Raw genomic sequence first — 66,482 nt, 5'->3', positions numbered from 1 at the left:
CCTTATATTTAGTTTTTTTTTGGGGGGTTAGATGTTGTTTTTCCATTTTCATTCTTGTTCTTTGAAACCCAAATCATTATTGTTCAATTATTTCAATAAAATATTGGGTCTTTCTTCATGCACATAGTTATTACGACCGCGTTGGTGGTGGCGACTAACCAAACATTATTCTTTTAACAATTATTTCTTTTTGGTTCAAAATTCTTAGAGTTTTCCCTTCTGAGTGGACAATCAAAGTGTTCAACTTGAACACGCTTAGTTAAAGTAGACATGAAACTCGTGATGTCGGCTACGGTTAATTGTGGACTTTGTTTGTATTTATATTTAATTATAGTGATATTGACTAATAATTTTAGTGCGGTTTTTATCTGTATTAATTTTACTTTTAATATGTTAGTTTGTTACTCTTCTGTAATTGATATTTTAAATATCTTTAATCGTGCTGTTAAAGTCGATGTGAAACTCGTGAAGAAAAAAGGAGTAAAGGGACCCCCCAATTAACAACTTTTGGATGCTGATGGAGAGAGAGCCTGACTGGCAACCGCCTCTAACTCTCAATTGTATGCTTAATTTGCATTGAAGTTGAACCTCACCAACTGTAGATTTCAGCCATGTGGTTGGGAAATGAAAAGAAATAATATAATCTTGAACCAAGAAACATCCAGCGATTTCTGCTTCATTAAACAAAAGTTTATGTTTGAAGCCTGAAACGCATGCATGCCACCTAATTAACTAACTATATAAAGACTTTTTAAAGTATATATATATATCTACCTTTCAAATGGAAGATCTGATTAAGATATGTGGCTAAATGGCTGGACCAGTGGTTACCAAAGCTCTTAGTTTTTAATACATTGCATCAAATATTAATTATGAATAATAACTGGCTCCTATACGTTGGAAGCGATCATTCTTACTTGCTTGGTAATTACAATGTGACACGTATGTGTGTATAAATTTTACTTTTTATATACTTTTAATTATATATGTATCAAATTGTGATTTATCGGAAACATAAATGATTAGTTATAAAGGATTTACAATTGTTAACCGTGTATCCTTCTCGTATAGATAACTTAGACCCTAAACGGGGGCTTGGGCCCGTGCTGGGCCTTCGAGTATGAATAATCTCTAAAGGTAGATTTGCACACTTTGAACGATATCAGAACTAGGGCGGACTGGGGTTGATCCCAGCCTAACCCTCTCCGATGGTTAAGTCAAAAGCTATCTTTTATTTGAGAGAGAATGGATGTTAGGTTTCTATCATATGAAGAGTTATTTATTATCTTTGTCTGGAGATAGGTGAAGGGTATTTATAGGAGGGAGAAGGGAGGTCAAGATATTTTTGGAAGAGATCTTTTCCCTATCTTGAGTTACATTTAATGTTCTGTTCCAGACCACCATACTGCTTTGACAAGAGTCAGAAAGAGAAGTGACAGGCGTACATAGATGAGAGGTATAATAAATGATCCATCTCCATCACCAGCCTGTCCATTTAGAAATATCAGGGTAAGGTGACACCTGGTCGAGGATGGGACGCGCATCTAACTGATCCCCTTTGCTTGTTAGCTTTATTTATCGCAGAGGCAGAGTGGTCATCTTGGTGAGAGTTTGATCGAGTTTGCTGGTCGCCCATGCACCCCCATTTGCTCATGATGATCGGGTACGTGCCTACACACTCGATCACTAGTTCGATTCTTGGTCTACCGTACTCAACTGGTCGATACACAGGTGATCTAGTCTGTCGTAACCATAATGGATATTCTGATGGGCTCGACTTATAGAGATGGTATGAGATATCAACAACAATCATCAATCTAAACTTTTTATCCTATATGTATATAACACATTTGTTTACATAATGCTTTATTCTCAATTTGTACGTTCCACTCTGTCAATTCTCTAAAAGACCTTGTCTCTAACTCATTATATAACATAATGCCTTGCAGTTTGTTTTCCCTATAGTTAGAGATTATTTGAAGAATGAACTTAGCTTAAGTGATTAAGAACATTTACTCATGCACCCAAGGTCTTAGGCTCGATTCATCCCCTCCCCCAATATTGTTATGCATAAAAAAATTATAATAATAGTGGTAGTTGTTCTTGTGTTTTTTTTTTTTATAGAAATTCTAGGATTGCATTCATAATTCAGCCAAAAAAGCCATTAGCCACAAGAGGCCAAAACAAACTAGCCACAAAGGGCGATTACAATAACGGAGCGGTCGAACAACAAAATTAAGACAATCTAGTGCGTCTCCACTAACGATCACGCAGGATCGAATAAACTCTAGCATAGGCATCCCAACTAAGATTGCAAACTCAGAATAATCAAAAATAGACAAAGCTTGAAAAAACCAAGTCATAACAATACAAATAAAACTCTCACAAAGGAGAGATGAAAAGCTCTCACAAAAGGAGAGATGAAAACTCACAGAGAACCTACAGAGTCTCTGTGATTTATTCCGAACATAAAGAAACTGCAAAAAAGATGGTGGTAGAGATCCGACGTCAAAACGCAGGTAGAGATCAACGCTGAGACGCAATCGCCTATGATGGTTGGAGGAAAATCAGAACAAATCACAATCGCCTATGAGAGAAAACCATTTGTATCTAGAGAAGAGAGGGAGGAAGAGAAAGAGGGGAGAGGAGAGGAAGAACAAGGGCCTCCTCCCCCCTCAAAGTGAAAACGGCTCTATGAGGGTTTTTTGGGAGAGAAGATTTTTTTCTCTGCTAGGGTTTCATAGTTGGCGTGTAAAAATCTGTTTGTTCTTGTGTTTATACTAGCTAGAAAGAATTTGATACTTGGTATAAAGTTAAAGGAGATGGGAAATTCCAAAGAAAAGTTGGGAATTAGTATGTGAGCAGTCCTTGAAGGCTCCGGACTATATTATCTGTTGAAGCTTAAATTTGTTTTAATCAAACAAACTACAAAGTAAAAATCCTTTTTTTAATAAAGCTCGTAAAATTCGAACACGTCGAATATCTAAATTTACGGCAAGTCTTATGCTCATCTTTTATTATCCGGTCATCCGTCAAACGTGACTTCGTCTAATTGTCTAGTAAATATTGTGAGGAATATTGTGCCTGCGGAAAGTATTATACGTTTGCTCTCTACAAGTCAGAATATCAATTTAAACAGGCAACTGTTGTGGAGTTTGAACAGATCATCAAGAATATTCCAACTCTGGGGACAGCCTTGTAACAGCAATTAAGTTACAAAGTATATATATACACGGCTATAACATCTTCAGCGACATTTCTTTAACACATGACTTAACATCAATTTGTGGTTTAAGTTTGAACACGTTGAGTAGCCTTAACTCTGCCTTTGATTTACGCACGGATCGTTGCTAGGCGTCAACATTACATAATTAATGAAGTCATATGCACTTTTGCAGGAGAAAGTTGGGGTTTCTTTTTCTTTTTTTCCTTTTTTTTTTCAACTGCCTTTGGTAGATCCACAAGTTACTATTCAAAAAGGGTGGAATCAGAAATTTTTCAATGAGCGGGTTAGCTAAAGTTATTAGCTTAAAATCTAATGATATATATATATTTTACTTACAATTTTTATAGTTTTTCTTGAAATAAAAGTATACATTAAATCATATAAATCATGCTAGTTGTAAACAAAAGAAATAAAAATTGGAATTAGATTCATATTATTCACGAAAGGGTGAATTTTATTTAGAAAAAATGCTTTTCTTTTGGAGATACATTAATGGAAAATGATTAAAATTGATGTTTAGAACAAACTTTGACACCAAATACAAATGTTGAAGTGGAAGACCTTTGACTATCCCTATTAGTGTGGTAGGATATGCAATTATATATTATTTATTTATTTATAGTTTAAAATATTAAACTATGCATGTTTGATTTTTTTTCCCCAAAACTTCCCCTCTGACTATCACTTGCCTTATTTTAACAACTGAATTATTTCTTTTTTCTTTTTTTGCTCCACTTGTTGAATGAGATAGCATATAGCAATAAACAAATTTATTTGGAAAATAATATTTTAAAAAAGATAATGCTTGTCTCCTTCCTGTAAATTATTACGTTTTGAACTTTAAAACGTGTGTAAACATAATTCATATAAAACATAAAAAGAAATTTTTTTACATGCATGTCATATTGCATTGGCATGAATGTAGGAGTTCCTATTGGAAAAAAAACAATCAGTGACTATTTAAAATAATTATATAAATATAATTTAAAACAATCTGTAATACATAATATAGTATATAAACAACAAATTAAACTAACTTGGATTCGAGATAGAGGCTTGCAGAGTTGATGCAATGTCCTAAAGACAGTAATTTCACCCCTTCTCGGTGCTTGAAGTTCTATAGGTGACTGCTTCCCAGTGATCCTCCCAAGATTCAACTATCTATATTCTAAGCCTTAGCACTCGGACTTAGAATTCTGGCGAACTTTGATTGTTTTCCTCTCAGACAATGTGAAAATGCTTGTAGAATGTTTTTTCTGTGTCAAACGAATGAGGCTTTGTTTGATTTAAATAAACTTCTGAAACCTTATCAGAAGAGTCACAACTGTTAGAAACAGTTAATAAAACTAATCCGAATTAATAAAAAATTATTAATTTGAAACCAAAAAAATAATTTTAAATCTGAAAGTGCCCCAAGGCCCATCTTTTTAACTATTAAATATTATATAATTTTATATAATATTCAAAGCCCAAATCATTTTTGAAGCCCAATTTGCCTCCACTTGGCCCACTTCCATTTATTAAGTGTGGGACTTCCACACTTATAAAGATCTCACTCTTTTTATTTTCTATCAATGTAGGACAAAGGTTCTTGAATTTCATTCAAACTTCCAACAGTTCCTACTTACAGTTTACAGGGAAAAGAATGAAGTATTTTCCTTATAAATAAAAAAACACAATTTCAATTTTATCTTGCAGAAGTTTAAAAGCTCCAACCTTAACCAGTCTAGTACATGCAATTACTAGGAATTGGAAGACGACTTTACGAGAAATTTGCTCCTGGTTAGTCTTTACTACATCACGATTTTTTTTTTTTTTTTTTGCAATATTAAAGACTTTCAGTCCTTAGGCTAAGGACTCTACCTTCCTCCAAGTCCTCAATGCCATAACCCTCGAGATTTTTACGTTGAAAGAGTTCTTAGAATCTGAAACAGACCAAAGTAAATGGTCAGTAATTCTTTCTTGCATAAGCTAATTTTACACTATTCAATTTAATGCTAAATCAATGTTGATGGGATGTTCACAGACTACTCACCAAACGACTTGATTTCGCTTTGAAATCAAGACACGTTTAGTGGGAAGCCGTTGAACTTTTCATCATGGTTTCAGTGTCATCCACTAAACCCTCTATTGTGATTGAGATGACCAACCATCAAAAGATTTATTCATATCAGTTCAAGAATTCGTAATAATTTGAAGAAAAAAAAACCCTCACAGAATGTCGACCGATACCTCATTTGAAGGCTTTCAATTGACAACTTAATTCTCTATCCATCAAGAATAGTGTCTTTTTCCATCAATGTTAGCATTCAAACCTTGTTATGCTTTACTTGCATGCATGCTCAACATTGTGTGAGTAATAGCTAGTGAGAGTTGAATGAGGGCTTGATGAATAAGGTGATGAGGGTTGTAGTCACATGTGTTGTAGTTATTGAGAGTCTAGTGAGAACTTTTCTTTTTCCTTTTAAAGCTTTGGCCTTGATGGTAATTCCATATTGGATAAAATGAACAATTCACATTTAAACTAAGGATTTAGTCTATAAAAAAAATATTTTTTTTTAAATACAAATGATAGTCTAAACTACAAGGAGAATGAGGTCTCAAAAAAATAAATTGTTGAGTCTCTCACAAGGTTGCCTTTTTTCGCCATATTTATAGGATATTACTACTCTTACCACATTTGTATACCACATTCTCATACCATCTTATGTGGTACATGAAGTGAACAATCATATCAATTAAAAAGTGTCAATAAATCATACAAAAAAAGAAAATGTTAAATTAATTTTAATTGATGTGGCGGTCTACCTCATTTGCCACATAAGGTGGTATGAGAAATGTGGTAAAAGTAGAGTTATTCTATTATATATATATATATTTGAGGGATTCTTCAAATAATTTTATTTGAGAGATACCATTTAAGTTCCTCTACAAAAACAAATTCAATGATCCAAACCATCTATTTTCATATATTCATTCAGAGATTCATTATTGCAAAAAATTATGAAAATTGAAAATCATTAAGGCATCTAACTGAGATTAACAAAATCAATGAACACGGTTCTTTAAGAAAATACTTAAATTTCAATAAATTAATTGAGTGCTCAAATGATATTGGATTCAAGTGATATTTTATAGAGATTTTTGAATGAATATATACAAAATAGATGGTTTGGATTAATAAAATATAATGCAGAGTGAGCCCTACAATTATAAGAGTGTCATTCAAATAAGATTATTTGAGAGACTCAAAAGAAGTTTTGTATTTTTTAAAATTTCCGACTTTTTTTGTTGTTGGGTGAAGTGGAGGCAAAGCCCAAACAAAAGTAGACCAACACAAATCTGGGCCTAAAACCCTGTCATTTCCACTTCGCGGGTTCTTACATTTCAACTAAAACCCTGAAAACTCGACCACAGAGTTCTGCTCCACTCTCTTCGACTCTCCATGCCAGTATCAGACATGAGAGCTCTCAGAGCCATTTACACCCACAAACTCCTTAATCCCACCACTCACAAATCCCTCTCCAAGCCATCTCTCACCCACTTACAGTCCCTCCAAAACCCTAACTTCGCCCGCCATTTTCACTCCACATGCCGTCTCCGACGCCCCGAAGAACCGAGCACTGTCACCGATTCTCTGAAAACCGAGACAAATTCAAGCTCCAGTGGAGAAATTCGTCGCGTTTGGTCTGTTTTTGGACCTGCCTCGCAAACATTGGTGACCCCAAGAGTCGCAAACAAAAGTAGTGATGTACAAGAACCAAGACGTGAAAGTGAAAGTGAAAGTGAAAGCGAGAATGAAACCCAAAAGGGCTTATCGAGTTTGAGAAATGGGGTCGAGGAGTCTGAGAGGGATAAGACTCATAGGAATGTGAAGAAGGCCAATTCAGGAACTGGGAATTATAGGGAAATGACGAGGAGTAATAAGAAGGGGGGGAAGGTCAAAACTTGCTGGGTTTGCTCGAGTTGTGGGGAGACATATGGGCAGTGGTGGGGTGCTTGCCGGTCTTGTCATGCAATGGGCACGGTGAAGAGGTTTTCGGAGAGTGTTGAAGATGCTGATGGGGGTAAGGTTAGTGGGTTTCAGGTTTCGGAGAAGGCGGTGCGGTCATGGATGGGGAAGGAGGCCGGGGAGGGTGGGCCAATGCGGTTGGCTGATGTGAACCAGGGAATGACTGTGATAGACAGGCGCATTCCTCTGTAAGTTCCTATCTGTTTTTTGTTTTTGCTCTTTAAAACAATGTTTGGATCCTAAATAAGTTGGAAAAACGTTTTCATAATTGTGTATGTTTGTCTGGTTAATATTTAGGCCTGGAATCTTTGGAAGTGAAGTTGAAAGAGTGCTTGGTGGTGGTCTTGTACGAGGTTTGGTCATATTGTGTGTGTGTGTGTGTGTGTGTTTTTTCGTTCTTTACTCTGAAAGCTCCTATTAAAAAAGTATTAACTATGAAAGCTAATTGTTTGTCCTCCTACTCTTCTTGACTATGCTGAACATTTATGAGCTTAGACCTGTTAGATTGCTTTACCGACCATTGAGTTAGTTTAAACTCTACTGTGTGGTATGTTGCGTTCACAGTGGCTTAAGAAACCATCTTTAAAATTTGAACTGATACATATTTTTTTTCAGCTGGTGGGTGGTGGAGTCTGTGTTATGAATAAGAGATATATTACTCACCATTCCTCTGCCCCAGCTGTTTAGATGAAATATGAATTCTTCTGTCCAGTACTTTGGCTTGTTAAGACCTAGGTTTTCAGTTGCTCCTTCCAGAAGCTTTTAGTATTTAATTTAAAGTTGCTGTTCCTGGTGGTTGAAAAGGAAAATTCAACATTTTAACAGTGCTTCTTTCTGTTTTTTAAGGTTCATTGGTTTTGGTCGGTGGTGATCCTGGTGTTGGCAAGAGTACACTCGTGTTGCAGGTAGCAAGTTGTTGTGAAGATTGAGATTTACATTTGCATTGTATTTATAAATTTATTTATTGGTGTTGCTGAGGATATTTTTCATGTTCTCAATGTTTGTTCATCGTGTTGACTATCATTATCTTCTTCTCTATTTGTGGTTCTGTTTTCATGTCAACCCATACTTTTACACTGGAAGATGGCTTCACTAATAGCTGAAGGGCATGAGCTTGGTAAAGCAGCCCCTGTTGTGTATGTCTCCGGTGAAGAGGTTAGCATTTTCTTAAGCCTGGTATTGGCAAATCAGCATGCCTGCTTTAAAGCTTCATTGATGCTTGACTTTCCTACTATCTAATTCTTGTCAAGCATATCATTTTATTTGTTCGTTAGCAGGCCCATAAATGGTGCATAAAAATGAAACTTTTTTTGTATTCTAGTTTTTAGGTACTTTCTTTAACTTGATTAATTTAACTTTCTCCCGTTGATTCCTATGAATATAGGAAACTTGTAAAGTTTTGTTGAATTCTTATCTGAAAGGTAAATGCATTTAAGTGTCGAATAGTTCTTTTTCAATTAGGAAAAAGTCTGTTGTTGACCCATTTTGTGGAAAATATGGCTAAAAGGCTTTTATAGTAGAGCTTGAATTATTTAATTTTGGTGGTTGAGAAGCCTAAAATGTCTTGGGTTTCTGGGCAGATATTAATCTCCAAATTACAGTGCTGAAAAATTTTGGTTTCACCATGATGTGTCATTTTGCTTATAACTTTAGGCTATGACATGTAGGTTAATTCACATTGATGTCTGGTGGCAGAGTGTTCAGCAAATTGGAAGCAGAGCTGACCGTATGAAGATTGAAACAGAGGATCTTTTCTTGTACTCAAGCACTGATATTGAGGTGCTTAGTTCTGGGCTTGTGCTGACTGAATCTTGTCTTTGCCTTTTACATTACCCTTATTAAACTTGAGATAAGTAAGACCGTGTTATTGTGATATCTGACGTGCTGTCCAGAATTCCTTTTTGTTTGTTTACTTTACCACTAGATTTTAATCAGTCTCATGTGAACTTAATGCAAGTTTCGCGATTATACCCAATGGTCAAAGGCTGGTTCACCTACCAATTTAAATAAATATACATCAAGAAGTAGGACTGCAGCTACCAATTTGTTTTTTAAGTTAAGCATGTGGTAAAATAAAATTGATACAGTTTATTTGGTGTATCACTATTTCCGAATGGTTAGGCCATCAGGACTCCATCACTTGAGAGCCCAACTCGTGGAATTCAACATAAACTGGGAGGTTGCAATTGTAAGGACTTATTAGGATTGCACTGATATCATGTTTAGGAAATAGGGGGAAAATAAGATGCATTAATCATAACCCTAAATGGTTTATATAAAGTACGACCTTAGTGTCATTGGAAACTATAGAATGCCATTCCCCTGTAACTACTTAGATGCATTAACTAGATATAATCATGTGCTTAAATAGCCTATTTGTAATGTTTTTCGTGCAACTCTCTCTGTCTCTCATGTATATTAAATTTGCTTAACTCTCTAGTATGATCCTTAGACAAGGATCTATTTATCAACCATTATATCAGATACATTACATCAGATTTGGACTGTTGACATATGGAGAGGATGAGATGCATCTTAGTAGATTTCAGTCACTCGTCCATAAATGATCTAATGGCTGATAAACATGTCCTTTTTGATACGTCAATCGAAATAATTCTATTAAATGTATTGCAAACATATGTGCACATCCACACTCCATACTGATCTGATCATGACTTTGTGTACTGGAATGTGTTGCTTTATTGTCCTAATCTGGAATATTGCGGATAAATCTGAAGGATTGATGCACGTACCTTTTTCAGGATATATTAGAGAAAATTCAGTCTCTCAACCCTCAGGCGTTAATCATCGATTCAATTCAAACAGTTTATTTACAAGGAGTTGCTGGAAGTGCTGGAGGGATCATGCAGGTTAGAACTTTTACCATAACATACCGCCCAGCATAATATGAAGCTTCTACACATCTGATCTTCATAGGTTGCTTCAACACCTTTGGGGAAGATGGAAGGGACGACATAGTGTGAAGCAAATTCTTTATTAGATAACTTGTTTCTTAGTAACCTTTGTGAATATTTGCATTATTCTGTGTCAGGTGAAAGAATGCACACAAGCCTTGCTACGTTTTGCAAAGAAGACTAACGTCCCTGTTCTTTTGGTGAGGATACACTGTCCAAACTCTGATTGTTCACGTATTTACTTGCATTTTATTAGTTCAGAATTCGTAAATTGGATTAGGTCAGTGAAGACTAGGATTTATCCTAGAGATTAGAAGCTTCAACAGAAGTTTTATTCTGCATTTATTTATCTGTTCTTAAAAAGGGATGGACTGTCAAAATCAGGACTTCCATTTTCTAAATTCCATGATGGTCTGTAAAAGATAATAGAATTCTTTTTATTTTCATTTTTATTGAAGGTTAAGGAACGTAGCAGTCTTTTGTTCTTGCTCCTTTTATTTATTTATTTTTTGCATATCCAGATTGGGCACGTAACAAAATCTGGAGATATTGCTGGACCTCGTGTCTTGGAGCATATTGTTGATGTCGTGCTATATATGGAAGTTGGTACCTTGTTAGATTGTTTTTACTGGATTGTTGAATTTTTTTTCTTCTCATGTGGTAGTAAATTATCCATTAAATCCCAATGTATCTCTTCTCAGGGGGAAAAGAGTTCAGCCCATCGTTTACTTCGATCTGTGAAGAATCGTTTTGGATCAACTGATGAGGTACACAATGGTACTCAGGCTGCATCTTTCTTTATCCATACATTTATTTTTCCCTTATTAGCCACATGGATCATTGATCTATTTGTAATAGTTATTTGTTTTATTAATTTAATTTTGGGTACGTTTATCTTGTCAATTAATTAGCCACATGGATCATTGATCTAGCTATTTGTAATGTTTATTTATTTTATTAATTTAATTTCTATTCGTCTTTGCATTTTTAACATTTTTTGGTTCCTTAAATTTGTTTATCTTGTCAACTTATCTAATCTATTGTCCTAGTTAATGTTTCTTGTTTTTTGTTTTTCTCCGTTTTTCGAATTTTCTGAGCTAAAGCTTGTGTGATTTTCTTTTTCTTTTTAAAACCTGAAACTTTTTATATTTATTTTCCTTATAGTGATCACCTGCTGAAAGTTTTTATATCGACTTTCCTTATTATGATCAGCTCAACAAAGCTGATCCGAACTATTTGTCTAAAGTTAGAAAAAAAAGAAAAAAGAAAAAAAAAGACTAGGAGATCTGAGGAGAATGATCAAACATGTTGGGTCTTGGAATTGTGCGCTGTTCTATTTTTGTAAAACTCTTCCTTTGAGGTGACTTCTGTTTTCCTTCTATTTAACCATCTACTCTATAGCTGGATGAGGTGTGGCATTCTTGGGCTCAGTTCTTGACTTTTGAGAGAAGGAACTATACCTTTACCGTTCAAGTCATTGTACCTTGATCCATGCAGTTTTTCGCCTTGGCTATAAATGCCGAAGAGCTTAACCAGGGTTAGATAAGATGCATATTATTGTATCTTCTTTGTGACTTGGATGAAACTAATTTTCAACTGGACAAGCTTATGTAATTATAAATTTTGGCTTCTACATATATAAATGTTTATAGTAATCGCCTCTTAATCCGTGTTACTGAAGGATTCTTTTTCCTTTGCTCTCAGCTTGGAGTATTTGAAATGTCACAATCAGGACTGCAAGCTGTTTCAAACCCCAGTGAGATGTTTCTGTCTGAGCAATACTCAGATTCAGAGTATTTAGCTGGTTTAGCCGTTGCTGTAATAATGGATGGATCTCGTACTTTTCTCATTGAGATTCAGGTTACTTATTCACTTTCATACTTATTATTTCCTTTTGAGTCATTTTTGAACATTTTAATTAAGCAATTGTTTGTCCTTTATGGATCAGATTAAATCAGTGAAATTTATCGTCCGTCATTAAATTATTTAGCATGAACTTGAAGATAATTATGATAGAATACTTCTATTTCCTTTTTATTCCTTGGGGCCGAGGACAGTAGTAGATGTCTTGTTCTTTGTTGAAGTTAGATCATCTAATCTAACCAATTGGAAATGGTTACAGATGCTCTATGGTTCTTAAACTGAGATTCAAGGGGTAGAAGACGTATGGTTTGGGATTTTATATTCTCAACATGCTCCTCATGTGTGGCCGGATTGAGCAAACACATGGAGAGCCTCACATTTGGAGCATGTGTAGCTGATGATGCCTAACACGTGAACTTATTGCCTGCGCTGTGTTAAAGTTGGACCATCCAATTTAAAATCAGTTGGCACTGTGTGGAAAGCCTTACTATCCTTATATTAAGATGCAAGGTTTAGAATGCCGGATGTCAGATGTCAAATTCTCGACATTCTTCTACTGCCATCATTATATCCAATTTAGTCAACTACTCTGCTCAATCAGGAGGGTTCCTCAGTATTTCTTAGAGGCAGTGAGATAGGTTAGATATATACTATGTTCTAAATAATTTTTGGGTTGGACCCATATCTCGGATTTTCCTGGAATTGCACTAAGCAACTAAATGAATATTAGTATTGTATGTCCTCTGCATTTTGTCTTGCTTGTAATTGCGTTCTCAAACAAATCATTTGACATTTGACCAACTTTCATAAATTTTATGTAGGCATTATGTGTATCCGAATCACCAAGCGCCCGGCAAGTTAATGGGGTTCCACCAAGTAGAGCTTCCATGATTATTTCTGTGAGTAATTTTAAAGTTTGTGTATATTTTCGATTTATATTATTTGTGCCATAGACAGCAATACACAAGAAACTTCAACGGTGCAATAGAAATTAGCAATTTACATCACCCGATTGATTATATGCCATTCCTTAGATGAAGATACTGCTGTGCTATGGCTCATGTTAGTCAAGGCAGTATTATGATTGAATTTGAGCTTAAGGTGAACGGTTTATCCTGATCTCATTGCAGATTCCTTATATTTAGAGTTTACGAAAGAGCATAATGTCTCCTCTTAAAATAAAAAAGAACAAAGAAAAACTATAATGCCCTTGTCATCCTACTTCATTTGCACTAAGTCTAAGTTTGATGAAAAGCGAGTTGTCATTTAATCTCTTATATGTTTTAGGTACTTGCAAAGCAAGCTGGTCTAAAGCTCCAGGAGAATGTAAGTAAAATCTTATGATAATTCTTGGTTTATAAAGTTGATTTTATATCTTTGAATTTAAGAATATCTAAAGTTTTTCTCCAGGTTTGAAATATTTATACAATAAGAAATGATTCAGAACATTGTGAAAGGCATGAGAATTTGAAAAATCATTTAGAGATATTATGGCTAAAATTTATTAGTCAAAGACGAGGCCAGTTTACATCATTATTGCCACCTTGCTTGTGTAAAATACAGTGAAACATGTGGACACTTGTGGCCATGTCCATGTCGGTAATTAGCAAAGAAAGTGATACTAAAAACTTACACTGAGGAATAGTGTTAAATATGGTAAATGAAGTTTTCTCATATTGTGCAAACAGAAATCTTTTGATTGTTAAGTTGAGTCATAGGGAAAAAAGCCTACATGCCAGACTCCTTTCTATCTATGAATTCATTGAATTTTGAATTTACCGATTAAATAAGTTCTTTATTTTCATTATCACTTATACGACTGTCTTATTTATTGTTGGTCAGTTTTCTGTTCCATTATCGTTTTCTTCTTAATAAGAAAGTTGCTTTATCATGTTAGGCCATCTTCTTAAATGTTGTTAGTGGGGTATTCCTGAAAGACACTGCTGGGGATCTTGCAATAGCAGCAGCAATTTGCAGCAGGCATGCATACTATTACCCTTTCTACTAATCAAACATGTTTATATAACTAGATGGCATTTACCTTTTTGTTTTCCTCCCCTGTGCATTTTTTATTTTAGACATTTAGTATGGTTATATCTTTTCCAGCTTTGGTGTTGTATTACGCATAATGTGTGGCTATATCAGTAACAGAAAAGAACTTTAGAACTTTTGTCTTTGTATTGCATTTACCACCTACTACTTTTTTTACAATGTCCCTTCAGTTAAATATTTTATTTACCACATGCGTTTCTTGTCCGTACTCTTCAGTTTCTTGGAGTTCCCTATTCCCAATAGTATTGCATTCATTGGTGAAATTGGACTTGGTGGTGAACTTCGCCAGGTAAGCATATCATTTCAATGTTATTTCACCATTGCTCTTAGATTTCCTTAAAATTGAAGTATATAACAGCATTTCAGATACAACAGATTTTACCACAGGGTTCTGAATAGTAATATTGGTTTTTAGGTTGAATTATGAGAAGATCAGCTTCCTATTTTGGATATGTTGTGGTTCAGATCTTGTATGATTATTATTGTTATAGCCTTGAGTTGCATGTGAGATAATAAGACCTAGTCTTCTTACTTGCCATCCGAACTCGGATGTTTTAACTTGTTCACTGTGAATGTACCCTTTTAACTTGTTCACTCGGATCTTAATAAAGTAATTATGTTTCATGAAATGGAGCAGGCCCAACCAACCTATCAAATATTACACCTCTGAACAAACAACATTGAATATCACAATGTTGCTTTTAAATTCGTCTTCCAGGAAGTTACAAGCTGACAACATAGTGCAGTGTTTCTTCTACAGTCACAAATACATAAGATATGGAGATAATTTGCTAGATTTGACCCCCAACCCCCTTTCTCCTTTATTTTCTTTCAGGCAATTTTATTTGATGGCAATTAATTTTATTATGTTAGGTTCCTCAAATGGATAAAAGGATACACACACTGGCAAAACTGGGTTACAAAAAGTGTATTGTACCAAATTCAGCCAAGACATCTCAAGGAACTCCAGGCTTTGAGGATATCAAAATCATAGGCTGCAAGGATCTGAAAGAGGTCATCAGCAATGTGTTCAAATGATGCTGATGCAGATCAAATCATTTTGATTTTGTACATAATATGTAAAAGCTGTAGGTTGATGTGCTTAGAGTTGCTTGTCATAGCAATCGGTGCGCCCGGTCCTTTAGGGCATGACGGATGCATCTTCTTTCTCATTTTGGATGCCTCAAAGAGAATGTAGTTATTATGGTCTTTAACTCCAGTTGCTGTGAGAAAAACAACATTGCATATTGTGAGGCAAAATTGTTATGGCAACTCTATTGCTAGTATTTTGTTGAGTGCTTGTTTTCTGCTTGTTTCTTGCTTATATTGCATCAAATCACATATTATGCTGTTTTCTTTTACGAGCTCTATAATGTAGTTGTACACTTGACATGAAATAGAAGAATTGTCAGGAAAGATTTTTTTTTCCTGGAAAGCAAAAGCAGCTAATACCAAATTTGTGTAGTTTTTGGGTTTTACTGATATTTACTCGTTTCGACTCCAAAGGGTTTGGATTTAATAATTTATTATGAAATAATAATAAAAAAGAGTTTTTTTTATATTTAAACTCCACACTTTTCTTTGTTCACTTCAATACTTACATTATTAAGCTCTTAAGTTTTATTATTGTGTAAAAAAACAAAAAAGATCATCCAATTTAATACTTAACTATAATACATCTATACACACACCTCACCACTCTTCATATAAAGTTCAAGAAAAACACTAAACCACTCTTCATATTAAGTTTAAGAAAAACACAAACTCTTATTGCTAGATTACTCATCTTTCAATCCAAGAAACCTACTACTCTCATCTTCTCATCACAAACCCTACACTACCATCTTCTCTTCACAAACACATTTGACAACAAGTGTTTTTTTTTATTCTCTCTTTTAGTAATGTGTGGCTAGTATGAACTTAGAGTAGTGAGGAGCAAAATAACAAGGCATCGAGTGTAAAGTGTGAGATTGATGAGTTTTTTATTTTTATTTTTTAATAACGGGTGTGTATTTAGGAGTAGTTCAGGAAAATAGTAGTTCTTAAAATTGTGAAAATTTGAATCAGAAGTTGAGAACTTAGAATACAAGTTGAACAAAGAGAAGTATGAGGTTTAAATTGAACTCTTAAAAAACCCTTGGTTGGGGGAAAACGTCGACTCATAATTGCCGGGGAAAACTCAAATTTAATTCTTTTCACCAATGAACACACACAACTTCATACATCAACATATAAACACTGAAACCTGAAACACCACCGGGTTTGGGTGCTCTTGTAAGAAAATAAACCATATCAAACTGGGAAGCAGAGATGGAGCGAAATTGAAAAGGGAACAGCAAACACAACGATCTTTGATTTTGCCAAATAAGCTGCTTGTTGGTCTTTTTTCCTACTCCTTTGGGTCAGACGCTGCAGTCCTTTGGGTCAGACGCTGCAGTTGCTTCAATATGGTTTTCCCCCTCTATCAGTTGGGCTTCAGCTTCTGTATCCTCTTTCTTCGTTTCGGCGACCTTTTTGGCGACCACTTTAGGATCCAAGAAGCTTGGCTGATTGGTTGATGATAATAACCGTGCCCACATTCTGTCAGTAATCACAACCTTGTTCTGCCTCTCGGTCACACGCTACACATTCAAGAAATAAGCAACTTATACAAACAACTCAAACACAAGAATTACAATATACAGCAGTAGCCGGATACCCCAAATGATGTGAATTCTATTTTCTGCAGATATTCTTGTACTACTTGCATCATATTTCCTGTCCTAATGGTCCATTAGTTTGTTCAGGGGAAAGGTAGATGCTCAAGATCTATCCCTATAAGTCACATTGTTGTCTGAGATGGTCGGAACTTATGTATCATGTAGACAAGAAGCACCAATCTAGAATGCCATGCAAAAAATTTACCATGTTTATATACATGCAAAGAGATCCCCACTTCTGAATCGTATGCTCCTTTCTTTTATTGAGATAGCTAATTAAACCAAGAATAACATATAACTTACACAGAATGGAATATAAGCATGTCTTCCATTAACAGGCCCAACAGTGAAGCCTGTGTATCCTGCCATCGCACCATGAATGGCACTGTGAGCAAGAAGGGTGCAATATACATTATCAGATGCATTGCCTGGAATAGCACGGATCATGTAAGTGGGATCTGCAGGCATGCACAAGAATTGTTGGGTTATATAATTTGTTCCACAAGGCTACACATGCACAGAATCAAACAATAAAAAGACAATATTTCAGTCCCCAAAAAAAGGCACTGTTCCAGAAGAACGAACCTATGTATTTGAGAGTTATATTCATATTTCTCCGTTTCGAGAAGTGGTCCTACAAGAACATAATCAATACATATAGTAAGAAGTGGCATGCCTCTTATCAAGTCACTCCAAAATGCTCTGGACAAAATAAAACAATAAAATACCACAAATGATGTCCAATTTAATTAAAAAAACAGACCATATTTCTTTTTGCCTGTTCTGTAAAACCTTGAAATTTTGGAATGTCACCAAGGATGCCAGCAAATCCTCTAGGCAATATCTTCTGGTGATACTAGGACTACTCTATTGCTTACTAAGAAAAAGGACTTGTAGGGAACTGACTTTATTTGTCTCTCTATGATATTATTTAAGGATTTGAGAAAAGATATTTATGACCAATAGCTTGAGCTTAAAAATGTTTGGCTGCTAGACACAATCTTCTCCAGTCCCTGTGTTTTCTTACGGGTGATAGGGTTATTGTAGATACTATGTTTCAGAATCGACATGCTTACAACATATAAAGACTAACGAAACTAGAGAATTACACAAACAAGGCGTGGGGAACAACTTATCTAACATCAGTCATAGAAATTTACATTGGCATCTATACCTTAATATTCTGCGATAACCACAGGCCAACATCTTGGAGAAGCTTATTTCCTGAAGCATCCTGCTCATCTTTAAGCAGGCTTTCAGAAAGAAGAACTTCTCCTGCACCTTCAGCTACTACTATAACTATGTGGCCATCCTCTTGAGCCTTTTTTCAATGTATTCATAAAGTCCACCAGGTCCTTCCAGATAAAAAGGTGATTCTGGAATCAGCAACAATCCACATCTCGGCTGGCAAGAGTAGCATACATTGCTATGAATCCTGCATGACAAAATTATATCTGACAATATGAACTACATAACACTAGATAAGAACTTCACTTGTTGGTTGGACAACGTGAATATTTGGAGGCTACATAACATCAAGCACCCATGAACATTAGCTTAACACTAGGTTACCAAAGTGGCTTTCTTTGTATTCATAATTTGCAGAAAATTTTGAATCGGTTGTTAATAACCACAATAACACCCAAACCAAAAAGGAATAGATACATACATATATATATATATATATATATATATATATTTGGACTGATACAAAAAGGAATAGATGTAAATAAAGAAACACAGACCTTATTCCAAGGCTACTAATTCTTATTTTTTATTTGATCAGAGTCAACCTAAGTATTAGGAGTGTAAATGACTATGAGATAAACCCAAACCAAATCTTATTAACATCTTGGAATGACAGGGATGCATAGAGAGGTCTTGAAATAATACAAGTGAAAAGGATCAAGGACAACATCACTGAAAAAATAGTATAGAAAGAGACAAATATTGCAATGGGCAGAAATGAATTAACAATGATTTACAGGAATCAGAAATCCAGATAATATATAGAGTCTCAAAGAGTAGTGTGTTAGACAAAATCTCCCCCCTCACCATCCATAGAAGGAGAAGCAAACAGCAACTGTTTTAGCATACACCGCGAGTCTCATCAATGGATATCCTATTAGTAAGTCCACCTGGGTGGATTCAATCAGATTTTGATATTGTCGACCGATTTGTGCGTATATGCAGAAATATTTCCCATTATTGCAGCAGATCCCATATTCAATAACAACGGAAATTGAAACTAATTCATACTAAATTGTATGATACTCATATCTAGTTGATATGCAGATGGTACAGCCATTACACGTGAAATGGATAAATAAGATAACATCCGGTGGCATAACACCACATTGTGAGCCAATTTTCAGATTATCTTCTGCAACATGCTCTAAAACTAAGCAACTTTAAGATTATATAGAGGATTGATACTTACCACTGTAGCGGCCCATTAACTTGACAACGCCAATACCATTCTCAACGCTTTCGGCTTCAACATGAGCTGCATTTATGGCTCGTTGAGCCTCCTCAACAGCAGAGTCAAAACCAAAGGACTTGTCTATAACCTGAATAAAAGTAAGCATGGAATCCAAAATTAAGACTGTTTCGAAGAGTGAATGCCAGTGTTAAATTAAATGCATCAGATCAGTCATGCATGGAATTAGGAGTACCGGAATGTCATTATCAATGGTTTTTGGAATTCCTGCCACTGCAACTTTGAGGCTACGCCTCCTGATTTCCTGCATTAAATAGTGGTAAGTGAGTAACTAAACATTGTCCTCGAGTCACTTATTTTAACATCCCATATTGTTGCCCAATACTCTCAAGATTGTTAAATCTTCCAAACTACTTTTTCCCAGGAAGCACTAGAGATCACTGCTCGTAGTGTCACATCAAACTGCATTACCTCAAAAATCACCGCAGCTCCTTTCTGAGTTCCATCTCCTCCAATTACATAAACCTAGCAAGCATAAACATACGTTAGTATATGCACAAAAGTTGTTGAATAAATCAAAGTCCTCATAACTGAAATCTGAAACATATGCAGACAATACCAACCTGATTGATTCCTCTGTCCTGAATGCTGTCCACAATCTTAGACGTATCATGGCCCCCTCGTGATGTCCCAAGGATGGTACCACCACGTTTGTGGATGTCATTCACAACCTTTGGTGTTAAGGGGACTGTATTTCTGGCATAAAAACCTCTGTATCCACCCTACATGTAGAAAATTACTTCCTTAGTTCATGATATTGTTCAAGCATGCATGAGAAAAGATTATAATGAACTGAGTTTTTTAATTTTTCATTTAAAAAAATTATATCAACTGATAGGCCACAATTAAATTATAGCATGTTATTTTTACCTCAAATAGTATGAAAAGTGAGGGAAAGAAATGATTCATTACTAAAGTCCATTTTTCATGCATCTTTAGCATTTTATTTTCTCCTATTTTGAAATATGATAATGAAGATTTAGAATGTATTTGAATGTACGTCAAATATGCCTTTACTTACCTCTATTCCAAGAATTCTTTTGACATGATACATGTGGTTTAACCCACATACTAGTTCTCTAATAACAGTATTCAGGCCTGGACATAGGCCACCACATGTCACAATACATGCATGCACTTCATCTGATTCGAAATATACCTGAAAAATATTCAATGGCATGTCATTTGACTAGAATACATAAATACAAGAACAATAAATATATGAAAAAACTAGGAATGTAAAACCTTCTGACGTGGTCCAGAGCGCCGAAAGTGTGTCCCTCTTGGGCTATCCTTATGAACAACAATCTACACAAAGAAGAACATTATGGAATTAGAAGACATGCACAAACCTAGTGTCTAAGCTTTTATACAACTGTGAAGCCTGAAATTGTAAGATATTACAATTTTCATATCACTAGTAATTTGTATAAGATATATATTAGAAAAATAAATACACAATTAATACAGCAAGCACTGAATATTACTCACCTTTTGGGCAACAGTATCATCCGCATTAACGAAATACTGCCTGGCCAACACAAGATCAATTTGTGAATTATCAAGATCACAATTGAATGAGTGACATCACATGCATTTTCTGTGAAGCAAGGAACTGAAAGAGCCAAACTTACTTAACAACTGAATAGGAAGGGTTGTTTTGTAATGGATTGAGGTATGTCTGCAAGATATCATCAGGAAGGTAAAACTGTCAGTCAGACAGATATCCTTTCCTCTAGCAGCAAACAAGAAAACTGTTATTAAAATGAAAAATAAAATAAATCTCTCATCGGAGTAATTTTAAGAAGCACAGAACATATGAAAGGTTTTTCCTTTTGTCCTAGCATATGATCAAATAAATTATTCAATTCCCATTTCTTATCAAATTTAATATTTTTAAAAACCTCATAGAACTTGGGATTAATAATAATAATTAAATTTCTTTACTTTTCCATCCGATTCTAGACCACTAAAATATTAATAATAACCATTTATATATTTTATATATAATTTCCCAAAAAAAAAAAACCAGTACACCAATTCCGTGTGCTGAGGCGGCAAAAACTCAAGAAATTAACATAAGTTAAAACGCAATTCTGAAAAGAACAAAAGAAGATCACAGGTTTTTGCACTGACTTCACAGACAGTCATCTCAAAAAGCTTCGTTTTGGCTGACACCTACTATGGCCAAAAAGCAACCCCCCACCGCAACACTGAACTTGCAGAAATTACAAGCCCAAGGAAGAAGAAGAAGAAGACCACATGTGTTTTAGCAGTTACAGTAACTTGATCAAAAATCAAAATATATAACTACACACTGATAACACAATTTCCTCTGTTTTCTGAAGCAGAAGAGAGAGAAGGAGAGTTGCAGACTTACAGGGAGGTCAGGGATGTAATCAACCAAGTGAGGAACATCTTCGAGAACGTAGCCACCCTCGCCGGTGACGATTTTGGGCTCGGAGTTGTTGGAAATTGCCATCTTGTCCCTGAAGCCGTTCTCTCTGGGAGAACTGGAACTGGAGCTGGAGCTGGGAGAAACGGCGGAGGAGAAGTAGCGGGGGTGATCTGGAGTCGCAGGGTAAGAGTTAGTCGGGTCGAAGCAGCGGAACCTGGGCCTTGAAATGGAGGCAGAGCTGGCCATATTAGTATTGGGTTTTAAGATACTAGTACAGAGTTTTGGAACACCCGGCGTATTTGTAGCCGTTGATGACGATTAATCAGACAGTTCCCAGTCCAACGTGTTGACTAAACAACAGCTCACTATTCTTGAATTTGATTTTTCTATTATTCCCTTCAAAAATGACTACTTTCTTGTCAAAAGCTGAAGGCTTAATTTTCCTTGATGTTTCAAGATGGAAAATATTATTTCGACCAAAAATAAATAAAATAAGGAGCGCGTCGGCTTTAACACACTTAACTAAGCGCATATTTGCTACCATATTAAAAATGACACCACACAACTTTAAAATTTAGAGTTAAAATGCTTCGAATTTATGTTATGGTATGTATTTATTTGCAATGTGATTAAGTGAAAGTTCAGTACAACCTAAATAGAATCTTTATTAATTGTTAAAAATTACTTACGTGTTGAAGTACTTGCAATGTTACATGTTTAAATATTGGTGTCATTTTTTTAAAGATTTTTGGGGCCTTGATAGTTCATGCTGGTTATTGGTGACATCCAAAGGCATGCTTGGTTTGTGGGTCATGTGTCACGCCCTTTACTTAGTTTTCCATCACATAATTTTAAAGTGTCCTTAAGTCATCAAAAGCAATTATTTTGATGTATGACGTTGTTACAGTCCCGCATGGGCAAAAGCTTTTTAGAATTCAGATGTCGACATATAGAAAAGAAGAAAAATTAAGGAAGAAAAGGTTCGATTCCAATTGTTTCATGTGTACAAAATATTCCCTCTGTTGGAATTTGTTCAAGAACAAATAATCTTCTACAATATTTTCCAGTAGGGGTCCAATTTTTCTGTTCACAAATGCCCTGTGCCTACCCTGTTTTCTTGCCAACTTCGTGACATGTGGCAAGCCACTTAACTCTGTTAATTCTATTTATTTTTACTAGAATAACAAAAAATAAAATATGCGCAACCCCACACCATCCTTACATCCCGACCTCTACACACCCCTGCAACCTCCCATCGCCAAAAGATCCTCTCTCTCTCTCTCTCTCTCTCTCTCCCACCAGCACCTTTTTTTTTCTTACTCCAATGGCAACCCCACCCTGCATCATCTCTCAATTGAGGATATTCTAAGGTTTGAGAATTGAGCCCCTCTTTGTCCAAAGAGCATAAATCTTTAGACTCTCAAACCCCTCTCAGGCCACAACAGCATTCCAGTCACAAAATCCAAAAGAACCCAAAATTCAAAGAGAAAGAAAACCAAAATTAATTCATATTCAAAAACCATTCGTGTAGTCTAATGCTTCTATCTTCTGGATTGTGCCTCAATTCTCATTCCCGAAAACTGACTGAAACCCCCATGCACTCAACACCAACCAAGCCGACTGGCACCCATGGTCGATGAATCCAGTTCAACCGAATTGCACCCACGAAACATCAAAGAATGGATTTTTAATTCTAAAATTTGGAATTTTGGGTTGGAATTTATTAAAGTTTATGTGAAGGAGGGGTGGGGTGGTTCTCTGTCTCTGTCTCGGTTGGCTGGCGGTAAGTAGGGGAGAGAGAGGGAGGGGAGGTCTCGTGGTGGTGGGGTGGGGCTGGATCTGCGAGGCTTAAGTCGGAGTAGGGGAGGACGAGGATTGGCTAGTTAGGATGACTTAACAGCGTAACATGGTTAAAAGTGTGTTAAGTGGTTTGCCACATGTCAAAAGGCTAGCAGGGAAACAGGGTGGCACAGGATAGTTGGTAACATGAAAATTGGACTCCTTGTTTCCTCCTACCTTGGCTGCCGAGTGCCAAATCATTTGACTATTTCAGAGTTGGATGTTAAAACCACTAATGTTTAAAATAAATCAATCAATCAAATTATCCAAAATGAGAACCACCCTATAAAAAAATTATTTAAAAATTTAAAAATAAAGTTACTCTCATATCGAAAATAACAAAAAAAGCGTTTACATAACGACGAAAATAACGTGCATACTCTAAAGTGATGCACATATATCACTTACAAGTATTCCCTATCTCAACCACATATTCTAAGAAAGTACTTGTTTTGTTTTCCTTTTAATCTGAAAAAAAATAAGGACACATAAGAAGAAGGGTTGATCAAAATTAATTGGATATTAAAAAAAAAAAAAGAGAGTAGAAGAACGGTTGATCAACATACTCTTGTTGGGCCTGGCCTTTTGAGTTTTGTGTTGGGCCTCTACTTGTTAGTGAAGCCCCATACTATCTGAGAATATTTCTCTATTGGTCCAAGATAACAAATAAAAAAAAGGGATTGAACTCTCTTTTATTTCAACAGCCTCCACTCTTGTGTTGTTCTCAAACCTTTTAAAGAGAACAGAGAGACCTGCAAATCCCTAATAGGTTTCTAGGGCTTCAATCAATCCGAGCTACATCACCATGTACAAAGCAGCCTCACGACTCAGGGCTCTCAAGGTCAGTACCAAACTGGGTCTTCCGAAACACTTTCTTCCTTTATAGTTGCTGAGAGGAAGTGTAAATCATGTTGGATGATGAATCTGCGGTTCTTAAGATCCACGCTTAAATTTACTGGGTTTTTATTTTATGTATTTTCTAATATTTTTATGACAGATATTTGATTTGATTTTATAAAATGATTGGTTAATGCGAATTTATAGCATTTTAGTGTAATTAGATTTTGTTTGTAGCTTCAAGTGATGATTTTTTTAATGTTGTATTGACATTTTTGTTGGTTGCTGGGGAATTGGAGTAATATAATGGATATAAGTTTATGGTCCTCATGTATTATGTGTACTTTTCTTTTGCTTTTTCTGTTTAAAATGAGAAATCTAACTCGACCCAATTCAGGCATTGTTGAATGCAGTTCTGGGTGAATTTGTTCTTGGTTTCTATTGTGGTGCTCTGTTCGAATAAGTCTCATATATGCTTCTTGGTCACAATGGATTTATTTTTGTAAATTTAAAGAGATGGATTTCTTTTTATCTGGTTGGTGTGTGTATTTTAACTTGTTTGGTACGGATCCTAAAATTTAGTTTCTGAATAAATATAAATCTATCAGGAGAAATTAAGGGCAGTTACTAGATACAAACAATTTTTGTTCTTGATTATCTACATGGTGGCATTGACTGTTCCATGTTGCACTATTCACTGTCTGAATAGGGCCATGCCGGAAATTTGGGGGCCACCAGGTTTGCAACAAGTGCAGCTGCTATAAAGCCAGCCTCAGGGGGTATCTTTAGCTGGCTGACGGGGGAAAGCTCCAGTACTCTTCCTCCTTTGGAAACCCAACTCCCAGGTGTTAACCTTCCTCCTCCACTACCTGATCATGTTCAGCCAAGCAAGACTCAGATTACAACTCTGTCAAATGGTGTTAAAATAGCTTCAGAAACATCACCGGTATGTAAGAGTCGTTATGATGTAGCTTTACTTTGTTTTAATGTACCCCCTTCTCTGTTTACTGTTCAATCTTGTCGATTGATTTGTTACTTCTTGTCTTGATTAATCAGAGTCCTGCGGCCTCCATTGGATTATATGTCGATTCCGGTTCCATATATGAGACACCCGAGTCGAGTGGGGCTTCACACTTGTTAGAGCGACTGGCTTTTAAGAGTACAACCAACCGGAGCCACTTACGCATTGTGAGGGAAGTGGAAGCAATTGGTGGTCACATAGGAGCCAGTGCCTCTAGGGAGCAAATGGGATACACTTTTGATGCTATCAAAACCTATGTTCCTCAAATGGTGGAACTGCTTGTTGACGCAGTGAGGAATCCTGCCTTCTTGGAATGGGAGGTCAATGAAGAGGTAAAATTTCTTCATCAGTATTCTTTGAAAGTTAATGGGCATCATTTTAGGATTGTTTGTTTGAAAAAAATACTGTGGTACACTCATTTACCTTTCTAAAGTTCGTTATAAGTCTCCCCATTCTTTGGTAGGCGGGAGGAATTTGGGGTGATGGAAGGTTGAACTGAACTCAATGAATTATACCTCTTCCAATAAATTGTTTGAGCATTTGAAAGAGAGAAGTCCAATCAAATTTGGGATAATTAACAAAGTTTAATTTCAGCATATTCTTTGAAATTGGAATTGTTTATGAATTTATAAAAAAATAGTCTCTTATCTTTTTCTATGATCTTGAATGCAATCAAAACAATTTTGTAGTGTTGGTCTCCATACATGGTTATTTTTGTCAATTTTTCAAAAACTTTAGCTTTGCCATATGTTCATATTCTGTAGAATTTTTTTTGTACAGCTGAAGAAGGTGCGGGCAGAGATTGGTGAACTATCTAACAATCCTCAGGGCTTACTCCTGGAGGCAATTCATTCTGCTGGTTATTCTGGCTCACTGGCAAATCCTCTTCTGGCTTCGGAAGCAGCATTGAACAGATTGAATGGCAGCGTCTTGGAGGATTTTGTTGCTGTAAGATTAAAAAAAAAAAATTATGAATACTGCATGCTCAAGTCAACTATCTCTTACCCTAAAAGTCCGTTGAATACTGCATGTGAAATATTAGTTATTATTTTTGAATAAATAATCTGTGCTCTTGGTTACTTTTCTTTAACCTTTTTAAAAAAAATCCATATTTCTATCCATGTGCTGTGTGGTGTGGCTACTGACTAGTGGCTGATGTGGGAATTTCAGGAGAATTATACGGCTCGTCGGATTGTTCTTGCAGCTTCAGGGGTCGATCATGAGGAGATTGTATCTATCGCAGAACCACTTCTTTCTGACCTACCTAGTGGGCCCCGCTCTGAGGAGCCACAATCTAAATATGTTGGAGGAGAATATCGTCTTCAAGCTAGTCCATCGGTTTGTATTTCTGCTCATTCACAGCTTCAGAGTTGGTGCTTCATGTCTACTTATATTCCTCATTATCTAATTTGTTGCTAGCATGCTTATCTGCTATACTCCTGTTGTGCCAGGAGACCCATATAGCTCTTGCTTTTGAAGTTCCCGGCGGATGGCGACAAGAGAAGCAAGCCATCCTTTTGACGGTTCTCCAGGTTTCACATTTATCTGTGGAATGTTTATGAGATTTCATGCATGTCAAATGAATTCTGTTTGACGAATTTCTGTGTTTTGTATCTATATCCCCTCTCTGGATTACGTTCTTAGTGACATGTGATCATAAGAGAGACTATGCCATACTTGGATGACAATAATACTTTTGTATTTTGCAGTTGCTTATGGGAGGTGGTGGTTCTTTCTCTGCCGGGGGACCTGGAAAGGGGATGCACTCAAGGCTATGTAAGTTTTACCCAGGTTTTCTAGTTTATTGTTAATTAGCTTGAATGGTTGATTATTTTAACTATGATTTTCCTCCTTTGCTATTTAAGTTTTGTTTTCTAGTTTATTGTTAATTAGCTAGACTGCTTGATTATTTTCACTATGATTCTCCTTTCTGTACATGCAATACTTTTAAACCCCTTAAACTCTACTTTCTATTTACCTCTTTCATTTCTTGTTTTTCTGGCACCCCGTCCCTCCTAAACAAGAGAAATGCAGCAGGTTTGATATCTGGTGTTAAATCCACAGTCTGCTCGTGTGTAATTTGAGAAGCGTATACACAGAAACTGTATAGAATAACATCCCTCCTTGCTCGTCTCTCCTTGCTTTCTTGCCTGTTTACAATAAAATCGTGTGGACATCCGGATAAGAGAATAACTGAATATATATATCTTGATTATTTTCACTATGATTCTCCTTCTTTCTGTACATGCAATACTTTTAAACCCCTTAAACTATACTTTCTATTTACCTCTTTCATTTCTTGTTTTTCTGGCACCCCATCCCTCCTTAACAAGAGAATGCAGCAGGTTTGATATCTGGTGTTAAATCCGCAGTCTGCTCATGTATAATTTAAGAAGCATATACTCAGAAACTGTATACAACAACATTCCTCCTTGCACGTCCCTCCTTGCTTTCCTGCTTGTTTACAATAACATCCGCACGAGAATAACTTGCGGACATCCGGATAACAGAATAACTGTATATATATATGTGTGTGTGTGTGTGTGTGCGCGCGCGCGCACGTGTGTGTGTGCCAGGGATCCTGTTTTAGAAGCTATATGTATTCTTGTTTCACTGATCATTACTATCATTTGACAACAGATCTCCGCGTTTTGAATCAGTTTCAAGAGATTCAGTCCTTCTCTGCCTTCAACAGCATCTTCAATGATTCTGGGCTGTTTGGCATTTATGCTAGCTCTGTAAGGCCCACCCTTTAGTTCTAAATCTTCATGGTTAATGTGGCTTGCATTTTGTTGGATAGATTGCTAGGTAGTGCCTGTGCATGTTGGGTGTGCATGAATTGGACAGTCTTTTTGTGTCAGAAGATAGACTCATTAAGTGGTTTATCAATTTGACATCCATCTGATTTTTGTTATCTTAATTTCAAGTCCGGCTATTGATATTTTCTGTTGGAATTGTGCATGAGGTTTTTCTTCTGCATTTAACTTGAGTTTATGATGTGAATTTTCACATATTGGAGCTAAGTTTCCAATCAAGCTAATTTACAATGGCTTTTCTATACATAAGGAAAGTGAACTTTTATTGGATCTAGAAATTTGCATGGGAGAATTCATCAAAGTGGTCTAGTTGGGGGAATCATCATGTTTTGTATTATGTGATATGAATCATCATTCAGCTTATAATGTTGTTTGGTATATAATTAAAGTAAGTTTCTTAATTTTTAGAATAATTTTCTTTTGTTGCTATTTTTGAATGTAGGCCAGTGAATTTGGATCAGAACTAGTTGATATAGCAGCTAAAGAATTACTTTCAATTGCAACACCTGGACAAGGTTTGTTCTGCATTTTCTTGTTTTTCTTCTTGTACTTGAAAGATTTCTGATTTATGTTTCTCTTTGCTAAGTTTCTTTTTTCCATGTCGGCAGTTACGGACGTACAGCTTAAACGTGCCAAGGAGTCCACAAAGGCTGCGGTCTTAATGAATCTAGAATCTAGAGTATGCCCTCTCTCTCTCTTACGCACACATACACAGAATCTTCTTGTTTTCTTGTGTTGAGTCTTTGACCTCCATTTCTCCTTGCCTCATATAATTATACTACTATAATGGTTCTCTTACACACACATTTCAGTATTTGTTGTTTGAGGTTTGGTCATAATTCCTGGGTCTTTTATTTTCATTTTGCAGATGATTGCATCAGAGGACATAGGGAGGCAGGTTTTGACATACGGAGAGAGGTGTGCAATATCTAGATGGAACCATTTTTCCCTATTTCACTTCAATCCTCTTGCTCAAATTTCTTTTACCTTTTTGTTTTCTATTTATTTTACATCACTCTAGTGGTATGACATTATTTGATAGCCCTTACTTAAGCCTCTTTATGGTTTAGTAGAATTTTAAAATATTGAAGCATTACAGTGTTTCTTGTGACATGCTAAGCTATACCGTCACTATTAACCATTGCAGGAAACCTGTGGAGCATTTCTTGAAGACAGTAGAAGAAGTGAGTTTGACAGATATTACTACAATTGCGCAAAAGATTATTTCTTCACCTCTAACAATGGCATCATTTGGCAATGGTAAATTTCCAATGCTTTACACTGATCTCATATTGAGATATTACTATCGTTTGATTAAGGATGAGAAAATTAACCCCTCCTGTTTTTGTGGCAGTTTCGAATGTCCCCAGTTACGAATCAGTCAGCAGACATTTCCATGCAAAATGAGAGGTGCTTCTGCTATAATTTTTTTGAATCACATGGCTTCTTACGACTTCCAAGTTATTTGCCTTGTCGGCATTGTCGAAATAAAATTTTGAAAGGAAAAATTTGATCCAAATTGCATGTATCAGGATCCATTTTGCCAATATTATGTATTCTCTCTCTCTCTCTCTCTCTCTCTATGGGAGAGACGCCCTTTGCCTTTTTACTATACTAATATTTGATTATATTCTTTTCAACCTTTCTTGGGGTTGAAGTTTGTGCTCAGCAGGAGTACCAGATTTAATTTCATAATGGGGGTATAATTCAATCTTTTTACGATGTAAAACATTTGCATTGCTTCATTTGCTTGGAGAATGAACCCTTCCGTGGATGCACTGGGTTGTATAACTGAACAAATAACTAGCAAGAAGAGCGTAACTTGTTCAACTATTTTTAAATTTTTGCACGAGGTGTGATTCATGGTATTATTTTGTGGCATCCATGTAGAATGCTACAATCTTTGACAAAAAAGGAAAAGAAAAAGGCTGCTACAATCTATACAATGTGAGATAATGTAGAAATATAAAGAAAAATAATCCGGTTCTGTAGTTTTCTATTATAAATAACAGATTAATACATTTTCATTCTTCACTAACAGATTAATACCTTTTTCATTGTTTTACTTCCCTCTTTTTCTCCCAATTTATCAATCAACTCCATTTTCAACTTTAGGTTTTTTTTCTTCCAAAAAAATTACAAAGACATAATGTGTTTGGTTAAATTTTATTTGCAATATTCGTAAGAGATTTGTAACTCAAGTGAATCGTTTTAAAACATATTTATGCTGATGGGTGTTAGTTTTTTTTTTTCTTTTTTCCCCTTAACCTTGTGTCTGTTTTCATTTCACATTAGTGTGACTATATTTTATGCCCGTTTGATGATCATTTCATTTTTAGTTTTTATGTTTTGTGCTAGAGTATAGAGGAAAAATAGAGAGAAATGAAGTGGAAATGAGAATGAAGATGGGATTGAGGGAAGATGAGAGAGGAAGGAGTAACAAAAGTGAAAACTAAAACTAAAAACTAAAATCTATTTGAAATTGTTTTCACTTTCAAGTTTTTGTTTTCACTTTTGTTACTCCTCCCTCCTATCCTCCCCTCTCATCCTCTCACTCACTCACATTCTCACTTTCATTTTCCTCTATATTCTAGCACAAAAAATGAAAACTAAAAACTAAAATGTACGGTGAACACATGTCACTCCCCGGACTCGAGGGTTGATGGAAATCCCATGTTCGGGCGTGATGAATGGTATCGAGCGAATTTTACTATTTCATTAAATTGTTTTGTTATTCATCGACATGTTAAATTAATGTTTAGGATGCAACCCGATCAGTGATGATACATGGGGAGGATTCCAGTGGGGCTCGATGGCCTCATCCAATAGACGAAGAAGTATACATCGCCGCTCACGCAAAAGCTTATGTGGACGTAGTTAATGAAGTTATAGATACAGATATAGAAGGATGTTTTATACACCAAATATGCAGAGATCTGGTTGTTAGACATCGGTTGCAAGCCAACAATATTATGAGTCAATATCAATTAAATATTGAAGCACATTCTTACGACTAGGTGTTAGAGATGCTGCGATTATAGTTGCTGATATTTGGCCACCACTGTGATAGACTTACCATATGTTCTAGAACCACATGAGTTAAACTTACTCATGTCCCAGTACCCGAAGATGAAGCATATTTGAACTTCTGGACCTTGATGCTCTATCTGGGTCTATTACATCAGTTGCTTCAGTGATTATCACTGAACCACAAAATTCTAATCCAACTGTCATCAATCTAAGTTATGATGAAGAAAATGAACATCCTAAGCCTCTTATCCCTCCCGTTGAAATTATAGACATTAGTTCTGATGATGAATAGATTTTCTCAAAAGTTTGACTAATAAAATAGATAGTGTGAACATAACATGCTAATTTTCTTCATCAGAACTTAGATTGATGACAGTTGGATTAGAATTTTGTGGTTCAGTGATAACCACTGAAGTAGCTGACGCAATAGACCCAACAGATAGAGCATCAAGGTCCAGAAGTTCCAAATATGCTTCATCTTTTGGGTCTGGGACATAGGGGTAAGTTTAACTCATGTGGTTCTGGAACATATGGTAAGTCTATCCTTGGTGGTGGCCAAATATCAGCAACTATAATCGCAGCATCTTCTAACACCTAGTCGTAAGAGTGTGCTTCAATATTTAATTGATATTGACTCATAATATTGTTGGCTTGCAACCGATGTCTAACAACCAGTCTCTGCATATCTGGTGTATAAAACATCCTTCTATATCCTGTATCTATAACTTCATTAACTACGTCCACATAAGTTTGGTTCCATAGACGGCTGTGGTATACTTCTTCGTCTACTGGGATGAGGTCATCGGGTCCCACTTGGAATTCTCCCCATGTATCATCACTCTGATCGGGTTGCATCCTAAACATTAATTTAACAAGTCAGTGAATAACAAAACAATTTAATGAAATCATTAAACTCTTCTGTCACTCCCGCACTGGTCGGTGGAAATCCTGCTCTCGGTGAGCGAGGAAAAAAATAAAAATAAAAAGAAGCCAAAACTCCAAAATCTTGCAACTTTACAATTAATAAATAAAGCTCTATCACTCTCATATAATTTAGCCTTAACTGGTTTAGTCCTCCTCTTACCCACTAATTCATCTGAAAAATTAGACAGGATAAGGAATGAGCAACCACCACTCAATAGGGACATGAGACCTTACCACAGTAAAATGATATAACTAAATTAAGTGACGAACAATCACATAACATATAAAAGATAATAATGCATGAATGGTCTTCATCTAATCTCGTTAATTCATATAACTGGCCAAGCAGACCTGCACATCACATATCATGCTTATACCACTCGGTCCCGAATACCCATTTATATGAACTAACCCCTATCTCAAATCATCCCATAATTTTCCCTTTTGTTAGTCATCTTGTCTAACTCCTTGTCGCCAGACCTGCATCACCCAATAAAAACTATGTGCATTGTGGGATTCCTGAGATCTGGTACCTACCAAGAGCTAGACTCAACTACACAAAAGATTATTTCCATTACCCTCTTTTCCATACTTTCTTCATCAACCCAAGAATTCCAGCCATCTTTGATAACATATGAACATGTCAATATTAATAAAATAAAATAATGATAATTAACAAAACATAAACAACCAATAACAAAGAATATCAACTAAACTGTAATACCACGCATAATATAATGCTCACGAAATTTAATTAAATCAATCCCCGTAAAGGCCCCCAAGAAACTCCTACCTTGATTCCAAACCATTGCTCCAAGTTAAGAAAATACAAGCTAAGCCCCATATCTCCTCCAAGAATTTCATCACTCTCTCTCTCTCTCTCTCTCTCTCTCTCTCTCTCTCTCTCTCTCTCTCTAGATGTAGTAAACCATTTATAAACGTAGACTTCTATTTATAGTAGTAGAACAAGAAATCCTTCATTGCTTAATATTCTTGGCGGCAACAATATAGGATAACAACAACCAGTTGAGGCTATCTTCAATTTTTGCATGTCCTGCCACCTAGCAAGAATGGTGGCACCATCTCTAGCTACAATACTCTTGATCCAACACCTCATGCTAATGAGTCCACCTCAAGCTTCTTACCAAATATATATTTTAAGCCTTAACTCCTAAATTTTCAATAAAATACTATATATATATAATTTATAAATTATATGGCAAAATATTAAATCTTTTATATAATTTTATAAATACGGTTCAAATATCAATTGTCTTTCCGCATTGATAATTGTTATCCAAAATTTTCTGCCTCACTCAACACGACACGTCGTTTACTTTGAACCCCTTAACCAAAAACAGTCCAAACCAAACCCAGTCCCTCTCCGAGCATAACGACTCCAAAACCAAACACTAAGCGCCACACCATGACACCCCGCCGCCACCTGGGGCTCCTCGCCCTCACGAAACCCACGCGCTCAACCACCTCCGTTCCCACCATGCGCCGCCACTACGCCACGAAGTACACTGCCAAGATAACCTCAACCTCCCCAACGGGCCTCTCCGTCTCCGCCGAGGTGACCCCACCACCGCCCCTCCCCACAGACATCCGCGGCTACGCTCTCCCGCGACGCGACCTCATCTGCAAAGCCACCCAAATCCTCCTCCGCCAGTCACCTTCCGCCACGTCGTCCGACCCCTTCTCCGACCTCTCCGACTACCTCTCCTCCCTCTCCCTCCACCTCACCTCATCTGAAGCCTCCGAAATCCTGAAATCCCTCAACTGCCCCGACCTCGCCATTAGATTCTTCCGGTTTTGTCCCTCGCTTTCCCCGAATTTCCACCATGACTCCTTCACCTGCAACCGCCTCCTCCTCATTCTCTCCAAGTCCACCTTCCCTGCCCGGTTCGACCTCGCCCGGTCGATCCTCCGCGACATGGACCGCTCCAACATACGTGGCAACATCTCCACCGTCAACATCCTCATAGGCCTGTTCGGCGACACTGAAGACTTGCAGACGTGTATTGGGTTGGTGAAGAAATGGTGTCTCAACATGAACTGCTACACTTACAAGTGCTTGCTTCAGGCCTTCTTGCGCTCTCACGACTCCACCAAAGCCTTCGATACTTATCTGGAAATGCGGCGTCGTGGTTATAAGCTCGATATTTTTGGCTACAATATGTTGTTGGATGCGCTAGCCAAAGACGAGAAGGTTTGGAATTTGAATGAATGAATTGAATATATGACCTTATCGTTGCACTCACGTTTGAATTCGATGTGGGTTTTTGTGGGTTTCTGATTTTCTGATGTGCAGCAGAAAATTTGACAGGTTGAGCATGCATACAAGGTGTTTGATGATATGAAGAAGAAGCATTGCGAGCCGGATGAGTTTACGTACACGATCATGATCAGAATGAGTGGGAAATTGAGCAAAGGTGATGAGTCTCTGGGGTTGTTTCAGGAGATGATAACAAAGGGTTGCAGTCCTAATATGATTGTTTACAATACTATGATTCAGGCTCTTGCTAGGAGCAAGATGGTTGAGAAGGCCATCATTGTGTTCTCAAAAATGGTGGAGAACAATTGCAGGCCTAATGAGTTTACGTACAGTGTGATTTTGAATCTTTTGGTTGCTGAAGGGCAGCTGGGTAGGTTTGATAAGGTGGTGGAGATGTCGAAGAAATACATGACTAAGTCAATATACGCGTATCTTGTGCGGACGTTGAGTAAATTGGGTCATGCCGGTGAAGCTCACCGGCTGTTCTGCAACATGTGGAGCTTCCATGACAGGGGGGATCGGGACGCGTACATGTCGATGTTGGAGAGTCTGTGTAGTGCTGGTAAAACCGCGGAGGCCATTGACATGCTGAGTAACATTCATGAGAAAGGGGTAACTACTGATACTATGATGTACAACACAGTTTTGTCAGCTCTTGGAAGGTTGAAGCAGGTATCTCATCTCAGTGAACTATATGAAAAGATGAAACTTGACGGCCCCGAACCTGACATATTTACGTACAATATTCTGATTTCGAGCTATGGTAGAGCTGGGAAGGTTGATGAGGCTGTGACCATATTTGAACAGCTTGAGAACAGCGATTGTAAACCTGATATCATCTCTTACAATTCATTGATCAACTGCCTTGGCAAGAATGGTGATGTGGATGAAGCCCACATGAGGTTTAAGGAGATGCAAGAGAAGGGTTTTAGCCCTGATGTTGTAACCTACAGCACTCTCATCGAGTGCTTCGGCAAGACAGATAGGGTTGAAATGGCATGCAGGTTGTTCGAGGACATGCTTGCTCAAGGCTGCTACCCTAACATTGTAACATACAACATCTTGCTCGACTGTCTTGAGAGGTGTGGGAGGACTGCTGAGGCAGTGGATCTGTATGCAAAGCTTAAGCAGCAGGGGTTGACACCGGATTCGATTACATATGCTGTGCTTGAACGATTGCAGAGTGGTTCACATAGGAGAGTCAGAGTTCGCAGGCAGAGTCCGATCACAGGTTGGGTTGTAAGCCCTTTAAGATGATGGAAGGGTTTTGATGTATATTAGCCACTGAAGGTTGTAGTTATACCCAATATTGCATCGTTGCTTCTTTGGAGGCATCTTTTAATCGCAGCCAAGCATGCGGCTGTTGCCTTGACAAATTGTTGGATGTTAAAGGATCTGCGGTTGATAAATTGTTGTCCATAACCACATGGTTAAGCCATAATATTTTGATCCACTCAACCTCTAATAATATGATCTCAAATTGTAAATATTGTTTGCTTTTGCAACGAGATTTTGATCAATTACTTTTGTCTCGTAATACATTGTAATTTAATACACCAATGCAATTACTAAGCCAAAAATAAATAAGCAATCATACAAATGCTATCAACCTCACTTCAAAAACCTAACTCAAGTATCATGTCGGGTACAAAACTTAAAGCTGTGGAAGCAACAAAGAATCAGAAACAAATCATATAGCTTCAAATGCTTCTCGGATCACATAATCTACAAAATTGTTCTATTACTCATCGACCGTTACAAGCTACCACCACAAATGCCTTGCAAGGCCATAAGAGTGAATCTCAACAAGTTATTGCTGTAAATCATACTTTGAGTTCCTAATCAATACTGGTGTAGAAAACCAAGCTCGCAACAATTGATCAACGCTTGACCCATTGGAAGCTCTTCCTTGCCTTTGCTTTTCCTGGTTTTTTCCTTTCCACCACACGTGAGTCCCTTGTCAAGAAACCAGCTGGAAAGACAAGTGAACAACTGGATTAGCAAGAAAGCAACATAGCTATAAAAGATCATTTATAAGAAAACAAATTAGTAAAATTGACAATTTACAAGGTTAGCATCTGTTTCTCCCTATCAATTAGAAATGACAAACGCACAAAGGGGAGGAGAAATATATTACAATCTCTTAGTGCAGGACGCAAGTCGGGTTCCCAATTTTGCAAGGCCCTGCTTACTCCTAATTGAATTGCTCCAACTTGACCTGTGAAAACCACTCTTAATTTTCCATAAACAGACGTATGCAATGGATTAACATGCTTTTAAAATTAACAATTTGCACAAAGTTACGGTATATTCGTACCCAACTAGTAAATATAAAGAAGAGCAAAGTAGCATAAAACAAACTTAATGTATTACAATAAATTTGTCTGTAATTCTGTCAAGATATTTTGGCTCTGATTTTCCTATCATTTTCTTTGGCCTCTTCCTGTTTATATATCTGGTTTCAAGTATAAAGCTAACCAACAACTAGAGCACCCTAACAGCTTAGGAAGAAAAACTCACTAACGTCCATTTCATCTATTTTAAGGAGTCAAATTGAACATTGGACCCCATAAGAATATGGGCAGAAAAAGTGTCCACTAACATACGGAGCTGGACAAAAAATTGTTCTCCATGATGTCGGCAGTGTAAGTACTAAGTAGTGAGACAACACTGGTTGCAAGTTCAAGGATAAAGGAGGGAAACAACAGTTGCAATGGATCGCAAACAAGTCAATACGAAGGAAGAAGTTAACATATAAACCATAATAAGATGTGTATCTCCGAAACTTAGGCTTACCTGTGGTGCCACCTCCTTGAACAGTACACTCAATGTCCCAAAGGCCCAACGTTTTTGTCTCAGAGAAAGGTCGAAGAAGGGCAGCACGATGGTCAAGCATTGGGAAATAGACATCAAATTGTTTATCATTAATCGTGAATTTCCCATCACCAGGTTGAATCCAGACACGTGCTACACTGCATTTCCTTCTTCCTGTTCCATAAGCTCTCCCCTTGTCGTCTACTTGTCTCACTCTTGCTTTTGCAGCTTCCTCCTGTTTCTGGCGCTCTATTTCAGCTCTTAAGGATTTTCTGGTAGTTTTCTCATAACGAATGTCTTCTATTTCTCTTAGAGGGGGCAATCCATTTATCCCTTGAAAATCCTTCAATGCAATCAAAGTGTCAAGCATTTCATCTGTGATTCCAGATGCAGCAACAAGGTCACCAAATGCACGATTTGCACCTGCAATTACCATACTGAATCAGTATACAATTGAACAATTCACCTGACAAGTGGAAGTAAAAGAAAAAATGTGAATCACTCAACTTATTCCAGTCAACACAGGACATCACTGATCAAGTTAAAACACAAATAATGAATAAGCAACTTCATCCAAAGTGAAGTATCATTTAAAAAATATAACTCCAACAAAGTATAAAAAATGGTTTTAAGCCAAATGTGGAATACACATCCAAACCAAGCAAATATGTATTCATTTTAACTCGTCCTCCCATCGATTCAACAAGTAGTAGTTCTCAAAAGCAGGATTCAGAACGAAACAGACAATACACGCATGGACATAAAATGACAGAAATTGCTTGGTAAACTTAAAGACGTCTCAACAAGCTTTCAATCAGTTCCTTCTCAACAAACTTAAGAGAAGGAGACATACAAATGCTTGATGCCCAAATCAACCAAAAGGCAATAGTACAGTACAAGTGGTTCCACTAAGCTTAACATTTTTCTAGTCTTTCCCATATCTATGATTTCAAACTGGAACACATACATCAAAATGTGTGTTCACATCAAACTGTTATCTCAAAATTAACAAAAAGGAACTACCTTTGAGAACAGCAGTGAGCTCCTGCTCCTCTTTCTCAAGCCTCTTAGCCTCCTCAGCCTTGTCAATCTCCTCTCTACTACTCCTGCGAATCTCACCGTCGGTTGCAGCAACAGTCTGTACACCCTCACCGATATCGAACAAGTCACTCTTCTCCTCCTCTCCCAAGCTCCAAGGCTTGTACCCCTCCACTGTCTCCCACTCCTCCCCGCCTTTCTCTTTCAACCACGAATCGGCCTCGCCGGAATCGGCGACTCCGGAAACGTCCCCGGAGCTCTCACCGAACAAAGGGTCGAACTTTCCATCAGTTTCCTGAGAAAGTTTCCAAACATCGGATTGGGAGGGGCCCTTGCCATTGTCACTGGAGAAGAACCTCGGCACGAAGGTAGTGAAAACAGGGTTTTGGGGTTGGGGAGATGGGTGGAACTTTGAGGAGATTAGGGTTAGGCGAGAGAAATGGGAGGGTTTGGGGAGCAGACGAGAGAGCATGGTGATGAAGCAGACAGAGAAATGTTAGGGTTTTTTCCTTTAATTTTGTGAATTTTTAGGGTTTAACAAAAAAAAACGTTGGATTTTGTGGCGATCATAATCAGAAGTGAAAACCCTGAAAACTTTGAACGCAGCAAAGCGGCGATGCGCCGGAGAGGGAGAGAGAGCTGCAAGGGTTTTAGGCCAGCACGGGCGGACCGGTTTCTGTTAGCAAAAATGGTAGGATCCGATATTTGGGTTCAAAAGAAAAGAATAGCTCAGGATGGGCTTTATCGGGGCTAGCCCGTTAAGTTTTGGGCTGATGAAGTGCCACTTCACAAATTTTTTTTAAGAAGGAACTATGGGGAAAGGTGCAGAGTTTCAGAAGAATTATTTTATATGCTTTTGTTGAGATTTTAATGTTGAAGTTGAACTTAAGGGTAAATTGTGAAATTGTGGATATGAGCTTAGTTAAATTGGCTAAAGCGGAAATGCTCCCTATTATGTACATGAGTTCGAATCCTCCTCCTCGTAGTTGTTAAGTTTAATGTTTGAAATTTTTTGGTTGAATCTACTTACACTTATGCATTGCAACAATGGATTGATTAGTGCACCCAAGTAACCACAACGACACTATATAAATGTTAGAAACGTAACATTCATTTATACAATTAACCCAATTTTTGGTAGACTTTTATTTATAGTGGCTGGTATAGTTTTTATTTTATTTTATTTATGCGAAAAGAATTAAATTACAAAGAAAAACTACGAGACACGCAAGTCCAAACAAATCAAAATTAAAAGAAGAAGAACACGCCAGGTGGAAATCATTCTCCCAAATCTTGGACCGCGAAAGGCTATGGAACTAACCATTGCCAAAGTTCAAGTGGGTGGTATAGTTACATTTCTCCTTTCACATTGGCCTCTTTCATAATAAAAAAAAGTCAACCTTATTTTAAGTAGCCCATAACCAACCATTTAAAAATAAATTAGCTTTTATTTCTTTACAACGTAAACAATTAATTGGTTTTAATTCCAATTTTCAAATAAGGGAGATGAGGCGGCCTTGTTTTCATTTCTTTGCGTTGATATGAGTCGAACTTAAGACCTTTTTTATTAAGTGAAGGTAACTACCACATGACCGAAAGCTAGTTTGAGATGATCCGACCTTCACTCCATTGCCCCACCCCTATTTTCATGTTAGTGTCGTGTTTTTAAGTTTCATTTCACATGACACTACTGCGTCTATTTTGTGTATGTTCTTATCATTTCTTGGGAAATTATAACTACCAGGTCCCTTTTAAAGTTTCCACTCTTCATGAACCATCCATCAATACAAAGTCGTTCGCAGATTTTGCTAAGATACCCAGGCCCCACAATTATATTTGGTCCAGTAAATGATAGAGAAAGCCTTGTCCTTCAGCCCAAAACCCAATTATGAACCCTATTATCCAACATTTTTCAAACATGAAGATTCGATTTCGTCTTGGATAATTAAAATTACTATTCAAAGTTGGAAATTTTATACCTAACTAAATATTGGTTAGATTACCAATGAATTATTAGTTGGAGCGGCCTAGGTCTTTGGTGCACTTTCACGTGTTTTTTGATTCAAGCTCCCATGATACACTTGTGTATGTTAGTTTCTCGTCACCCCCTTTCTAACTTCGACAACAACAAAAATATTAATTAAATTTATTTACTTTTTATATGTCCCACATGGAAAATCATGAATCTGCCATTACCTGTAGCCATGGGCGGAACTAGGTAGAGGGCTACAATGGGCTCTAGCCCAGATAGCCTTTTATAAAATTAAAATATATTACATATAGTTTAATGTTATTCATCACATAAAAACTTAGTAGCTCACTCAAATGTAGTTTTGTAACTCACTGTCCACTCAATTTTTGTGGGTATATAATCATGTTATATTTAATTTGTTTGCTCAATTAATAAAATAATCTCTTAATAAACACATGATTTTAACTCTCAACCTTTTACTATTTATCCCAATCTGTACTTTAATATATTTCTAGAAAAACTATAGAAACAGTAAGTACCCAAACAAAAATTGGTCCTTAGATTTTAAGCTATAACAACTTTAACTAGCCCACCCATTGAAAAATTCCTAGTTCCGCCCTTGCCTGTAAGCCATGCTTCCTTCCGATACGACGTGGCATTAAAAGTAAAAAGATATTTTTATCTAGATCAATTTTGGATTGACTGATCAAAACATGAGGTCAATATCATCCCATTGTACGAAAAATAGAAAGAGAAAAACGTGGGTTTAAAGATCGATGCAGGCTTCTCCTTGTCGGTGGGTTTACAGATTTTGGTCGATCAATTTGGATTGGCAAGTAATTAAGACACATGGCTAGATAATTTCATTTACTGTCTCTCTGGCAATAATATTTCTTCAACATGAAAATCATAGTTTGTCACAAAAACAAAAGTTCCCTTACTTTAAACACCAAGATTTTATTTATATTAAGGCTCTAAGTAAGGCATTGTTCATCACCATTTCTAGTTGTGTGGCCTTGCTTTTGTTTTGCTGTCTTCCATAGACATGATAGGACCCCAACAAAGAAATAAAGCAACAACTTGCATGTGTAGTGTACGAATCAAGTACTTTTTTGTTAATTGTTTTGCTCGTTTCTTCATACATTTTGATATGTTGATCGTCATGTTTCTCGGGGGGCAGGCAACCTCTTACAAAAATAAAAATGGCACAGCAATTGAAACTATCTTTTGTGAATCTAAAAATATCCCGTGAATGTTGCAAATCTGACGGTACGAAAATTATATTGACATTTTCTAGACTCTAATATAAGTTGAGAATTAGTGTGTGAATATTTTTTATTGGAAGTTTTGGCGCAACACATTCAGTCCTGGATTTTCGAAGCATATCTTGATCGATATGAGAAACTTGATTTCAGGTAAATCATGACATAATCATGCATTCACAATAGAATTCCTAGTTGAAGTTATTTTCAATGCCATTTTGATTTAAGTTAAAATATTAGCGTTTCCTACAATGACGTGCCCAGTGCTCATCTCCTAATTAACTTATTTTAAGAGATTGTTTCACCATAAAAGAGTGGTTGTTTGGCGTCATCACTTAGAGTCCATATTGAATCAAAACTGATATTCATAATTGAATAGTATTTGTGGTCTCTTGAACTCCTGTTATGATGTCTTTCACTAGAGTCCATATTGGATTAAATTTGATAGTCATAATTGAAGAGTGTTTGTGGACTCTTGTGTTTCCGTTTGACTAGGGAAAGTGAATTTTGAATAAAAGAAGTGTGTCTCTCTTTTGACAAATACAACTTTTGACATTTGTGTTGAGCATATAGAGTTTTTAAGAAAAAGCTGTTGTGCATATCTTTGAAATAAGTCATCAAGTGCTCTTGTTTTTAGTTGGTGATTTATAAAATACTTTCATCATTTATATTGCATTCATATGCATGTTCTGTTATGCCAATGGCGGAACCATGAATTTTTCAATAGGCGGGCTAACTAAAGTTATTAGCTTAAAATTTAACGATTTTTTTTTGGTACTTCCAATTTCTATAGTCTTTCTAGAAATAAAAGTAAATATGAAATCATATAAATCAAGCTAGTTCATAGCTCTATAGACTAATTTTCAATAAGTTTTAACATAAACGAAATAGGGTTTAAGACCATAGTGGATTGAACATCTAAGGCTTTTTACCTAGATTGACCTTAGGTTACTTCATGCATTCATATCATACATGAAAAGTTGTTTTACGTAAAAATATTGACTAAGTATGAAAAATCGGTTTTCGGAATAATCATTTTCTCAAGATAATTTTTGGCTGTTTTTATTCCTCACACATCAAATAAGAAGACTTGTTTTACGGGATTTTAGTATGAAGTATATATTGACTTAATGAGCCATCATTTTTAGCCTAAATCGTATTTTGCATTAAAACTGATTTTTCATATTTTGATTTTGTGGGAATTTGATTTTCTAGTATTTTTATTTGAATCCAAATGGAGGGTATTTCCTTATTTACATTGTAAACTTAAGTAAATGGAGTAAAATAAAAATAAATAAAAGTAAAATGACAAAGACATTTACTTAAATGTTGAAAATGGAAATAAGGTAAGTTAAATATATAGGTTATATATTTTTTTTTCTTAAAAGACCACTCTAGGCCATAGCCCACTGTAGCCCTTAGTGTGGTTCCGCCCATGTGTGACGCATACGGTTGAGGAAACCAAGACCGTGGTGGCGTTTATCCTCAGTCGAGCTTGAAGCAATCGTGATCAATATTGCGTTCAACACAAGGAGTATCGAAGATCATCTCGTGACATAAGTTGAGTTACGAAGAAGTTGGTAAACAGTATCTATATTGCGTCTAGGATAAGTGTGTGAGTATTTCTTGTAATCTTCATTCTATAGTGGATTTATTTTGGATTGAGGAGTCCCATGAATTTTCCCCAAAGGTAGGGTTTTACCACGTAAAATAAATATCTACGTGTTCCTTTACTTTAAGCTCTGCACATTTCAGGATTGATAAGCCATATCAATCATGCTTGGAAGTTTATTTTTATTTATTGATAATAATCTTAAATTAGCTTATTCACCCATCTCTAGGCATTTTTAGTTATCCTACATGTAATTTCAAAATGCATTTAGAATCAGACCACGTGCATGGCATGGATTAAAAAAACAAATTTTTTTCTTTTCTTTTTTTGGGTTTAATATTGGAGGCTGAAAGAGTCCTAAAGGAGAACAAGCTCAGCAAACTTCATGTTACATGTGGGTGGTGGTAGGTGTAGGCTGCCCATACAGAATTTCCTAATCCGTATAAGAAGAGGATGCTTTCTCTATATGTGGAGTGGTATGCGTATCTTTCCTTATTCATCTTTTCTTTTGCTGTCACTACTAAAAAAACTCACACTAGATACTGATTTTTATTTGGGGAGTATTTTTGCTCATTATTTTAATCTAAGTTGTACCTTTATCATTATTTTTAATATTTGACACGTATATATTGACATAATCACGATTTCATAAATACGAAATAAAGAGTTAACTATGATTATGTTAATAAACACGTATCAAATGTTGAGAAAGATGATGATGATACACATTGGGACAACTTAAGAGACAAATTAGTGCAATCTTAACTTCCATATTCGTGGTTGTTCTCTAAATAATTTACTACTCTTTAAACTCTTGTTCCTCGTGGTTAATTTAAAAATGAATTAAAGAATTATTTACACTTTTATGCTTTTCGACAAGTTTATGCTACCTAATAAAGTGATGGCATTTTGCATTAATTTAGTAGTAAAAGCATATACCAATTATTACCAAAAATAGAATATACTAAGCAAGAACAATATATTATTCACTACTGGTGCAAATAATTGTCTTCGAATTATCTTCAAATATTTAAGTTTTATTATCAGTGGCACGTTGTGCATATAGTCTACAGACATATCATTGCATTATTCTATTTATTTATTAATATATGCACGTTTTGCCTTTTGTTGAGTCTCTGTGATCAGATGGTGTCACCTTTGTGTGTGTGTGTGTCTGTGGTTCTTACATGACTTGGTCAAAAGAAAAACAAAAAAGCATGAATATTGTAACATTAATGTGAATAATGTGAAGCATTTCTTTACATATATCCAGATAAGCTCTCCCGCCCCCCAACAAAAAGATATTATAGAAAAGAAAAAAAAAAGAGCCAGCTAGTTAGCTAGGTAAACTTTAAACTTAAGCAACGCAGAAAAACTGGCTTAAAACGTAAATAATACTGTTTTGTTATCTTTGATGAATAATGCTATAATATGTGAAAATGTTATTTCATGTGTCATTGCATTATTGACAAATAATAGCAAAAAGTGCTAGTGTTTCTTTAAGAAATGAGCATACTTTAAAGATAAAACTCAAGTGGTACATCGTAAAAAGAATATATTCCAGCTCATAAAGAGTGATTTTACAGTTCAATTTGTGCATTTTTTTTTGGCACCATATATACAACTAGGGCCACCCAAGTAATTATCCTACAAACCTAGGGTCATTTAGCTTTAGTAGAGCCTATTTAAAGAAGACAAATTGTCAATTCAAATCAACAAAGTTTCCTCTCAAACAATGTCATACATCATGGAAATATTGCCAGTAGCACTAGTCTTCTTCCTGGCCACAATTGTATCAACCACCCAAGGTTATGAGCCAGTTCTAACCCACCATATCCATCTCCTCACGCCAAAAACCGGTGGAGCCAGAGGCAGCGTCCCCGGCTTGTCTTGCCTGAGTTGGCGGTTGGCGGTGGAAACTAACAACATTATTAACTGGAAGACAGTTCCAGCAGAATGTGAAGGATATGTAGGGCACTACATGCTTGGCCACCAGTACAGAAAAGACTCAAAAGTGGTCACTAATGGGGCTTGGCTCTATGCTAAGAGTCTCAATCTTACAAAGGATGGCAAGAATGTGTGGGTGTTTGATATTGATGAAACTACACTCTCTAATCTACCTTATTATGCTGTTAATGGATTTGGGTAAGTTCTAAATTAAGTCAGTTGATTAATGAATAATGCATTGTGTAGATTAGCAAAACCACCAGCTCTGGCACTCTAAATTATATAGAATATACTTTATTTCTATTTATAAATAAACCCAATTCTGGTTCACATAGAAATGCCTTCATTATTTTTATTGCAAAGCAATGCCTCATTGGACAGAACATAATATATTTTATTAATATTGTATTAGCATAAGAAATCATTAAGTACCTTTCTCTCCCTCACTGTGCATGTTTTTTTTTATCATTAGCTTCATAATAATGCTTTTTTTTAGTACAAGCGATTGGGGGTTTACACAAATACTCATTGGAGTGTCTAGGGGGTTTCGAATCTCTACCCACACCACTTACACTTATTATTTGAAAATTTCAGGACTGAGTTATACAATTCCACTTCATTTAATGAATGGGTCTTAAAAGGCACAGCCCCAGCTTTGCCTGAGAGTCTCAAGCTCTACCAAAAGCTTTTGACACTTGGAGTCAAGGTTGTGTTCTTAACAGGAAGAGGAGAAGATCAAAGAAATGTCACAACCGCCAATCTCAAAAATGTCGGATATCACACTTGGGAGAAGCTTATACTAAAGTAAGAATCTATATTCCCAAATTACCCCTTACACTTTAGGGTTTTGTAATTGTTTTAGTGACATTATTTTTGGTTTGCAGGGGGTCTGCTTATACTGGGAAGACATCGTATGTGTATAAATCAGCAGAGAGAACTAAACTTGTGAAGAGTGGATTTAGAATAATTGGAAATGCAGGTGATCAGTGGAGCGATATCTTGGGGACAAATGTTGGCAATCGGACCTTCAAGGTGCCTGATCCAATGTATTACATTAGTTGATATATCAGTGTTCTGATTTTTGTTTTGCTTTTGCAAAACACTTGAATCATGTTTGATTAAGGCTTTTTATTGACCAAATAAAAATTGGCAATGTTGTAAGTGCATTTTATCTCGAGTATGGTATAAGGAAAATACTTGGCTCATTCTTTGTAAGTGAGAGATTTTTCAATGTGAACATCACACCGACGCATGTTATCATTCTCTTTAGAAAGAGCCATTGTTCCCTACAAACAAATTACAGTTTAACCCGTGTGAAGAAAATTTTCTTTTTATACTTTTAATTAGCTATATATATGTATGAGACCATATGATTTTATATATATAGGGACAAATAGCTCCTTACAGGGAGGGAGGAATGTTCTTAATTTCGTCATAACCCTTGGACTGTTGAGTTTTAAAATCGTCATAACTTTTTTCTCCTTCAATTTTCTCTCAACAACCAAGCAAGGGCTCTTTGGGCCTCTTTCAGTGAGTTTTTCTTTTCAATTGTTGTGTATATACTTATAAAAATATCCCTAATTGGCACCCTTGAGTTGTAGTCAATTTTTTCCATGGCCCTCCTTACAATATTTTTTCTAGTTTCCACCCCTGAAAACAAACCTCGTTCACTCACCAATAAACAGATGAGCTAAGGAATGGCCAACTACAAGAAGGGTAGACCGGCAAGGGATGATAGCATGAGGTTATTATATTATTTCGAATTATCGCTCTTGAATTTGAATATTTGATTAAATCAAAAACAAAATCGAAAGTTTCTATAAATAAATAAAAATAAAAAATAAAAAAAGCAAAGAAAATCCATTGAGAAATTTTATAAATAAAATATTTCCTGATAATTTATGGATTATTGGAAAATCACATGCATGATGAAGGTTTGTCCTTGTCTTTGGTAGGGTTGAGCCCTTATAGTTTAAAGATGTGAAATTTTAGGACGGAATTATACAATTCCACTGCATTCAATACATGGGTCTTAGAAGGCACAGCCCCAGCTTTGCCTGAGAGTCTCAAGCTCTACAAAAAGCTTTTGAAACTTGGAGTGAAGGTTGTATTCATAACAGGAAGTGGAGAAGATCAAAGAAATGTCACAACCACCAATCTCAAGAACGTCGGATATCACACTTGGGAGAAGCTTGTGCTCAAGTAAGAATCAATATTCCCAAATTAACCCTTACACTTGGGTTATAGTTAACGGTTTAAATTATAACTTTTCGTTTACAGTTGTGGGTTAGATCATTTACTGTTTATATTTTAGTGACATTTTTGGCTTGCAGGGGATCGACTTATTCTGGCAACACATCATATGTGTACAAATCAGCAGAGAGAACTAAGCTTGTGAAGAGTGGATTTAGAATAATTGGGAATATTGGTGATCAATGGAGTGATATCTTAGGGACAAATGTCGGCAATCGGACCTTCAAGTTACCTGATCCAATGTATTACATTAGTTGAATGTCTTCATTAAGGTTTCCTAATGAGCAAATCAAAAACCCAAAATGTAGCAATGCTTTCTGTTTACAGCAAGCTAGCACATAAGTGAATTTTGATTACAGCTAGCTACAATAAGTTAAATTTTATCCGATGTAAGAGCATCTCCAACGTGGGGCTATAAATTTGTAAATTTTGCCGGATTTAGATTGAGATAAGAGAATTCAATCTAACGGTTGAAAATGAGATGAAATTTTATCATGTCGGATCTTGAATTGTGTGCAAATCAAAGATAATAATGGTGTGAGAGGAATTGGGTGCAATTGGTTCATTATATGAATTCACCAACTTTTATTTTCTATTTTTCTTTCTCAATTTATATGATAACAATATGTAGAATGTACGTGTCTGCAAAAGAGTGGTAAATTCATAATACTTTTTATGTACACACGGAAAATGTGAATAGATTCATTTTCCAATGCTAATAATACTGGCCGAGTAATTATGAGAAAATCCTGTCAATTAATGTGAAATTTACTATGTGTGATTAGAATGCAATTCAATGTAATTTGTAAACAATTTAGGAACACAATTCATGTATGTTTTCCTACGAAAGAGAAGAAAACCCAAACTTAACTCACGTGGGTCCCACGTGACCATGAACACAAGCAGAAGTTCTCAATCACCCGTGGTCCTCCTACGTGAGGAGCACTCAATCAATCATGTTCAAATCCAACGGCTGAGATAAGATTAGCGACGCAACACCAACGTGTTATGTTACGCAACGGTCGATTTGGGCCCACCAAATTCCCACCTTCTTTTCTCTTTTGAGTTTTCAGGCATCTCTCTCTGTTCGTGTGTGTATATAAATACCTTTCTCCTTTGAACCAGATATCAGCGAGGGCTCCGACCGTAGACGAAAATTAATAAATTATAGAAAATCAAAGTTAATTGAGAAATTCGACGGTCACGATTGAATCACAAAATGTCGTGGCAGGTTTACGTCGACGATCACTTGATGTGCGACATCGACGGCCACCATCTGGCCTCCGCGGCCATCGTCGGTCACGACGGTAGTGTGTGGGCCCAGAGTTCCGCCTTCCCTAAGGTTTCTTCTCCAACTTTCCCTCTGCGATTATTTTTGTTTCATTTCATTATTAGATCTGTGCAACTTAGGCTCTGTTTGTTTCCTGGGAAAAAAAAAAAAAAAAATTAACGGCGAAGTGAAGTTATTGGATTGCAAATGCAGTTACTTGTAAAACTAATGAATACTAATTTAACCACTTTAGTTCATATTTTGCTGAAATCCTAATCTTTTCAAAGTGATTGATTGATGTGGTTTGTGATTGATATTTTCTAAATGATCTGTGCTCTGCGTGTTGAAATTTTGGTATTTGATCTTTGTTTGGTTGCCGAGAAAATGTTTTCTGTTTTGCTGACAATGTATGATAGAAAGAATTCAGGTGGGTTTTTGCATCATAAGCACATTTTGCGTTCTTCATTTAAGCTGCGGCAGTGTCTAGTCTCTAGTGAGTGATGGAAGAGAGTGAGATTGATTTGCTTGTTTATGTGCAGTTCAAGCCTGAAGAAATTACGGCGATAATGAAAGATTTCGATGAGCCAGGGTCTCTTGCTCCAACTGGATTACATCTTGGTGGCACAAAGTACATGGTTATTCAGGGCGAGGGTGGAGCTGTCATTCGTGGAAAGAAGGTTTCTTTACTTTGCTCCTCTCCTTCATCATATACTAATTGGTTATAATTTGATATCACTGTTTCCATTATTTTTCTTGTAGTGGGGGGTAGGTTTATATCTATATGCTCAGTTTGTTTTGGTGCAATGGAAATTGAGTGTTTCTTTTCGTTTCTCTCTAATGAAAATAAGTTTTCTGAGAATAGTCTCTTTGAAAAGTGTTTTACTTCATTGGGGTTTCAATTCATACTTAACACAAGGTCCGGAAGAGATTTCCGTTATTTGTTTCAGTTTTTAGACTAAGAAAATGCTCATGCGTATCTCAGCCATTCAAATCTAATATAACTGCTAAGAAATGTGAATCAAAGAAAGGCCTTTGTAGAGAACAGTTATATGTATGCATATATAATACCTACTCAAGAGCATATTGTGACATTTCTTATGGAACATCTACTAAATTTCACAATAAGAGTAGAGGAATTCCACAAAAAATCCTATATTTAAAAAATATCATCTCAGGCTTGCATTTCATATATTACAAGTGAGCGTGAAATGTGGACATACTGTACTCAAGTGAAATGTATCTGGCTGTTCAGTATAAATGAATCAATTCACTTGTGAACTGGTTCTTTTTTATGCTAAACTAGTGGGCTACTTGAACTTCACCAGCTGTGCAAAGCTCAAGCTTGATGGGTCTCAGCTTCTTGTTTCTATATATTTTAGTATAATTACATGTCAATGCAGATTTATATAAGTGTATATATGCTATAGATACTAAATATTATACATATATATATGATATAGGCAAGGTACAGTTTGAGCTTGAGTTTACCACGGGTAAAGACTCGATTTGAGTCCTAATAATGGGCATCCTGTACTCAAATGACAGTTTATTCCCATAATTTTTTGAAAGAAAAGGTCTTTTCAAGCCATGATTTGTAAACAGAGGATTTTTAACATGAATGGCTCAAAAAGCATGCGTTGAAGACTGTAAAGCACTTTATGTGCACCCATGTTATAAGTAGTGGGACTCATGGTTGTTCACCTTTTTAACTTTTAAACTTGCTAACTATCAATTTCATTTGTTAAAGTTTCTTCATGTTGCAGTCAACATTCTGCATTCGCAGATGCTGCTTATTATAGGGGTTTAGATAATGGTATGTCCTTGAAGGAATAATAATAGAGCTTCAAGATCAAGAGTCCCACAGGTGGACCACCTTAAATATTCCTCTGTTTTGTATTTAGATTTTCTTTTGGGTTCCTTATTTTAATTAGTTCCTGCTGATTATAGACTCACTTACACGCTAAAGTACGCAAACACATGGTTGCCCAATTGCATATGCTTTGTCTTCTATAAAGTTTTATTACCAACCACCAAACCAGATTTGCACTCAATTCCCTTTTTCATGCGGCCTTATGATGTTGTGGTTGCTGTCTATGCAAAGCGGTTCTGGTCTATATGGGGCCTATATGTTAGTGCCTGACTGGATCTTTAAGAAGGATTGCGTCTTTCAGAGTGTCGTGAAGTTAATTCAATTTGATTTCTTTTGCAGGGCCTAGTGGCATTACTGTGAAGAAAACCGGCCAGGCTCTGGTTTTCGGTATATATGACGAGCCCTTGACTCCGGGACAATGTAATATTATTGTGGAGAGGCTGGGAGACTACCTGATTGACCAGGGGCTGTAGCTCATCTCACCATCATCGTTTTCATATCTTGAAATTCTCTCTTTTTGGGCTTGCATCTACTACCTGCTATTTGGCCATGAACTGGCACTGGTGGTGCTGCTGGGAATAACCATGCGCAGACAGAAGCAGCGACTATTGGTGTTCTAGGATTGTTTCATTTACTTCTCTGATTTCCTTGTTTTCTTAATTGTGAATTTAATCACAGCTGTGTGCTCCTATTGACTGCATTTTTTAAGTTTGAAAAAGCTTGGATTTCATGTTATTGTGATGTTATCATAGGGAACATTTGGAAATTTCGTAAGTTTTCTTTTGTATGCTGGGCCTGGGTGTAATGATCATATATCTGTGTTTATATGTATGGCAACACTCTAATAATCTTAACCGAATGAAAATATGTTATCGGTTCATGAAAATTCAGGATCCTACACTGAAATTAACCTTTTTTTTATTTTTCACCAGCAATTTTTTTTTAGTTGTTTTCTTTTTGTTAGTATGTACAATAATCTAAATTAGAGGCACACTGCTGTGGGGGTTCGAACACGACCACTAATCAACAAGTCAAGATTTTTTTTCATTAGGCTAGATCATGTTGGTTTTTTATTTTTTAATATATTTTTTAAACAAATGATATTGGGGAGACGGTAAATGCTTTTAACCACTCGAGCTACACGCCCTTACCATAAGAAACCCTCTATTTCTTTCCTACTGCAAAACTGTAATACTTGTTTTTTTTTTTTTATTTATCAAACTGTAATACTTGTTAATTGAGTTTTATAGTTTTTGTTTATATATAAATTTATAAGTATCTTAGGATTTCCCCACAAGAAAAAGAACCCTAAGTCTAATCTTCCTTTAACACGCCAAAGCTCCCCTTCATATAGTCATTCTTTTCGATAAGAAAATTATGGATAAATATCAGAAAGACAAATCCATAAGAAGTGTTCTAGGATTGCTTCTAAAATTAACCTTTTGCACACATAAGCAGTTTCTAGGATTGCTTATTTCCCCAAGTTTCTTGTCTTCTTAGTTTGTTGTAAATGATGGATGGCCCACATATTGAAAGTGAAGAACAATATTGGAAGTGAAATACCAGTTTGTTGCCCTCTTAGGATTTATTTTGGTCTTAGAGTTGAAGACTTATAGGCTTAGTCACTATTTACAAACAGTAAGAAGTAAATATTGTGGTTGTAGAGTAAATGTTTTAGTTGTGAAGCTTACACAATCCGCCTATAAATTGAGGCAATCTTCAAGCTTTTGATACGCAACAATCAGAAGAGAGAAAGTGAGAGAGAAATAAGAGAGTTAGAAAGTTTTATCCGAGAGATAAAATTCTATCAGTCTAATACCAAAAGAGCAAATACAATCCCACCCCAATATTCAGTGGTACTTTCATACTCTGTTTATTTTATAATAAATTTACAAATTTTCTTTTTGAATGCTAGGTGTAGTGATCAAATATCTGAGTGTATATAGCGACACTCTCAAACATAAAACAATAGGAAATTTATCTATTCGGTTCACCAACATTGGGCCCTAATCACCTTTCAAAGTTGTTTGCTCTCCAACCCTAGCCGCTCTCTACCTCTCTGAGTCCTAAAGGAAAATTTCATAGATGGAGGAAGAGGAAGAAGCATCACTGCCCCCCTCCTCTCCCTCTTCTCTTCTCGTCTTTTTCTTTTAGGTTAGTGAATAAGTCCATTGGGGCATTTTGAATTAAAAAAAACCTCTTATGGTGGTTTCTTCTAAGTCATGGTTAGATTGAAGTTTCCTACCACCCCTTTTAGTTTATGTTCTCAATCTAATCATACTTCCAAAATCCGCTCCCTAATGCCGCTTATGTATATAGCGACATCTCAATCATAAAACAATAGGAAAATTATCTAATCAGTTCACCAACATTGAGCCCTAATCACCTTTCAAAGCTGCTTGCTCTCAAACCCTAGTCGCTTTCTTCCTTTGTGAATCCTAAAGGAAAATTCCATGGAGGGGGGAGGAGGAAGAAGCATCACTGCCCCTTCTTTCCTTCCTTTCTTCTCGTCTTTTTTTTTTTTGTAGTTAGTGAATAAGTCCACTGGGGCATTTTGAATAAAAAGCCTCTTGTGGTGGTTTCTTCCAAGCCATGGTTAGATTGAAGCTTCCCACCACCCATTTTAGTCTATGTTTTCAATCAAATCCTACTCCCAAAACCAACTCCCTAATGCCGCTCATATTCTTTAAATTTGATTCTACATCGTCTTTAACGAAGGTTGGTGCAAATCATCCAATTGTTCTATGGCAAAGTTGTTGCTTTCGTTTATTTGTTTGCTCTTATGCACAAGTAGATTGCTGGAAATCATATTTTCCCTAGATCTGTTACGGATGCGGTGGTGGGTGTGCCGCGATGGCGCTTCTTCAAGTGGTGGTGGTAGAGTTCGTTTAGGCTCATTGGGTGATTTAGGATTGGTTATGTTGGGTTTGTGGGCTTTGTTTGGGCTTATAGCTAATTGTGATGATGTGGGTTAGTAGTTTTAGTGCGGCTTTTGTCTGTGTTAATTTTGCTTTTAGTATGTTAGTTTGTTGCCCTCTTGGGATTGATATTTTAGATGTCTTATTGATGTTTTTGATTGTATTGTTGAAGTTTATCTAATGAAATTTCTATTTGATCTATAAAAAATAAAATAAAAAAAAATCACTGGGCCCTAATCCGAATTTTGGAACTCAGATTCCAATGTGAATTTGCCCTACACTTTATTAGAGAGGAGATCGTGAGTTGAAATTTCATATACAAAATCAAATTGGCTATAAATTGCGAGAACTAATACTGGCTATTGATGCCAACTGACTTTTCTGAGTTCTTGTTTAAAAGGAGATTGAATAGTGGAAATCTTGTGTGAGAATGAAAACACATGGACCTAATCTCCATCAACATCGTAGAAGGATGATGTCGATGGGTTTTTGAAGGCACAGAGAAGTGTGGATAAGGGTAGAAGAAGAGCAGATAATAATGGTAGGCGTAGGGCAAGGCCTGTAAGGAAGACTAATCTGAATAGATGTGAGAAGGTTCGTTTGCCGATCAAGTCCCCATCTGTGATTCTTTAGATGGATTTACATTATCAAGTCAAAAAGTGCTGGCCTTAATGGTCCGTCCAATCACTTTAATATTTCGGTGAGGTGCTATAAAAAGTGTAAACAGCCTAATCCCTGGTGTGGTCCAATTATGATTTGGTACGTGAACCAAATCATTCATGTATATCATCTTATCTTCTTTGTATTAATTTCTTCTTTTTCTTTAATCAAATCATAAAACAAATTCATATCTGAAAATGCAGCTGAATTAATTGTACTTTCTATAACATCAATTTTGTCTTTGGGACGATTTTGGAAGCAAAACTTACGAAAAGAAAAGCAAAAAATAACTATCAAAGTGACCTTGTTCTTGGTTGTTTACGGTTAATTCCTTTCTAGAAACTATTGTAAAAAACCCAAATTCCTTTCCAACAATGTTCTTTAATGACACGACATATTTAGAAGAAAAAGATAAGCAAATTCCAACGAAGAAAAAAATCCAAGCAGAGATTCAAATCCACTAAGGATTACATAAATAAAAGTTTACTGATGATCTTTTTCCGAGAAAAAGATGAGAAATATTCTTATGCACCAAACATAATCTTAAGCTATATATGTTGCGTAACCGACAAAAGCAAGGAAAAGAAAAAAAAAATTCTAGGAAATTTATATTAATACAATTAAGAAACTAGGAGAGGATCAAAACAAAAATGACTAACAAAAGAATTTGCAACACACAACCTCTTTTATTAATTTAATAATTTGACCCTTGTGATTCTTGATAAGGAAGTAGCCTAATTAGAAGATGTTGGAGTAAGCACATACCTATCTAAACAATGCACCCTAATGTTGGTACATCTAGAACAACCTTCTCTTTTGACCCAATGAACCTTGAAAATTGCATTATAAAAATGGACACAACAATGGTCCAATGGTGACTCATTTACGCACGTAGGTGGTGGCTTAAAGGATATAGAGCTTATCCTCTTTTGTTTATTCGTAACATATAAAGAAGATAATGAGGAATCTTGGGATAAGGCAATCATATTGAAAACATTGGGAGACAGTTGAGTGCATGAAATTGCATGTTGTTTTGATTAGCTAGTGGTCCACGTTTGTACCCATAGTTTTTAAAAAAAAAAAACACCCATTTGCATCTTGTATTTCTTTTATTAGACTAAACATGAGTGTATGTATGTGTTGCTTCCTTGCCTAAAACGCATAAAATCTCCATGTCATTACATGTCATGAGGAGGACACCCTTTCTTGCAGGCAACCAAGTCTAATCCGTGTGTGTCATGTCTCTCTCTCTCTCTCTCTCTCTCTCTCTCTCTCTCTCTCTATATATATATATATATATATATATATATGAAAACCTCTTTCAAACGATTATATCCATAACTTTCTTCTTCTTCTTCATCTTGCTAAGATATAATAGGCTGCTCCATCTATGGGTGAAGGTAGTGAAGAACAAATGCTTCACGCTCCATGCTTGATCACACAATATGATATTAGCTACACAAAAGCACGGGAAGATAGCTGCGTGATCATGAAAGGACATGATGATGATGGTGCTGATGACGATAATGGGTATAGGTACGACACCACATCATCCATATCGGTTTCCGATCGATCGACATCTTCTTTGGAGTTGGTAGATGATGCATCTTCATCAACAACAACATCATCATCATGTTCTTCTTCCTTCAATTCTCATGGTTCTTTGTATGACTTGTCAGATCTCATGGCCCAGCTACCCATCAAGTAAGATTAAAGCAAAAAGCAAACTCATCTCAATTCATGATTTCTAATTCTATATATCAACCTGATACTTTTAGCTGGATGTTGCGTATTAATATTTATTTTGGAATCTACAGAAGAGGACTTTCGAAGTATTTTGAAGGCAAGTGTCAGTCATTTACATCATTGTCAAAGGTCAAGAGCATTGGAGATCTTGCAAAGAAAGAGAGTCCTTACAATCAAAGAAAAGCACTAAAACAAAGTAAGAGCTATGGGGGTGGCTTGGGTAGCTACAGATCCTACACACTTCCTAAGGCCACCATTTCTAAGATTAAGAAGACCTCATCAGCTTCAAGGGCTTCTTATTTGTCATCTCATAATTTAACCTTTTCAAGTAGAACAAGAGGCGGCTCTTTTGGTAGTAATACGCTCCCCCCAATTCCTGTAAGAAAGAAATTTTAACCTACGTATACGTACGTACGTGTGCATGTATAGATATACAAATATATAGCAGATCCGTCATCTTGCAATAATGCTTAAATACAAATATATAAACTTGAATACTGATTTTGCTGTAGGATTAATGGTTGCATCAATAAAAAATTGTCCCCTTACAGCAGAATAAGAGTCGTTAAGCCCCATGAGAAATTGTATGAACTCAACCACATGGGTGGAACTAGGTAGAGGGCTAACATGGGCTCTAGCCCAGGTAGCCTTTTATAAAATTAAAATATATTACATATAGTTTAATGTTATTCATCACATAAAAACTTAGTAGCTTACTCAAATGTAGTTTTGTAACCCACTGTTCATTCAATTTTTGTGGGCATATAATCATGTTATATTTAATTTGTTTGCTCAATTAATAAAATAATCTCTTAATAAATACATGATTTTAACTCTCAACCTTTTACTATTTATCCCAATATGTACTTTAATATATTTCTAGAAAAACTATAGAAACAGTAAGTACCCAAACAAAAATTGGTCCTTAGATTTTAAGCTATAACAACTTTAACTAGCCCACCCATTGAAAAATTCCTAGTTCCGCCCTTGCTCAACCAGACTTGAGTTTGGTATAACATAGAGAGATAGATTGTTGTTCATGCTTATGCTCTACAATTTCACATTGAATCTGAAAAATACACGAGAACGTTCTTTCAAATATGACAATCCCTCTGCTCACATGTGGTGAAGACTTGTTTAGGAGCTTTATAACTTATGCTTGTATTGAAGTGCATGATTTTGATTAAGTTTATGATTTGGTTTGAGAAACGCTTTGGAATGCTTATGGATTTATTGAGATAACATTCATGATTGGTAGATATATTGAATGGCTTTGGAAGTTTAGAAACGTTTTGGAAAGTTCTGTTTATGAGTAATGAGCAGCCCGAGGAGCCTGGTTTTATTTGAGTATGGATTGACGGGGGATTTGAGGATATTGTTTGGAGTAAAAGTTTTGATATGTGATTGAAATTGGATTTTGTTTTAAAGATGATGTGTCAACTTAAAGTGCTTTGGATTAAATTTTAATGAGATAGCATATGTAGGGAAGAAGTCAAGCAGATCATGACAGAGAGAATCAAAACAGATCATGGTAGAGAAAATTAGAGCAGAGGATGATGTGTCCAATTTAAATATGTTAGATTAAATTTTAATAAGGTGTCAGGTGGAGAACAAAAGTTAAGTAGATCATGATAGAAAAAATCAGAGCAGAGGATCCGGATCCGAAAATGGAACCTTAACCATTTTGAAAGGTGTAATTAATGATATGAGTTTCCTAAGCTCAAGCTAATTTGAGTGTCTTGTTAAAAAGTTTTCACATTAAAAAAAGTAGTGCTTATTTAATAGGTAAAATTGTAACAATGATCCCTCGATTAAGACCAAACTTTACTTTACATCCCTCATATTACTAAATTATTATAGTACTTTAATTATGTCTCCACTTGCCAATGAAAAACAAACCCATCCCCAAACCAAAACTCAAACATCACCAAATCCTCTAAACATGTTATTATTTGATTTATTTGCAGAAATCGAAATCGATATCGACATGGTGGAAGACACCCCTACTTCCCAGCCGCTCCACCATCACTGCCACGTGCACGCCACCATCTAATTATAGAGTTCTTTGGCCGCCACTAGATCCGACGAGCCCAAAACTCAACCCACATGCGATGCATCATATCTGATGACCCCCAAATTCGACCAGCAAAGAAAGGTTTCCATTTGAGCTCGGGCGAGTTGCTACAAAAATAAAATTCACCGGTGCGATGAACCATCTCCAACCATAACCACCATTGCCATCGGTGACATCCCCCATTGGAAAAAATCAACAGCTTTCAAGTTGGGCGAACTAAACCAAGCAAGGCATGAAGAAGGTTGACAAAAGGAAAAGAGAAACCCTAGCAAGAGAGTGAATGGAAAAGAAATTGAATCTAAAGACTTTTATGCTATACCAGACCCTAGTACTTTGGTAAGTGATTTAAACACGGGCACCGAGCTCTCTGAAGTTAATGAAAACTTGGTTATACATTATGTGGATGATGTGAACAGGTTTGAGGAGGTGCCTCAAGATCTAAAAGCCAATCCGATGATGTCCAAAGGGAACATTGATGACGAGGGTGCGTTGGGGAGAGGGGGATGTGGTGACGGCGGATGGTGGGTTAGAGGTTGGGCTGGAAGGGAGCCCTTTTTTTTCCCTGGGGAAGAGGCTATGAGTTTTTTTTTTTTGATTTTTAATTTTTTGTTGTTGTTGTTGTGGTTTTTTAGTTTTTTATTTTATTTTAATAAGTATATAATTTTTTATTAATTTTTTGTCCATTTGGAAATCCAAGTCATCAAAAAATGGGTCTTACATTTGCCACATCAGCCATTTAACAGATTCACTAACGGTTTGGCTAACGAATGCAAATTGTAAAGTTTCCGTGATGTTGATTATGTACTGGTAAATATCCCTAAAATCAAGTATAAACTTGTAAATGACCCTATAAATTAGGGGGTTTTATATAGTTTATCCATATAATTGAGGATGTGAAAATAGACAAAGATATTCAATGGACAAGCATTTTATTATCCAAAAATTGTTACTTTCCATTCACTATGGGTGGGATGACTAATGACTAAAACTGCACTGGTAAAAATGATCCAGACGATTATAATAAGGATTTGATTTCCTATAGCAATGTAAAACGAAAATTCGGCATGATTATGTCAGAAAGCAATTGCAAGCCTAACCTTCTTTATAAGGAGGATGTGAAAAAAGAAAAGTTGTACAAGTGGCAGGGTTGCAATCATAGCCAAAAGGGTGCACACTGTCTGCAAAGTTTAACATTAGATTTCATTAGTTCTAGAATAGAAAACAAATCGGATAAATCAATTCTTTAGACGTAGGAATGACTTAGCTAAACTAGCAAAAGCCAAAAATTATACAAGGTTGATTAGGACTAGAAGCTAATGGAAGGAACTAGAGAGAAACTGCTTCCCAACTTGGAAGAAATATCAGCAGAGAACTGCTTCCTCTCAATTATACAGCAGATAATCATGAAGATTCCAGTACATTATACATACATGTCAATAACTAACTAAAATAAAAACGCTTACTCTGAGGTGATCTTTAGGTTCTGGTTTGTTGCTTTTGGGAATGATGGCAGAAAATATAGGATAAAATGTAAGACCAGGAGTAGTTTACTATTTTTGACATTGATTAGAAGACCATCAAGTTAACAGTTGATTGCTTATGGAATATTGGCAAACTGTCATCCATATTTTAAAGAGAATTCCATAGATATAGCTGAATGGAGAAAATAAGATCCTTGTATCCAATCCCAGTTAGGAGAAACTGAGGTTCATTTGAGGCAGTAAGTCATGCCTCGAAGATTGACTGCAAACATTGCATACCATTTAGAATTCTGGAAATGTTTAGATGGGTGGAGTGAATGAGGTTTGAAAATTCTAGGGCCTAGGTTACCTGGAATTGGAGCAAACTCAAAGGCCTCATATATACAACACGAAACAATATGTTGGTGATTGTAAGTTTTGATCATATGAGAGATCCTACGAAAGACACAGAATCGAAGATTATGCTTACCAAGAGTAGAGAAGTAACCATAGGGGTGAAAAGCAAGCCAACAGGATGCAAGACGAAGTTTCAGATGCGTTCTTCTTTCCACTATCACTGGTGGACATTTTTGAAGTCGCTTCTTTGCCCAGAACATCCTTATCCAGAAGTTTGCCTTCAACTGTTACAGTATTAGCATCTTGCATTGATGATGTTGATTCTCCACATAGTTTAGAATCTTTTCTTCTAGTATGCTTTTCATTGGCTGGAATCTTGAGATATTTCTTTGATCTAAAAACTCCTGGATCTGCAGGATCAGCAGCTGCACACCAAATATATAGGCTGAAGAAGACACTTGTAATCTGAAAAGAAGAGAGATGCTACTTCATTGAGAACAGGAGATACGTAATATTGAAAATACACTGAAAATATAAAGAACCAAACGCATAAATCACATGTCAACAAGAAGAGAAAGCACGGGTCTTAGGTCACAAACCACCAAAAAATGAAAAGAAAATCGTATAAAAATAGGGATTCAAGAGAAATAACTTACAAGAGGAGCGTAGAGGCCCATCACAATGTACTGAAAAATCTTTATTTCTAACAAAAGGAGCAAAGAAAACAGAAAGCCAAGGCCAAGGCCAGAAATACAGCAACAGATGCAGAACAACAACACACAAAAAAATTACTACATCAATTGACTGAGCTATAAAACCAAAGCGAAGATTCTTGAAACTACTCCTGAAGAGGATGGTAAGGAAGTTGCCATCCATGGTTCCTCATATTCTGTTGGAATGCTGAAGACCCAAGATTCAAAAGAAGACAATACAACGTACTGGGGAAGAAAAAAAGTGACATGGGAAAGCTTTCCCTGTAACTTGTTTGTCTTTTATTATTTTCCTCCACTTTCCCTCAAATAAGGATAATTGATTCACTATGGATATGGTGTTTAATCAGAGAGGAAAAGGAGCTCAAAGGTGGAGATATAACAGGTTTGAGGTGAGTGGGTGTTGGGAAGAAGAATGGGCAACAATGAGAAAGCTTTGTCCAGTTCACTCAATCACAACCTTGAGGAGTTACGGAGTAAGGTGAGAAAAAGATAGGGGCTTGGCTGGTTTTGGGTTTTTGAGAAAAAGAGAGGCGATCAATGCATTATAACATAATGACATCTCTGATACTCATCCTCCACATGCTTTGCCAATGTGGCTGCAACTTCATTATCCCCAAGTTGTGTACAAGCTGAAATATCTCCAATCACTTCCACCTCATGGACGGTCACTTTTCTTCCCTCATTTTCTTATACATCTCAATGGCTTCCATTGCATAGCCATTCTGAGCATAACGAGCCACCATTGCTGCCCAACATGATGCATCTGCCCTCTGTATCTCGTCGCAAACCATCCTGGCCTCCGAAACATTTCCACACTTCCCATACATTGCTATCATAGCCACCCATGCCACTGAATTTTTCTCCACCATTCTTCCATACAATTTCATTGCCGTTTTCATATCACCATTGTTGGCAGACCCAGCAACCATGGTAGTCCAGGAAACTTCAGCGGTGTTTGTTTTTGTATATAGTTAAGTTAATTCATGAAGTCAAAGGTTATAGAGAAAGTTCTGCTAAAAAAAATTGCAAATTTCTGATAATCTAGAAATACAAATGAAGAATGAGTGCCCTACACTACAGACAAATTGAAAACAAATCAGTTTCTCTACACTAATTGGCATCACACAGCCAAAATTCTCCAGACACTCTTCAGTGGAAGAATGCTGAACTAGGAAACAACATAGCAGCTGTGTGTTATGGTGCAAGCCAGAACATAAGATTTAAGGCCAGAAGATTCATGGAGACATGACTGTTCTGTTGCGAATTCTGCTTGATCGTCTCAGCGGAGTTGTAACTTCTTCATCTTTTCCACCCTCCTAAATTGACAGAAAAAAGAACAAGAATAAATGATTAATTATGATGATTCAACATAAAATGTCTCAAATATACACCTCTCTACCCTCCAAAATTAGCATTTTTTGCACATAAACAGTAACGAGGAAGGCAATAAGCAATGTGTTTGCATAATGCTAGCATTTCAAAATTGGTATTATGTCATGAATTTAATTACTAATCCACTGCCCTAATTGTCAAATTCTTTTTAAGAGGAATTAAGTAAAACTTTTATGCCACCAAGAAATGCTCACCTTTTTCTTTATGATCTTCTGAGGAGTAATATAGCTTCCATTTGAAGGGCAATCCATGGAAGAAAACTCTGACGCAGTCGGATGCACTTGAAAAGAAACAGACTGAACCTTGCTCCCCAATTTCTTCTTTGAAGAAACAGAATAGTTGCTTTCTTCACTTTCTGTGATCTTGTTTTTCATACTACAAGTCCTTAATGAGCTGCTGACCTCTCCAACCACAAATTCACCAAGCAATTCGACTGCTGGTGCCTGGCTATGGTAATTATCTTCAGAAGCTGCTTCAGTTGAATGCTTAGAAGACAAAGACATCCTTCTGAAAGAAGAGTAAACATGCTCAATGCTGCTGTCTTCTACCCTATTGGGAAGTACTGGCTTGTATTTCTCTGCTATCACAGGTTCTGAATACGGCTTCAAGGGCAGAGAAGAAACCTTCTCGTTGATTTTCTTCTGCTCTATTATCAGACGTTTGGCACAAGGATTTTCAATTACAGAAGAACCCTTTTTTGTACCATTCCTTTGCTTAAAGCGAAAAGCCAACACCAGAGATGCAACAATCACAGAAAATATGGAAACCCCAACAAGAGCTGTATAAAATGTTTTCAATTTCATGTGGGTGATTAGCTCCTCCCTCCAGTTCCCTTCTGCTTCTAACTTGAGAATCTCATCAAAGCCTGCATCATCGTCATTATCCATGGTCTCTGACACATGTTCAGCTATCATGTTCGTGAAATATTCTTCTAGTCCTCCCTCCATTTTATTCTCCACCATTCCATCAGTTTGCTCCACTGCAACCTCACCTTCTTCTTCAAGATCATTTGAAACATCAGACACTAGATTGAGGTGATCAACCTCACCAGGTATCTGATCAGAATTCTCAGCCATTTGATCAAAAGTTTCGTCAATATCTTCAACTTGTTTTTCACCAAACTCATCCATTACTCCATTCTCTTCTTGTTCTGTCACTTCCATAGCTTCAATTTCTTCATCTTTTAGCTCTAACACTTCTTCCAATGAATCCATTCGTGTTTCTTCTTCTCCTTGACCCATAACTTCACTTCCACTCTCAAATTCAACCAACTTTCCCTCCTCAACCCCTATTTCCACCAAACCCATGTGTCTTTCTTCTTTTTCATCCCAAAGCATACCTCCACTTTCAAGTTTCTTCAATAAAGCAGCTTCAAGTGTATGGTTCTGAATGCACCCATCATCTTGAATGCCTTCAAAGACTGTTTGATGGTTCATAGTAGATATATGTGAGGTAAAGAGTACTAGAACCAACAAAAGAAGCAAACTTTTAAAAAGCCCTTTCAATTTCCAACCCTTCTTCTCTTCCTTCACCTCCTCATATTCCTCATCACTTTCCTCAATTTCCTCATCACTCTCCTCAATTTCTCCATCACTCTCCTCAACTTCTTCATCTCCTTGCTTAGTAAGACCATCCTGACGAGGAGAAGCCAAAGAACTGGGAGTCGTAACAGCTCCAGCTTCCTCATCAATAGCTTTCTGGGAATCGAAAGAACCACTTATACTAAGCAGATCATCCTGACGAGGAGAAGCGAAAGAACTTGGAGTGGTAACAGCTCCAGCTTCCTCATCAGTAGCTTTCTGGGAATTGAAAGAACCACTTCTGCTAAGAAGATCATCCTGACGAGGAGAAGCCAAAGAACTTGGAGTGGTAATAGTTCCAGCTTCCTCATCAATAGCATTCTGGGAATCGAAAGAACCACTTCTGCTAATACCCAAGTCTTCATTTCTTTCGGTACCACCATATTCTAGGCCAAGAAAACGCTCCCGGCGCCTATTTGGGTTGTACCGGAGAAATTGAGGCCTCGGAGAAAGGTAATTAGTTATAGGGTCATAAGGCCTTGAAGATAGACTATCAGAAAGAGCTTTACCATCATCATGGCATTGAAAAACTGAAGGGGTTAATGGCAAGGCTTGGGATAAAGAATCATTACCATTGTCAGTACCTATATGGGTGGACTTTTCAACAAGGGTATTGGAAAAATTGAGTTCGGATGCCTCATTTCTTTCGCCTAAGATGTTCTTTCTTGAAGAAATGGCCTTGGACGTTGCAGATATAGTTGGGGACATGTAATTCTTTGCCATTGGTTTCTTTGGGCTCCGCAGATGGGAATTGCCCACTTGCTGATGATATTGATCATTTTCGTCTGCATATTTTGGAAAGAAAGAAAACAATTTTTGAAACAAAAACTAGAATATATGATGAATCAAAAGAGTTTTAAATTTCTAATGCTCCGTTTTGCAAAACAGAAGAAAAAAGAAATGGAGTATCTGTCTTTCCTAAACTTGAACTATGAATTATGAACTCTTATTAGCATATTGAAATTTTTTTTTATTTTAAACAAACGTCTTATTGGCAAATCAAAACTACAAACACTGAGAGAGAGAGCGTACCAGATGCAGAGGGCTCTTGTGTTACAGAGCGCCTAGTTGGTGTTGATGATAAAAGAACCTTATCAGAACCCTCCATTTTTTTTCTCACTGTGTTCTTCTTGGTAAGTTGGTAACAATGGATGTGTGTTTAATTTCTGGTGCTCAGAATATGATATGGTTTTCTGTTTGCTTCTGCTGCAGAATTGAGAGAAATCTGAATTTTGAATTTTGTGACCGTTGGAGATTATAATATAACTACGGAGATGACCGTTGGAAGGCAAATTTTGCAACGGTACAAAAATTGGTTGGTGGATATCAATTCTGACGTGGGTGATAAAATGGGGCCTCTTACCTAATTTTTCTTCTTCTTCTTTCCTCTTTTTCTAGAGATCTCTTACTTAATTTTACTATATTACTGCTCCACAATGGATAACTAGTAATGAATTGAAAATCAAATCGCAATCCATTAAAAAAAACACAAAAACAAAAACAATAATTTCGTTATCAAAACAGAATAATATTTTTGTCCGTGTAAAAAGAACATATAGTAAATAATTAAAATTAGGGAGTTTCACTAAAACACCCAAAATGGGGTTGAAATTATAAAAAAACCCAAGCACTATTTAAACATATAAACACACCCAAAATCCATCATTACATACACTCAAAACCCATTTATAAACACACCCAAAAAGTTGACTTTTGGGTTGATTTTGGGTGTATTTCTATGTTTAAATAGTGCTTGGGTTTTTTTATAAATACATGTCTAGGATTGAGTTTATTTATAAATTTGTATTAAAACTATTCATAAAAATAAACAATAAAAAAAATTCCGTGTCTAGTATAAATAATATTTTAGTCACCAAAAGTTTTAAAATTTAGTTACCAAAACAGATTTTTTTTTTTAAAAAAATTCTAACACTTGTCATCAAATTAAAAGTTCATCCTCAAAGCAAATGAGATTTTGACACTTGTCAAATTCTTTTATGATAAAATTAAAAGAATTTCATAAAAAGAAAAAGTTCAATGAAATTGACATGTGTCAAAATCTCATTTGTTTTGAGGAGGAACTTCTTGTGTGGATAGGGAGAAAAACTTTCCTCGCACAGGGATGCCAGGTAAGCAATCCAGCTAAGTATCCTCGTCCAATGATTTTTCGACAGCTGTCACCCATTAAAATTTAAAAAATTAAAAAATTTTGGTTGCCTCTGCTCCTCATGCTATGCGAACCAAGCAACTCTACTTTAACACTTGACCCAAAAAAAAAAAAAAAAAAAGAAAATATTTCTTCAAACCAACATTCAAGCCCTTGTCGTCCCGGCGCCACATTCGTTGGTGTCGGCGTCAAATTCGACACTGCCATCCTCCATCCTTTATGTCCCCATCCCCTCCACCATCGTTGGTGTTATCTATCTCTTATCATCTCTCCCTCTCGTTCTCTCTCTTCACGCCAACAACAGTGGCAGGGCGGTGAGCTTGCCAAACTCCAAACTTGAGGTGACTGACATCAAATTTCGAGGCCAATCTCTCCCTCTCTTTCTATCTTTTCTTGGCGGCCTCCGATGTGGCTGATGCAAAGTGAGAGACAGATGGGGAGAGAGGAGAGTAAGTCAAAACAGAGAGAGATAGGGTTTGGGTTGAACTGTGGGAGAGGGAGAGGGGCCGTGCAAAAAGAGAGAGAAGGAGAGGGAGATATGAGAGAGAAAGGGGATTTCAGTTGCTGGGTTCGCATAGGATGAGGAGCAGAGGCAACCAATTTTTTTTTTTTTCAATTTTAATGGGTGACAGCTGTCGAGAGATAATTGGAAGGGGATACTTAGCTGGATTGATAACCCTGGCATCCCCGAGCCAGGAAAGTTTTTCTTGTGGAGAGGGCAAGGAATCTATATATATAAAGCAAAGAATTGTAAAATATTCAAAATACCATAAAATGTCTATTGTTTAATGCAAATATTAAAATTGCAATTATTAATTAAATGAGACATGATATGGTAAATTCACACTTTTTCATATTAAAAAATTAAAATTAAAAGAAAAATCAGATCATGAATCCTATTTTTATAAAATACAATTACTCATTTTTTTAAATTCTAAAATAAATTTAAAATTAAAAAAAAACTCGT

At 36.4% G+C, this 66,482-nt stretch overlaps 8 protein-coding genes and 1 pseudogene across 15 annotated transcripts; 6 read left to right on the top strand and 3 right to left on the bottom strand.

The window, feature by feature from the left end:
* Positions 1 to 6,617: 6,617 nt before the first annotated feature.
* LOC103327813 (DNA repair protein RadA-like protein) lies at positions 6,618 to 15,363 on the top strand. Of its 3 annotated transcripts, none has more exons than XM_089051103.1 (15): positions 6,618 to 7,426; positions 7,536 to 7,591; positions 8,085 to 8,143; positions 8,322 to 8,393; positions 8,934 to 9,017; positions 10,001 to 10,108; positions 10,291 to 10,353; positions 10,675 to 10,755; positions 10,855 to 10,920; positions 11,858 to 12,013; positions 12,838 to 12,915; positions 13,304 to 13,342; positions 13,914 to 13,996; positions 14,285 to 14,357; positions 14,706 to 14,874. In XM_089051103.1, exons 1-15 carry the CDS (start codon positions 6,672 to 6,674, stop codon positions 14,736 to 14,738), a joined length of 1,806 nt encoding a protein of 601 aa, XP_088907229.1. In that variant the 5' UTR covers positions 6,618 to 6,671; the 3' UTR covers positions 14,739 to 14,874. The 3 variants fall into 3 exon arrangements, with proteins under 3 accessions (XP_088907229.1, XP_088907228.1, XP_008228399.2); XM_008230177.3 differs by lacking the exon at positions 14,706 to 14,874 and adding an exon at positions 14,942 to 15,363 and having other exon boundaries at positions 6,621 to 7,426; XM_089051102.1 differs by lacking the exons at positions 8,934 to 9,017; positions 14,706 to 14,874 and adding an exon at positions 14,942 to 15,363 and having other exon boundaries at positions 6,620 to 7,426.
* Positions 15,364 to 16,158: 795 nt separating this feature from the next.
* On the bottom strand, positions 16,159 to 21,933 carry LOC103327814 (ATP-dependent 6-phosphofructokinase 6-like; annotated as a pseudogene). The gene is made up of 13 exons (XR_001677753.2): positions 21,648 to 21,933; positions 20,902 to 20,948; positions 20,759 to 20,798; positions 20,513 to 20,575; positions 20,289 to 20,426; positions 19,831 to 19,989; positions 19,679 to 19,732; positions 19,443 to 19,511; positions 19,208 to 19,337; positions 17,942 to 18,202; positions 17,353 to 17,401; positions 17,071 to 17,225; positions 16,159 to 16,689 (listed from the first exon to the last, which is right to left on the bottom strand). The product of XR_001677753.2 is annotated as an ATP-dependent 6-phosphofructokinase 6-like (transcript).
* Positions 21,934 to 24,160: 2,227 nt separating this feature from the next.
* Positions 24,161 to 29,745, top strand: LOC103327815 (Insulinase (Peptidase family M16) protein). The gene is made up of 13 exons (XM_008230179.2): positions 24,161 to 24,345; positions 25,051 to 25,287; positions 25,398 to 25,694; positions 26,143 to 26,310; positions 26,533 to 26,700; positions 26,814 to 26,894; positions 27,072 to 27,138; positions 28,003 to 28,100; positions 28,621 to 28,693; positions 28,787 to 28,857; positions 29,047 to 29,096; positions 29,326 to 29,438; positions 29,533 to 29,745. The coding sequence occupies exons 1-13, from the start codon at positions 24,310 to 24,312 to the stop codon at positions 29,583 to 29,585; spliced, it is 1,512 nt and encodes a 503-aa protein (XP_008228401.1). The 5' UTR covers positions 24,161 to 24,309; the 3' UTR covers positions 29,586 to 29,745.
* Positions 29,746 to 33,420: 3,675 nt separating this feature from the next.
* ABO5 (ABA Overly-Sensitive 5) lies at positions 33,421 to 35,897 on the top strand. Its single transcript, XM_008230180.2, has 2 exons — positions 33,421 to 34,344; positions 34,462 to 35,897. The coding sequence occupies exons 1-2, from the start codon at positions 33,559 to 33,561 to the stop codon at positions 35,665 to 35,667; spliced, it is 1,992 nt and encodes a 663-aa protein (XP_008228402.2). The 5' UTR covers positions 33,421 to 33,558; the 3' UTR covers positions 35,668 to 35,897.
* A 113-nt stretch (positions 35,898 to 36,010) lies between these two features.
* On the bottom strand, positions 36,011 to 38,955 carry LOC103327817 (Ribosomal protein S5 domain 2-like superfamily protein). Its single transcript, XM_008230181.2, has 4 exons — positions 38,248 to 38,955; positions 37,207 to 37,647; positions 36,548 to 36,628; positions 36,011 to 36,382 (listed from the first exon to the last, which is right to left on the bottom strand). Exons 1-4 carry the CDS (start codon positions 38,732 to 38,734, stop codon positions 36,291 to 36,293), a joined length of 1,101 nt encoding a protein of 366 aa, XP_008228403.1. The 5' UTR covers positions 38,735 to 38,955; the 3' UTR covers positions 36,011 to 36,290.
* Positions 38,956 to 44,827: 5,872 nt separating this feature from the next.
* LOC103327818 (acid phosphatase 1-like) lies at positions 44,828 to 47,730 on the top strand. 3 transcript variants are annotated; one of them, XM_008230182.2, is made up of 3 exons: positions 44,828 to 45,253; positions 45,650 to 45,859; positions 45,940 to 46,260. In XM_008230182.2, the coding sequence occupies exons 1-3, from the start codon at positions 44,844 to 44,846 to the stop codon at positions 46,115 to 46,117; spliced, it is 798 nt and encodes a 265-aa protein (XP_008228404.2). In that variant the 5' UTR covers positions 44,828 to 44,843; the 3' UTR covers positions 46,118 to 46,260. The 3 variants fall into 3 exon arrangements, with proteins under 3 accessions (XP_008228404.2, XP_088907039.1, XP_088907040.1); XM_089050913.1 differs by lacking the exon at positions 45,940 to 46,260 and adding an exon at positions 47,389 to 47,696 and having other exon boundaries at positions 44,833 to 45,253; XM_089050914.1 differs by lacking the exons at positions 45,650 to 45,859; positions 45,940 to 46,260 and adding exons at positions 47,048 to 47,257; positions 47,389 to 47,730 and having other exon boundaries at positions 44,835 to 45,253.
* A 686-nt stretch (positions 47,731 to 48,416) lies between these two features.
* On the top strand, positions 48,417 to 50,946 carry LOC103327819 (profilin). Its single transcript, XM_089050916.1, has 3 exons — positions 48,417 to 48,650; positions 49,118 to 49,254; positions 50,786 to 50,946. Exons 1-3 carry the CDS (start codon positions 48,528 to 48,530, stop codon positions 50,919 to 50,921), a joined length of 396 nt encoding a protein of 131 aa, XP_088907042.1. The 5' UTR covers positions 48,417 to 48,527; the 3' UTR covers positions 50,922 to 50,946.
* Positions 50,947 to 55,329: 4,383 nt separating this feature from the next.
* Positions 55,330 to 58,518, top strand: LOC103327821 (protein OXIDATIVE STRESS 3 LIKE 2-like). Of its 3 annotated transcripts, XR_016126016.1 has the most exons (4): positions 55,399 to 55,730; positions 55,844 to 56,150; positions 57,740 to 58,182; positions 58,263 to 58,518. XR_016126016.1 is itself a non-coding variant. In XM_089050145.1 (3 exons), exons 1-3 carry the CDS (start codon positions 55,417 to 55,419, stop codon positions 57,896 to 57,898), a joined length of 780 nt encoding a protein of 259 aa, XP_088906271.1. In that variant the 5' UTR covers positions 55,330 to 55,416; the 3' UTR covers positions 57,899 to 58,518. The 3 variants fall into 3 exon arrangements, 2 of the variants coding, with proteins under 2 accessions (XP_088906271.1, XP_008228406.2); XM_089050145.1 differs by having other exon boundaries at positions 55,330 to 55,730; positions 57,740 to 58,518; XM_008230184.3 differs by lacking the exons at positions 57,740 to 58,182; positions 58,263 to 58,518 and having other exon boundaries at positions 55,400 to 55,730; positions 55,844 to 56,283.
* A 2,869-nt stretch (positions 58,519 to 61,387) lies between these two features.
* LOC103327823 (uncharacterized) lies at positions 61,388 to 64,943 on the bottom strand. Its single transcript, XM_089050144.1, has 3 exons — positions 64,381 to 64,943; positions 61,963 to 64,133; positions 61,388 to 61,692 (listed from the first exon to the last, which is right to left on the bottom strand). The coding sequence occupies exons 1-3, from the start codon at positions 64,454 to 64,456 to the stop codon at positions 61,612 to 61,614; spliced, it is 2,328 nt and encodes a 775-aa protein (XP_088906270.1). The 5' UTR covers positions 64,457 to 64,943; the 3' UTR covers positions 61,388 to 61,611.
* Between the last annotated feature and the right edge of the window lie 1,539 nt (positions 64,944 to 66,482).

The sequence above is a fragment of the Prunus mume genome, linkage group LG4 (genome assembly GCF_029339155.1).
Source record: "Prunus mume cultivar Tortuosa linkage group LG4, ASM2933915v1, whole genome shotgun sequence".
Taxonomy (NCBI): Eukaryota; Viridiplantae; Streptophyta; class Magnoliopsida; order Rosales; family Rosaceae; genus Prunus; species Prunus mume.
This window is presented reverse-complemented; position numbering and strand designations above follow the sequence as displayed.

Coding starts and splice junctions, on each gene's coding strand:
- LOC103327813 (XM_008230177.3), top strand. CDS start 6,672: ATGCCAGTATCAGACATGAGAGCTCTCAGAGCCATTTACACCCACAAA. Junction 8,144..8,321: donor AGAGTACACTCGTGTTGCAG/GTAGCAAGTTGT, acceptor TTACACTGGAAG/ATGGCTTCACTAATAGCTGA. Junction 14,358..14,941: donor TTGGTGGTGAACTTCGCCAG/GTAAGCATATCA, acceptor TTATTATGTTAG/GTTCCTCAAATGGATAAAAG.
- LOC103327815 (XM_008230179.2), top strand. CDS start 24,310: ATGTACAAAGCAGCCTCACGACTCAGGGCTCTCAAG. Junction 27,139..28,002: donor GGGGATGCACTCAAGGCTAT/GTAAGTTTTACC, acceptor ATTTGACAACAG/ATCTCCGCGTTTTGAATCAG. Junction 28,101..28,620: donor TTGGCATTTATGCTAGCTCT/GTAAGGCCCACC, acceptor TTTTGAATGTAG/GCCAGTGAATTTGGATCAGA.
- LOC103327819 (XM_089050916.1), top strand. CDS start 48,528: ATGTCGTGGCAGGTTTACGTCGACGATCACTTGATGTGCGACATCGAC. Junction 48,651..49,117: donor AGAGTTCCGCCTTCCCTAAG/GTTTCTTCTCCA, acceptor GTTTATGTGCAG/TTCAAGCCTGAAGAAATTAC. Junction 49,255..50,785: donor GCTGTCATTCGTGGAAAGAA/GGTTTCTTTACT, acceptor GATTTCTTTTGC/AGGGCCTAGTGGCATTACTG.
- LOC103327818 (XM_089050914.1), top strand. CDS start 44,844: ATGTCATACATCATGGAAATATTGCCAGTAGCACTAGTCTTCTTCCTG. Junction 45,254..47,047: donor TATGCTGTTAATGGATTTGG/GTAAGTTCTAAA, acceptor GTGAAATTTTAG/GACGGAATTATACAATTCCA. Junction 47,258..47,388: donor TGGGAGAAGCTTGTGCTCAA/GTAAGAATCAAT, acceptor TTTGGCTTGCAG/GGGATCGACTTATTCTGGCA.
- LOC103327823 (XM_089050144.1), bottom strand. CDS start 64,456: ATGGAGGGTTCTGATAAGGTTCTTTTATCATCAACACCAACTAGGCGC. Junction 64,134..64,380: donor ACAAGAGCCCTCTGCATCTG/GTACGCTCTCTC, acceptor CAAAATATGCAG/ACGAAAATGATCAATATCAT. Junction 61,693..61,962: donor AGAAGATCATAAAGAAAAAG/GTGAGCATTTCT, acceptor CTGTCAATTTAG/GAGGGTGGAAAAGATGAAGA.
- LOC103327821 (XM_089050145.1), top strand. CDS start 55,417: ATGGGTGAAGGTAGTGAAGAACAAATGCTTCACGCTCCATGCTTGATC. Junction 55,731..55,843: donor ATGGCCCAGCTACCCATCAA/GTAAGATTAAAG, acceptor TGGAATCTACAG/AAGAGGACTTTCGAAGTATT. Junction 56,151..57,739: donor ATACGCTCCCCCCAATTCCT/GTAAGAAAGAAA, acceptor ATTTATTTGCAG/AAATCGAAATCGATATCGAC.
- LOC103327817 (XM_008230181.2), bottom strand. CDS start 38,734: ATGCTCTCTCGTCTGCTCCCCAAACCCTCCCATTTCTCTCGCCTAACC. Junction 36,629..37,206: donor TCAAGGAGGTGGCACCACAG/GTAAGCCTAAGT, acceptor TGGTTTTCACAG/GTCAAGTTGGAGCAATTCAA. Junction 36,383..36,547: donor GCGTCCTGCACTAAGAGATT/GTAATATATTTC, acceptor TTGTCTTTCCAG/CTGGTTTCTTGACAAGGGAC.
- ABO5 (XM_008230180.2), top strand. CDS start 33,559: ATGACACCCCGCCGCCACCTGGGGCTCCTCGCCCTCACGAAACCCACG. Junction 34,345..34,461: donor CGCTAGCCAAAGACGAGAAG/GTTTGGAATTTG, acceptor AAAATTTGACAG/GTTGAGCATGCATACAAGGT.